This window comes from Saccostrea echinata, unplaced genomic scaffold, assembly GCF_033153115.1.
Source record: "Saccostrea echinata isolate AGI-Se365-2 ecotype Australia unplaced genomic scaffold, CSIRO_AGI_Sech_v1 ptg000053l, whole genome shotgun sequence".
NCBI classification, from domain to species: domain Eukaryota; kingdom Metazoa; phylum Mollusca; class Bivalvia; order Ostreida; family Ostreidae; genus Saccostrea; species Saccostrea echinata.
This window is the reverse complement of record NW_026889802.1, coordinates 326,116-387,063: the sequence shown is the minus strand read 5'-3', so window position 1 is coordinate 387,063 and position 60,948 is coordinate 326,116. Positions and strand designations below refer to the sequence as shown.

At 34.4% G+C, this 60,948-nt stretch overlaps 3 protein-coding genes across 6 annotated transcripts in view; all 3 read left to right on the top strand.

Moving 5' to 3' along the window:
* The first annotated feature begins 4,465 nt into the window (after nucleotides 1-4,465).
* LOC133204459 (nuclear factor NF-kappa-B p105 subunit-like) lies at nucleotides 4,466-28,488 on the top strand. Its single transcript, XM_061340194.1, has 21 exons — nucleotides 4,466-4,600; nucleotides 7,892-7,991; nucleotides 8,986-9,119; nucleotides 9,279-9,427; nucleotides 10,091-10,224; nucleotides 10,459-10,617; nucleotides 10,877-10,981; nucleotides 12,036-12,130; nucleotides 12,233-12,371; nucleotides 14,842-14,967; nucleotides 19,058-19,111; nucleotides 19,313-20,020; nucleotides 20,359-20,500; nucleotides 22,950-23,067; nucleotides 23,949-24,171; nucleotides 24,347-24,516; nucleotides 24,614-24,844; nucleotides 25,202-25,418; nucleotides 25,798-25,973; nucleotides 27,357-27,456; nucleotides 27,566-28,488. Exons 2-21 carry the CDS (start codon nucleotides 7,895-7,897, stop codon nucleotides 27,640-27,642), a joined length of 3,354 nt encoding a protein of 1,117 aa, XP_061196178.1. The 5' UTR covers nucleotides 4,466-4,600; nucleotides 7,892-7,894; the 3' UTR covers nucleotides 27,643-28,488.
* Nucleotides 28,489-31,284: 2,796 nt separating this feature from the next.
* LOC133204401 (dynactin subunit 4-like) lies at nucleotides 31,285-52,966 on the top strand. The gene is made up of 14 exons (XM_061340125.1): nucleotides 31,285-31,413; nucleotides 34,275-34,345; nucleotides 38,372-38,550; nucleotides 38,735-38,778; nucleotides 40,071-40,172; nucleotides 40,291-40,361; nucleotides 40,475-40,587; nucleotides 40,667-40,776; nucleotides 43,395-43,468; nucleotides 43,558-43,612; nucleotides 44,671-44,776; nucleotides 45,549-45,645; nucleotides 45,771-45,849; nucleotides 51,952-52,966. The coding sequence occupies exons 1-14, from the start codon at nucleotides 31,285-31,287 to the stop codon at nucleotides 52,078-52,080; spliced, it is 1,359 nt and encodes a 452-aa protein (XP_061196109.1). The 3' UTR covers nucleotides 52,081-52,966.
* A 5,820-nt stretch (nucleotides 52,967-58,786) lies between these two features.
* LOC133204493 (TNFAIP3-interacting protein 1-like) overlaps nucleotides 58,787-60,948 on the top strand; it is a 9,144-nt gene continuing 6,982 nt past the window's right edge. Inside the window, exons 1-4 of one of the 4 annotated variants that reach the window (XM_061340237.1) lie at nucleotides 58,787-58,965; nucleotides 59,869-60,041; nucleotides 60,255-60,364; nucleotides 60,640-60,948. The exon at nucleotides 60,640-60,948 is cut by the window's right edge and continues 150 nt beyond it. In XM_061340237.1, the coding sequence (XP_061196221.1) occupies nucleotides 59,924-60,041; nucleotides 60,255-60,364; nucleotides 60,640-60,948 (537 nt within the window). In that variant the 5' untranslated portion in view covers nucleotides 58,787-58,965; nucleotides 59,869-59,923. Of the gene's footprint in view, nucleotides 58,966-59,868; nucleotides 60,042-60,254; nucleotides 60,398-60,636 lie in introns of all 4 variants that reach the window. The other 3 variants (XM_061340235.1, XM_061340234.1, XM_061340236.1) reach the window with 3 other exon arrangements.

Sequence of the window (60,948 nt, the reverse complement as noted above, 5' to 3'; positions counted from 1 at the left end):
GATGCTTCCATGTAAATATGATTAATCATGAATTTGCTATTCCTGAGAAGAAGAAATTTAAAGATTTTTACTATGTACTTTGATAGCCCATAGTAGCCCCACCCTGCCCCTGGGAAGTCATGATTTGAACAAACTTGAATCTACAATTTCCCAGAAAGCTTTCACATATGTTTCATCTTTTCTGGCCCGGTGGTTCTCAAGAAGATTCAATAACTCCTCCCAATTTTCACTATTTCTTAATTATCTCCCCTTTGAAGAAGGTGTGGCCCTTCAATTAAAAAAAAACTTGAATCCCCTTTACCCAATGATACTCTGTGCCAAGATCTTATGAAATAAACTCAAATATAATATATAACAGGCTATTCTTGTGACAGGCAAGTTTAGCAATCTTATTTTAAAAGTGGCCATTTATTATTAGTGTAAAAAGTTAAGCAACTTACATGTAAGTGGTAACTCTTTTTATTTTCTCAGCCAATATTAGGGATGAAATTATTAGTGACATTTATTTTCAGCTTTGCCATGACATTACTGAAAATGCAAAAATAAGATGATTTCTAAAATTCCTGTCATAAGTTTAGTTATTACATAGGTAATCAAAAATGTTACCTATAAGTAAGGCAAATCTCACACAAATTTTATCTAATTAGTGTGCATCCTGATATCAATATCCATGCAAGGTTGGTATAAGTAGGACTTATAGCTACATGGGAATAAGCCTGCTAAAAAAACTTAAACCTATTCACTCATCCAGAAAATGTAGGCCAGATCCAGCATCTGAAGCAAGTCCATTATGTTCATCTCTGGTTGCTTCATCCATACAAATTTTAGTAATATAACAGGTTGTGTAGTTACATAGCTACTCCAAAAATATCCTGGACACTCACCTATAAAGTGCATCCCTAGATACATCATCCATCATAGGGCCCAGGAAGGGCTTAAGAGTTATTTGGGAATGGACCTACTCCAAAAACTTTAACCTCGACACTCTTCTGAGAAATGTAGGTCAGATCCAGCATCCGAAGCAAGCATGGTAGTGGGCCATCCCTAGCTACTTCATCCATGCTGATTTTTTTCTGATAGGACTAATATTCACTCATCTGAAAAAATATAGGTCAGATCCAGCATCCGAAGCAGGTCAGGTAGTGTTCATCCTAAAAGGACTTATCGCATGATCTTTCAAGTATCGTAATTTTGTGAAAAATATTATCTACAACCTTATTTATTAAAATACTGAATAAGATAAACAATGTTGAAAGCATATTTTAAGAGATATTGAAAGTTGAAATTCAAATACGACAATATTCATATATCAGTCAATTTTCTGCAAAATACTGCTCTGACGTCATAGGCAACAATTCAGTGATAAAGAGATGAGAATAAGCACACTATTTATGGAGTTATCAACCACAAATACAGCTTAATTACGAAAAATGCTGAAAAAAATTAATTCCGTTTTATGCTTTTAATTTCAAATAATTTAGAAAAATACAATGTCCTTTAAATGCATCATCCATGCAAGTTTGTAATAGCCTAATAGGTGTAACGTTTTGGGTTTTATAAGTAAATTTAAATAAATTCGCTGCCACCAATTGTAACGTGTAATTTTACATCAACTCAGTACCTATGAGGCACGTTACAATAGTGGGTTCGAAGGTACCTAGTTTTAATAAAGAAAAGAAATATATATAAACAGTTAATACATATATTTATTATAGCATCAGTACATATATTTATTATAGCATCAAAGACAATAAAGTTCAATAAATATTTAAAATGTCTCTTCAATATTAAGTATACTGCCGAACTTCCGCGGAGCTCGGTGCTACGTATACACGGTGCTCGGTGCTTCTCGGTGCTCGAGGCTGTTCGGTGCTACTCGGTTTCCGGTGCTACAAGCCTACAAGGTTTCCGGTGCTACTAGGTGTTCTGTACTACTTTTCGGTTTCCGGAGCTTCAAGATGTTCGGTGCTATCTGCTGCTACTACTAGGTATAACTATACAGGCACAATCAGGAACTCTGATACTGTAATCAGAATTATATCTGAAATCCAAATTTCTACTTCTTAATAACAAAAAGTCCACCCCCCATCCTATGCTAGCATGTCATGCGTAGATAGGAAAGTTCTTGTGCCAATGCCAACCATCATTTATAACCTATGCAACTTAGAATGGTCTAAATATATACTACTCGGTGCTCGGGACTACTCGATGCTCGGTGCGACCAGGTGCACGGTGCTACCCGGTGTTCGGTGCCGCCGGTGCCAAACTACACTGTAAATTAACTTTAGCTAAATCTCAATAAAAACGGAATTAATTATTCTGAACTTGCACAGTCAATAATACTAAAATTTTATCTAATAATTTAAGAAACAAACTTTGGTTCAGAATCTCACACCGAGTAGTCAATATCTGAATACTTTAAAGCTAATAAAAATTCTCAAATATTTTCTAAAGAATTTACATTTTAATTTACTATTTCTAAATAGGCTAAGAAGGTTTGAAACTTTTTCTAACTTATCTAAAATATGAATTTACCTTAAACTTTACTGGCACCGACCAACACCGACTTTTTCTTTATTTTTCTGGAGGAGATCTGACAACGCTGCTACAAATTTGCTGCTTTTATACTGTGACGCAGTGATGCAGCGACTACGTCATATGTAAAATGTAAAACTCCAAAAACAATATTTTTATCAATAAACTAGGATTATCCAACCTACTTATAATACTCCAAAAGATTTATTTTATATATCTATAATTTTATAATTATTTTAAGCTTATTATTTCTAGAGTTATACATTCAGAAACTATGTCTGCTAACAATCCGGATATATTCATTTCTACCATAAAGTTTCCGCAATTACTGAATCTTATGCATTTCCAGTTGTCATATAACGAAATCCCGGTAATAAATAAATCTTTTAATGTTGAGTACTACAAGACTTCTAATTAATCATAATAATTCTAAAGACACTAGAATGGAACATATGCTTAAATATGCACTGAAGGTAAACGTAATCCATGTAATAAAAATTAAGCACAGATGTTTGTTGTACCAAGGGTAAACATGCATCTTAGTCCTATATCGAAAACATAACTATGAAATATACATTTTAAACAACACTAAAGGTTTACTATGCAGGCGCAACATAGGTAAGGTAATAGTTACATAGGAATGGACCTACTCCAAAAAAATTTAACAAAAGGTTCATAGGTCACAACACTCACCTGAGTAACTATGGCCCTTCTGTTCTTTATCAGCGGATTTTTTCTGAGTATATTCCTATGTAAAATTAAGATAATTAATATATTGTGGCCCTAGCCCCATCATATCCCTAGGTGTCATGATTAAGCAAACTTAAATCTGAAGATGCTTTTATAAATATATGATTAATCATGGCTTTGCTGTGCTGAAAAAGAAGACTTTAAAAGATTTTTCCTATATATTCTCAATTTCTTATATAAAATTCAGATTGGCCATTGCAGCCCAATCCTACCCCTGGGGGACAAATTAGAATTTACACTACTTGAAGATGCTTCAATAACTGGGGGATTATATCATTATAGGCAGGAAATTCCCCGGCCCCTGAGTCTTAGGGACAACTCTGCCTCATCAGATTTTTTAAAAGGATTTTCTTCTCCATATATCCCTACATCAACCTTAGTATGATTCTGGGAAGCATGATTTGAACTCCTACAATATTTCTGTTATTCTCAGGCATTGTAAATAACCCAGATATGCTTCCTTGCAGTTTTTCCCCATCAGTACACAACACATCATCATGCTTCCTACATGTCCTACTCGGTATGTTACCATTTTCGTCTAGATTTCAGGAAGTTGTGAGATTGACTCCAACTTCATGTGACTGTTAAAAGACAAAAAGGATTTTGAAATCACGATTTTGTCTTTTTTACCTATGGGCAGAAGGATGCTTTTTATGGGGGGGGGGGGGGGGTTTACAAAAGTCATATTTAACTCTAGCTCTACAAAAATGGCCGTAGCTACAGATCTGTCAACTTACTCACTCTCTGGTTTGAAACGTTTGGGAAAAGTCCACTGAGCTTAGATGACGATGAGCTTTTCTGGATGAGTTAATGAATTACATAAAGGGAGACGTTCTATACACACATGTTTCATGTCGCCTAACAGTAACAATAATCGTAATGCCCGAATATCTTCTTCATGTATGTCGTTTCAACTATGGCCTAAGTGACGACAATTCTGCACTCTGCACAGCTTCCCAGATATGGCAGTGCGCCTAGTAGTCATATACACTTTCCAGTCATCTTTGTCGGACTGCATGTCCAAGAGAGACCTATCTTGAAGTTTACCACGTTTACTGATCAGTAAAAAATTAGGATTAGTGCACTAGCACTGTACTGTAGGCCTAGATCCATTCTTACGATGACTTCAAAACAAAGCGCGTAGCAGAGCTTGATGTTTTCCACGTGATCAAATCATCCAATAGAAAGGAAAGGGAAATTCCCTAATTTTGGGATTTCCATATGCTTTTAAAAGAAAAATATCACGAAGCAAAACAACGAAAACTCAAAGCTTTAAATGACATATACTGAAGTTTTTGTGGGTATTTAGTTAGAGGTGAGTCCTTTTTTACACTTTAATCATAAATCATTGAGCGTTAATCAGACATTCAAGCCCAAAACGCATATTTGTAGCAGCTTGTGTATCTATTTATAGCTCATCTTGTAATACACATTGATCGGTAAGAAAACAAGTTCTGTATATAACCAGAGGGCATTATTGATAATCTTAACAGATTGATAAACATTTCACTACGTATCTCTCTGGTGCTTAATTGTATTTTAGCTTTCAAAATTAGGTAATAATGTTACTTTCAAGGGAGACAACTTGTCAATCACATTTTCTGAAAACGGTTCTGGTGGCTGGTAAATGCTGTTTGTGATACCCACAAACCTGTTAACTTAAACCTTATTTGTAGAGTATATGTTGCATTGGACACCATTATTTATCATTGTTTATATCAAGTTCTTATAAAATCCTTTAGCACCAACTCTTGCTGCCTCTTGTTGATGTGTCAGGCATATGTTATGGGTTCAGAATGATGTATATAATAATGCATATGTTAACTCATAGATTATCAAATAAATATGCAGATATATCTTTAGTTAATTATATATAACAACTTATGTGATTTAGCCACATATGAATCTTAAAAATACCAACAATGTATTAATTGAAGAATTACTCTTCATTATATGTTGTATTCTGTCTTTTACTTTATCTGTAATTATATATGTTATATGTTTATGCTCATTTAGGCCCTGATTTGGTAATAAATCATATTTTATTCCATTCTATTCTATAAAATGTTATATTAATGTCACCAGGTTCACAGGTGTGTGAAAGTCAGTCAACATATTGGGTCTCGATAGCTCAGAGGTTAGAATGCTGGTATGGTACACCAGAGGCCCTGGGTTTGAGTCCTGGTTGAGACTTGATTTTTCACCATCTGTGACATTTGGCACCCAACATCACTATTCCCTGGGAACATGCCTTACAGCATTTCCTTAACTCCTAGAATTCGAGGACGAATTTTACAAAGAGGGGGAATATGTCACAGGGTTCACAGGTTGTGAAAGTCAGTCAACTTATTGGGTTTCAATAGCTCAGTGGTTAGAGCGCTGGGACAGTACGCCAGAGGCCCTGGGTTCAAGTCCTGGTTGAGTCTTGATTTTTTACCTACTGTGACATTAATCATCAGATAGAACTGATTTCATTGTTTCAGTGTTTTTTAAATAACCAAGGGCAAGAGATCAGTTAGATGGGCTAAACTTGGCCATTAGCTGCTAGACGTCAAACTCCTCCAAAGGTGCTAGGCCTCAGATTTAGGATACAAATATATATGATTTATATATATATTTATAAACAACATTAGGCATCTGATGCAGAGAATTTTTAACTTCTTCTCAAGAACCACTGGGTCAATTTCAACCAAACTTGCCTCAAAGCACTCAATGGCATATATTCCATATAGGCAAAAAGGCTGTAGCCTACACATCATATTCTTGATGTAAAAATATATATATTTATACAGTAATTGAGTAAAACACGCTTATAACGAAGTGCCAGGGATGGGCGATTTTGCTTCGTTATAAGCATAATTCGGTATATCCAATAAGTTTACAATATATTTTAAAGTCATGAGGAATGAAAATCACTTTGCTATAAGCCTCAATTTGTTATAAGCGTGTTCGCTATAAGCTTGTTTTACTGTACATGTATTTAGTTTAAAAATGGGGGAAAGTTGATCATGAATCTTATTTATTTACCAGTTTACTAGAATCAATAAAAGTATTTTTAGCAATTCACACTTTTATGCCTATCCAACTTTGACAGTGTTTATATATAATGACAAAACTTTTGATTTTTATAGCTGGTTAAATCTAAAAATTGAAATGTTACCTTTAAGTCAATATCAGACTATTAAAAAATGACAGCAACAGGAGTCTACAATTAGGACAGGGAATAGAGATTAGGAAATATGTTTCGGTTAGTAGGAAGTCAAACATAAAACATTTTAAAAATTATATTTAGATTATTCAGTATAGAAGTTTCCATAATTACCAAGCACTGTGTAGGGAATTAAAAATTTCTCAATTTTATTAAGTGTGGTCATGAAGATTTTAATTTCTGTAGCACAGAAATATGTCCAAATGATTTATAATTATATTCACTGGGACAATGATAGATGTCTCCAAGTTCACAGAAAGTGGTCCTCCGACATCCACCCCTCATTGAGAGGGGGTGACTCCCTCCTTGCCTACTCCCAATTCAGCAATTCACGCTTTTGGTGAAATCTGTGACTTCACATTAGCCAACACATTAGCAGAAGGAATATATGCCACTGGTATTCTTGGGTGATAATATTTTTGGGAGATAATAAAGAATTAGAGAAAATTAAATGGCATCTTTTAAAGAAATAATTAAGAATTAATGAAAATTAAATAACATCTTTCAAAAGTCTTCTCAAGAACCACTGGGCCAGAAATTATGAAACTTATGTGAATGAAAAAGGGTGAAAATAATGAACAGTGATCGATCTCATTAAAACGACAAACAATACAAATATGTGAACAGGGCATAAACACGGACCCCTGGAAATTCCAGAGGTGGAATCAGGTGCCTAGGAGGAGTAAGCATCCCCCTGTTGACCGGTCACACCTGCCGTGAGCCCTATGTATTGATCAAGTAGACGGAACATTCTGTAGTCAAATTAAGTACAAAAACAAAGGCCCAAGTAGACTACACTGAGGTACATAATACTGTTTATCAGTTTTTTGATTTTGATGAACTCTCTTGCCATGGTTACTTAAAATAGAAATTTCTGTAAAATTCTTTCAAAAGGCTACTCCTCCAACAGTTTTAGTCTGATTGCAATAAATCTTGCAACAAAAAGACACTAAACCAAGGACCATTATTCCATTTATTGCTGTTGCATAGTTTCAAGTGCAACTTTTCTATTCCTTTAATATAAGTACAAACCAGTAGAGCTACAGTCTCTTCAGAGACTTCTAGTTTATTTAAAACTTTCATTTTTGAAATAGTTTTTCATATTAACTCAGCTTTCATTCAGAGAGTGAAAAAAATCTGTAAGTATTCAGGCATTGATATGACAAGTGGTTTTTTTTTTCTTATTCAATTCTTTTCCAATACCATGGTCATCAACTTCCTGTATAAATCCACATTCTTCCCACTCTGAAGTTTCCTACTACGTATAATCCCACTCACTCCCACTGGAATGAAATAATGAACTACCTTTATAACTCTTAAAGTCTCTTAAACCTTCCACTTTATAATAACTATCTTTAACTTCCCCAACATTGTTATTTTTACATCACTGTTTTGCAGAAAATGGAGCATGATGATTCTTCAGACTCTGTGGAGATCCCCATGATGAAAATGGATCATAATGGGGGAATAGTCTCAGAGTACCACCACCCTCCTGATGGTAAGAACATGAACATGTTATACCATACATAGTATCACTACTTACCACCACCCTACTGATGGTATGAACATGTTATACCGTAGATAGTATCACTACCTATCACCACCCTCCTGATGGTAAGAACATGAACATGTTATACCATACATAGTATCACTACCTACCACCACCCTACTGATGGTACGAACGTGTTATACCATACATAGTATCACTACCTACCACCACCCTCCTGATGGTATGAACATGTTATACCATACATAGTATCACTACCTACCACCACCTCCTGATGGTATGAACATGTTATACCATACATAGTATCACTACCTACCACCACCCTACTGATGGTATGAACATGTTCTACCATACATAGTATCACTACTTACCACCACCCTCCTGATGGTATGAACATGTTATTCCATACATAGTATCACTACTTACCACCACCTCCTGATGGTATGAACATGTTATACCATACATAGTATCACTACTTACAACTTACAACTCCTGATGGTAAGAACAGGCTCGGGGGCCATACAACTAAAGGAATATATAGTGGAAAAGTGAGACCGAGATCAAAGTGAGTTCGTCTCAGTTTTATGGCCCCGGAGCCAGGAACATAGTATCACTACTTACCAACATGCTACATAGGGGAAAAACACAAATATATTATACCACGTTATCACAACTTATGAACACCCTCCAGATGGTAAGAACATGAATATTTTATACCATAGTTAATATCACTACTTACCAACACCTTCCTGATGGTAAGATTAAACTTGCATGAACTTTTACCACACACAGTATCACTATTTCTGAACTACATTTAGATTCTGTAAACTGGAATTGACATATGCCAGTAATAATTGCATTCTTGAACAAAACTTTTTTTTGTATGTCTAGCCTGATAAGTTAATTGAATGATAAGTTTTATAAGACATGTTATTTTTCAGTGAATATTCTTTTGTTTATATTTTTACAATACATGTTTTGATAGAGCCATATGTGGAGATTGTTGAGCAGCCTCAAGCTCGGGGATTCCGATTTCGATACGAGTGTGAGGGACCATCTCATGGGGGACTCCAGGGAGAGAAGAGTGAGAAATACAGGAAAACATTTCCCTCCATCAGGGTTTGTCTCAAAATGTTCTCTGATTAAAGTGTGCATTTTATTTTTGTTAATTAAAATTTTACATTTATTTTATTTCCTTTAGATAAATGTGAATGATCATTTCTACATCATGTGTTTAGTACTCTAATAATGACTAGTAATTTCTTTATTTTTAAACAGATACGGAATTACAATGGTTCAGCTCGTATTGTTGTCAGTTTGGTAACAAATGAAACAATCCCAAAGCCTCATGCTCACAAGTTAGTGGGCAAAAACTGTTCTAATGGATCGTGTATTGTTGAGCTAAAGCCTAACCAAAACACTGTCACGTAAGTCTGTATCTTATTGATTCACATGACTTCTCGGAAACAAGAATCTAATTAACAACTCAATCGTATGTGATATAACAGTTCAGTTAATCTTATATAACAAAGGAACTATGTTTGAAAAAAAATTGTTTTTATCTTGTATAAGGAAGAATTTCTTAGATCGTATCTTAATCTTTAGAAAGAATGTTTAGTGAAATTTACATGTGGTGATAAGGAACTAGATATGATTTCCTAATTTTTACGTGCTTAAACTCTTCATTTTTTGTGACTTTAATTCGAACTTTGGTGATTTTATGAGTGGGCAATTCAAAATTAATGCTTTCAATATTTTCTGTAAATCCCTGATGTACTTCTTGATAATAATGATAAAGCTTGTACCAAGGTGCAGGGAAGGATCCAGGTTTCACTTCAATTTGGCACTTGGTGAAAAATGACACTAATTCCAAAATGTTCAAAATTGTTTCTGGAATTAAATAATTATCAGTGAGTCAACTTTTACAATGACAGTTTGTTTTTATACAAGCAAAGTGCAACTTAATACTAAACTGTTTTTCAGGTATTATTGTAATACACCCAGGCAAACACCTCTTATGCCCCTTTAAATCCACCACTGCCAGATGTGTGTAATACAAGTTATGACAATTGCTTTTCATTCTCTTCCAGATTTCCAAACTTGTGTATTCAGCATGTAACAAGAAGGAAGGCCAGCGAGGTTATAGAATACAGAATACTAGAGTCTATGAAACTCGATAAACAAGTCAAACTAGGAAACCTCAATGCCCAAACTGATTTATCAGGTGAGAGAAGAAAGAAAAAAATCAATAAACTGTACTTAAATTTATTGCATGGGCAGCTTTGTACTATTTTACTGGGATAGTATTTTCAAAATTATTAATGCTATTTTAAATTCTTTTCATTTGATAAAAAAATAATTGAATATTGAAAATTTAAATGCAAGTTATGTATATAAAATGAGAAGTATTTTTTATCTCCATTCTTCAAATTATTCATATGCAAATATAACTTTTAAGATGATGAAAAAAGCCAAGCTAGTAGTCAGGCCAATCAGTTAGCCAAAGACATGCAGCTGAATGTTGTTAAGCTATGCTTCCAGGCCTATCTCCGAGATGAAAGTGGCAAAAATTTCCACCTACTGCCGCCTGTTCTGTCAACGGCTATATACGATAGCAGTAAGTGTTACTGTTCAAAGCATACAGTCAATTTCCTCCAAGGAGTCAGTAATTTATTGATAACATTAGTATAAGCATGAATTCACAATCATAATGTTTCCTTTTAATAAATGTTTTACTGTATATTTTCACATGATGATACCGAAAACAATTCATCTGTTTCGTAGCATGATCTGTACATGTAGTTTTTTTATGCTGTGATTTTAAAACACAGTGAACTGAGCATTTAGTTTTTTATTTTGGCTTATCATTTTTCTAGAGGCCCCAGGAGCCAATGCATTGAAGATCTGTCGTATGGACAAATATGGTGGCTGTTGTACAGGAAATGAAGAGGTCTTTCTACTGTGTGAAAGAGTTCAAAAAGGTCAGATTTGAAAAATAAATAATGTAACCCTGTTTCCTGATATTTTATTTGTATCTTTTAAAAATACTGATGTTAATTATTGTTTTATGCCTCTGTGATCAAAGGTTAGGATGAAAGTTTATTGTCTGTATGCAACTTTACCCTGCTCATGTCTTTGAAGTAGACATCATTGCTCACATTTTGAAGTAAACAACATGGAAACATTGTACTTAACAAAAAGATGACATATTACCAGAGTCATATTCTTTACCAAAAGTCATTTTGGTAAGTTCAAGGTCAAAGAAATTGGATGTACCATTTATACATGTAATCCCATATAAGTAAGATTTTTAGGGGATAAATTTTAGTCCAATACTCTATGTATGACTTACATGTTTAAAAAAGTCCTTAGTGATAACAGTATCTTTCTGAATAACTAATTGTAATATTTACTGAACAAATCCGTTGATTATCACTGACAAAATGTCAGGACATATTCTTACAAGTGCTTACAGATTCTAATGATTTTGATTTTAACATGTGTATTGTTTATTATGTATATTGATTGCATAAAAATAAAAGGTCAAATATTGAGGTCAAACCACAAAATGTACTTTGATACACAGGTAAATATAATAATAGGATATTGATCTGAAATAAGAAACTGCTCTAGTAAAAATATCAGCTGATCAATCACAAATTCCACCAAAATAATCTGAAAAGGGAAATCTGACAAATAAGTGAAATGTGAATATGTATACAATTCTTTTCCACCCCTTAACTTTCTAATGGAAAAATTTTATCTGACACAGAGGTCAATTGTGATCAGAAAATAAGTCTTGAATTTTTACCAAGGTCACCTGGACAAGGTGAACCTCAAATCTGTCTCCAATACAACTGAACCGAAACCAGGGCATGTCTGTTTTGCATTCAAGTTTTGTTTTTAAATTAAATTGTTATATATACATGTGTTTTTAAATAATTATAAGAATACTCTGTATCCAAAATGGCTGTGGTCTAGTTTGGTTTATCCCTCAAATATAATGGATATCTATATTGTTTGATTACTTTGTAGATGATATCCAGGTCCGTTTTGTGGAACAAGACGATGATGGGAAGACAATTTGGGAAGCGTTTGGGAACTTTGGTCCATTTGATGTACACAGGCAGGCAAGTCTCTGAAGGATTCTGTTTTTGCATCTTTAAGCTTTTACTTTGATTTTGATGCATTATGTTCATTGTGTAGTATATCTAATGTGATTTATTTTGCAGTATGCCATTGTCTTCAAGACTCCAGCATACAAGAACCCAAACATAGACAGGCCTGTGTCTGTAATCATAATGTTACAGAGAAAGTCAGACACAGAAACCAGCGAACCCAAATCCTTCACCTACTACCCACAGTCATTTGGTCAGTCTCACCATACTAGCAAGCAGTGATAGTGTTTATAACCTTAATGCAAAAAATTTTGTACTTATACTTGTATATTTTACGGTGTGACAGTTGGGGTGAGCGCAGTTGTCCATCAAAAACCTATAGACAGCCTACACTTGTAACGTTGATCCGCTTCTTCAAACTTCAAACCGCACGAGACACAGTCTAGACTGTGACGTTGGAGTTATGGAGACAGTTGAGCGTCTAGTTGAACAAGACTACTCAGGTCTTGTGCAATATTTAATGAAATACGTTGTAGAGTAAATACAATTGTTTTTTGTTTCTTTTAAGCTCTCTGCAAAGAAAGTAAAGTAAACATATCTCTTGGTTACAATTAGCCTTGGTCTTCGAATCCTGGAAGTGAAGAAATTCTGGGAATGTTGCACAAGAAAATTTGCCTGACGAATGTGCAGGTTTCATTCCGAATTTCCTCTGTTCTTACACGTTAGTCTAGTGAGCTCACTTCGCACCGCTTGCTGCACTCATTATTGAAGACATGCTGAATTTCAGTGGTTAAATTTAGCCTCTTTTGCACTTCTGCTAATTGTAGTACATGTATATGCTAAGGCCAAAGTAAGGAATACATTTCTTTCCCCAAATGTGGCTGACCCAATTAAATTAAATAACTTAAAAAATCCAGTTTTATCCAAATTCAATTATATCAAAATAGTTATGTTTGTTCTACTGTATTTTAAGCATTTGTTGGAAACAAAATGGTGGACACAATGTGGTCACATTAGATTTTCCAAGAAAGAAAGTTTGTATTGTAAAACAAGAGCATCCTATCATTAAACTTATTAGAAAACACTCTTACTGAAACATTTGGTCAATTAAAAACAACAAATAATTAAGAGTGTTTCGGTAGTATTTAGGACTGGACATGTTATTTTTTTTGTTTTATTGAGTTTATGTACATAGTAAAGCCCACCTCAACAGAATAAGAGTTGGGTTAGGGGAAAAAATGATGTTTTTTGTTGCTCACTTTCACTGAAAGTGAGGGGTATTGATTTGGGTCTGTCTGTCCATCCATCTATCTATCTTTTGTTCTGCCTGTGTGTAATATGTTCATTTCAGGACAATATCTCAAATCATAACTTCCTATGGCTAAAGAAGACCCCTATTGATTTTGAGATCAAAAGGTCAAATGTCAAGGTCATAAATTCATACATTATTTCTGTGTGTTACAATTTTGTTTCTGGGCAAAATTTTAAGAAGCCTTTCAGCTTTTGCAATGAAATTTTACATCAGAACTCCTTTTGGCCAAAAAAGACCACTAATAATTTTGAGGTCAAAAGGACAAATGTCAAGGTAAGAAATTCATACAATGCAATGAATGGTTTCCAGATAATAACTTTAGTTTTTCTTGAGCTTTTTCAATGAAATCTTGTATTCTAAAAGCCAATGACTTAAAGAAGACCCCTTTTGATTCTTAGGTCATAAGGTCAAGGTGAAAAATTCATATCTTGCATAAAATGGTTTCCTAGTGATATCTCTAGTTCTTTTTGAGGTTTTTTTTTGCAATGAAATTTTATACCTTTAGTCAATATGATGTAATAAAGACTTCTACTGATTCTGAGGTCAAAAGGTCAAAGACTAAGGTCCCAAATTTATATAATAATAATACTTTATTTAGAGAAGGTAGCCTGATTAGTGTGACACACTATTCTTCCCCAGGGCCTTCTAATTACAACAATATTACACGTGTACATCAAAGTAGCAAAGATTAACAACTACAGTGTGGCAATTGAAATATAATACACAAACAATGTCACATGATAATAATGACAATCATCATAATGATAATAATAAACAAATATATTATGATGACAAATAAATTAATATACATTTGTAAGATTTGACATAATATACATATACAAAAGATATAAATCAGAGTAATGAAATTCTATTGTTGAAGATATACTTTTCTACATTTCGTTTAAAAACTGACAGAGTTGGTGCACATCTTAAATCCAAAGGCAAACTGTTCCAAATATGAACACCGGAATACTGGAGGGAATTTTTAAACAAATTAGTTCGGTGTTTTGGAATGCATACATGGTTTTCAGATGATAACTTTTAAGTTCTCTATAAGCTTTTGTTATGAAACATAAGGTCATGATTTTTTTTTAACCTAAAAAAGACTCCTATTGACTTTAAGGCCAAAAGCTAAAAGGTCAAGGTTGACCTTTTTTTTCTATATCTGCATATTTTTTTCAGTTTTCCACCCTTTTCTTTTTTCTTTAAGTGGGAGACACAAATACTCTGAATTAGCTTGTTGATGATAGCCTAATGTATTATTAAAATAAATGCATATAGAAGCTTGGTTCTAAATGTACTTGTTAATGATTATGTTAATCATTTGATACAGATAGTGCTAAATTTTGAGTGCATTAATTTATGTATCTTTACAGTATGTTTTATGTATGTATATATTTTTTCTTTGCAGATAAGGATGAAATTGCCAAGAAGAGAAAGAAGACCCTCCCAAGCTACCCAGGTAGTAATGGCTTCGGGGGTGGTGCAGGGGGAGAGGATGGTCGAACTAATTTAAATAGCAGCTTCCACAATGGAGGTAATTCCATAAAAACTTAACATTGTCTGAGAAATAAAAAGAACTTTATTCACAAAATTTATACCACATCTCACAACTCTGCCATCTCCCCAGTCCTCCCCTCCCCCCCCCCCCCCCCCCCTCATCTACATGTCCTCAACCAAATGTTATAGATGGTATATTTTTGTTTGAGGTGCCATAGTTCTCTGAGATGTTAAAAAGATCTAACATATTTTATCAACCCATATACAGTGAAAGCACAACTTTTCATACAGGTTTAATTTTCATTGTTTTTGTGGCATTGAGATACCCATGAATTCATTTCCCCAAAGAAATGTTTAAATTCAATACTAAAATTTTATGCTTCTTCTTCAATTTACGAAATCAAATTTCTTTGAACCAGTATTTTTTCCTCGGCCACGAAAATCTGACCCTATGAAAATAAGTGATTATACAATACATTGTACATTCTAGCTGTGAAGATGAGTAACACTATAAAAAAAAACCCAATCTGATTCTTTACAAGATACAAAGAATTTGATTACTGCTTATGCTCTAAGTGATTTTCAGTCATTTCCAGACATAGAAAATGATAGCGACCTTGCAAGCTCGGTCGCTATCACTTTCTGTCTTCAGACAATTTCACTTGACATGGGTCCTTATAACCACATTTTGACTTACACTGAAGTACATAGTTGTATAATATCGTATAAGAAACATGTATCAAACTTGTACAGGTGAATGAATGACTTTATATAGATCATATCGATGTTTTGTCTTTTGCAGTGTAAATTCCCTAAAACAGCTGATAAATGTCATTCTTTATTGCAAAGTTCCACAAACCCCCCTACTTCATTTACTCTCTGAGATTTTACTGATATTAAAGCAATAAAATAGATGACTGATTTTGCTATTTTATTATGCCCCGCCATGAATATGTGTTTGTCATGTCCATCTTCCATCCTTCTATCCTTCTGTCTTTCCATCTGTCTTTCTGTTGCGCTTTGCATCTAGCTCTATTCGAAGCTCAGTTTCAAAGAAACTATCCAAGATATTTTTATCAAACTTCATATGCTGATAGATATTGATGAGAGCAATGCAACTGCATCAACATTTTTTGACCTTGACCTTTCCTTTGACCTTGACCTCACTTTTCTTAAACTAGTGTTTAGCTTAGTTTTAAAGATACCATTCAAGATAGTGTAATCCAATTCATATGTTGATACATACTGATGTAAGCTATTCAACCTTGACCTTTCCTTTGACCTTGACCTCACTTTTCTTAGTGTTTAGCTCAGTTTTAAAGAAACCATTCATAATATTTTTATCAAACTTTATATGCTGAACATACTGAGGAGAGCTATTCAACTGCATCAACATTTTTGACCTTGACCTCACTTTTCTTAAATTAGTGTCAAACTTCATATGCTGATACATACTGATGTAAGGTATTCAACTGCATTAATATTTTTTGACCTTGACCTTTCCTTTGACCTTGACCTCACTTTTCTCAATTTGTGTTTAACTCAGTTTTAAAGAAACCATTCATAATATTTTTTCTCAAACTTCATATGCTAATACATACTGATGTAACCTTTTCAACTGCATCAACATTTTTTGACCTTGACCTTTCCTTTGACCTTAACTTCATTTATTTTAAACTAGTGTTTAGCTCAGTTTTAAATAAACCATTCAAAATATTTTTATCAAACTTAATATGCTGATGCGTATTTGTGAGAAATATTCAACTGCATCAAAAACGTTTGACCTTGAACTTTCCTGTGACCTTGACCTCACTTTTCTTAAATTTGCATTTTGCTTAATTTTAAAGAAACCATTTAAGATATATTTATATAAGCTTATGCACTTATACATAATTTGGTGAGAATTCATCATATATATCCAACTTTTTAGATTTCAGTTTCAATTTTAAAGAAACTGTTCAAGATATTCTCATCAAATTTCACACACTAATACAAATTTTCATGTTGCATTACTAATATACCCTCGGCGGGGCATTCATGTCCTATGGACATATTTCTAGTTATCATAAAAATTAATTAATAATGTTATTTCATACATGTACACAATCAAACAAGTTGACCCTCTAGTGTTACATGGAACAGCCATAGCAGCCCGTGTGACATAATGACCTTATTCATTTCTCTTCAGAGGGGATGTTTAGAGCTGTTAGTAAAATAGAAATCAAGTTCTTGTTGTAGTGGATGATGCACCAGGATAACCTCCAAGGTTTACAAAAAAAAAGCATCGAAGACTGTGTTTAAATTTGACAGTCAAAGAAAATATGATTCAAATGAAAAATTAAATTGAAATAATTAGAGATAATTATCATTTTATTAACAGTCCTCCAAAAAAAAGACTTCAGTCTGCCTTGACTGCAATTGTCAGTCTACACAATCCATTGTGGAATGCCGCTCCCAATGTATTTTTATAGTATTCAAATATAAGTAAAGTAAAGAGATCCCTAAGTGTCGCTCTGCTCTGCAGGCGACGCAGAAATGTGGTACATTTTACAACAAACATTGTCTATCAAAAAAAATTTAAAGCCTACAGATATTTATAAAAACATTAAAGTCTAAATAAAAAAAAAAAAAATATTGGTTTCTTTATGAAAGAAAAGACCAGGAAGTTTCCTTAAAAGTAATTCTAGCCAAACAAAATATGTTGACAAAAACAGGCATCTCCTGTCCCCATGCAGTTATACATGTACCACGTACTGGCCATCACTATACTACCTTGATGAGGTATGAAAATATATTATCAAGGTATATATTATTATACCTTTAAAAATTCTCTCCTCTATAAGACTATACTGAAAAAAGTCTAATATTTCCAATGTTTTACTGAGCAGTAAAAAAAAAAATCAGAGTTTAACCACAGAGTGAGATATTGGACCTGTCAATGAGATATTGGACCACTTACATCACACTGTGGGCAGGATCAGCTAAATCTTATTTGCATTCCTCTGTGTTTGACAGTGACAGAATTGATCTAGTTTAGCAGTGCAGGTAAAAGAAATGTACGTCATGGAAGCTAGCACTAGATACACGTATGTCAAAAAAATTTAAATAAAAGGTATAAAACGGCCTAATGGCCTCAGGCAAATTGTTTGGTTCATGGGTCCAACAAAATGCATGTTACCCTCAAACCCAGTCAATAAATGTATAGTGATAGCCAGTGAATTGCTGATTTCTCTTTTCAAACTGACAAAACAATGGCTTTTCAAATGTTGAAACCTTTTAGTTTTGATCATACCATGCTACATATTATACAATAAGATATCTTTGCTATGATTAACAAGGTACAATGGGTTTAATACATGCTCATCAACTTTACTTGACAAAATTTGTTTCATAGTTGGCCAGTAACCTTGACCTGTAATATACCAGTACTACATTGAGTAGTTATGACACACCATTACAGCAACTTACATGTACTTAATATGTTTGAATTCATTCCAATGAGGAGTTCCAGTGACCAAACTAGATTTCAATGCTGCATGCTCAGTGTCTCGAGCTTTGAGATGTGACTATGAGTCATGTTCATGGCACATCTTTAAGTCATGAGCAATAATGTACAAACCTATCAAAGCTTTAAGAGATATGACAAATAAAAATGCAAATTAGAAAATCAAATAAAAAACAAACAAACAATCATGAGCAATAATGTACAAACCTATCAAAGCTTTAAGAGATATGACAAATAAAAATGCAAATTAGAAAATCAAATAAAAAACAAACAAACAAACAAACAAAAACACATAACTGACCATTGTTGAGTACATTTTAATAAATTTATTTTGTATATAAGTAAAAGTACCTTTCAGAATATGGTATACAAGATTATCTTTTAACTCATTTTAATTATACTTGTATAATTAAAATGAGTTAAAAGATAATTTTTTCTTACTGAAATACTGCACAAGTGACAAACCTTGACTTGTTTGATTACACACAAAAAAAATTTAAATAGGCAGAGCTTAATAGGTATTATTATGTACTCTTTTCAACATGTACATTGTACATGTATATCAAATATGATTAAAAACTTGACTTCCTGGATTATTACTGTGCTTTTAATCTATTTATAGCTCTACCTTTTGGCCCACCTCAAGGAAACATACCTGTAATGGTTAATGATTCGGGTAAGTTAGGGGACGTTTAAAATATTTGTTTGATTTGTACATACCAGTGTATATGCACTACAAGTGGCTCAATATCCATTAAGGAAGTAAATTTAGACACCTGTAAGTTTGTTTTAATTTTATCTTTGGGCCAATTTTTTTTTTTCCATAAAGAGTAAACTTTTGCATTGATTTTTTAAATCTTATCTGTTTTCATTGCAGAACAATCTTTGTCAAATGATAGTCTGCATAATCCTTTACCAAAGATTTCCAATGCCACAAAGAGGCGGATAAATAAAGCCAAGCGCCAGGGCCTCAAACCAGCGGATATAGAAGTAGATGGTGGGAGAATTCAGGGACTTCCCACCATCATTACGGAGCCTTCACATCTACAGGTAGCAGGACCACCTGACATTCATGTGACTCAAGCAAACTTCCAGCAACATCCCAACATCAACCTACAACATTTTGCACATCTGACAGCACAGAATTTCCAACATCAAATGTTTGTACCTCGTGGGGGAGGAGGGAGACCCACTAGTGTTTTAGAAGCTTCTAATGACAGTTCCTCTTCAGGAATGGATGAGGTGGATGCCACAGTGTATGATGATAAAAAAGAGATAATACATCTGGATAGAGACGATTCTGTGGTTCTTCACAAGGATATCATGTTGTCTCAAGAAACAAGCCCAGATTCGGGGCGGGAAACCCCCGATGACATTGAAAGTGATGGGCATGCTCCTGAAGCAGTCCACAGTGTGAAGAAAATTGAGATTTGTGAACTTAAAACTTCAGATATTTCTATTAAAACTGCAGAATTAAAGCTAGAAAGTGTGCCTGCTAGTGAGGAGGAGGTTCTTGCCCAACCAGTGGAGCCAGACACAGAAGGAAAATCTACAATAGCAGCTTCAGAGACATGTGACCAAAGTGGTAAGGCCATTAAAGTTCATTTGTACATAAAAATTGTCCTTCAAGTTACTTTAGAGCTAGCTTCATTTATAGCTAAAAGACATTTTAAGGAAATCCCCTGGGATAACCAAAGTTATTAATGTTACATATACTAGTAATTCATTGCATCCAGTTAAATGTTACTAGTATTTAGCAGATATTGGTGACTAAACACGAACAGTACTCACCACATCCATATAAATAAGCTTCTACTGTATTTTGTTTAATCTAAATTACTGGATATACATGTCCTGTATACTGAAGAAATGTGAGATTAAATTTTGTATTGCCTCACACATAAATAGTTTATTTGTTGACAGTTCAAACCGACAAGGATGAGGTGGTACGCACAACAGAGAGAACAGTGAAGGCCCTACAGACGTACGCTTCAACAGGAGACATAAGGCAGCTACTATTAGTACAACGCTACCTCACATCAGTACCAGACCAAAACGGAGACATGTAAGTAAACTCCTCCTGGTACAATTACCTCACATCAATACCAGTCTCCTAAACAGAGACATGTAAGTAAAGCTCCTCCAGGTACAATTACCTTACATCAGTGCCAGACCAAAACAGAGACATGTAAGTAAAGCTCCTGGTACAATTACCTGACATCAGTACCAGCCTTAAACAGAGACATGTAAGTAAAGCCCCTCCTGGTACAATTACCTCACATCAGTACCAGACCAAATCAGAGACATGTAAGTAAAGCTCCTCCTGGTCCAATTACCTTACATCAGTACCAGACCAAAACAGAGACATGTAAGTAAAGCTCCTCCAGGTACAGTTACCTTACATCAGTGCCAGACCAAAACAGAGACATGTAAGTAAAGCTCCTCCTGGTATAATTACCTGATATCAGTACCAGACCAGAACAGAGACATGCAAGTAAAGCTTCTCCTGGTACAATTGCCTCATGTCAGTACCAGACGTAAACAGAGAAAGTAAGGAAAGATCCTCTTGGTACAATTACCTTACATCAGTACCAGACCAAAATGGAGATATGCATTTAATGATTCATTTCATTTTGGCTGGAATATATATTTATTTTTTCAAACATTGATAATCACCATTGTTGTTGTATTTCAGCATCATTATTTTTGTTACTTTTTATTTTCATTATCATCATTTCTTAATTACATCAATACAACCCTGGCCCTTTGGATAGTTTTTAGTTTAGTGGTTAGGCAATGCTGTTATACCAGCAACATTGACAAATGTCTCCTACTGGTTTGTTATTAGAATTAAACAGTTGTCTTTTTATTAATGTCTCATTAATGGTTACACTTTGACTTTACAGCCCCTGACACACAGCCATCATTAATGGTTACATTTTGACTTTACAGCCCCTTACACACAGCCATCATTAATGGTTACACTTTGACTTTACAGCCCCTGACATACAGCCATCATTAATAGTTACACTTTGACTTTACAGCCCCTTACACACAACCATCATTAATGGTTACACTTTGACATTACAGCCCCTTGCACACAGCCATCATTAATGGTTACACTATGACTTTACACCACTTACACACAGCCATCATTAATGGTTACACTTTGACTTTACAGCCCCTGACACACAGCCATCATTAATGGTTACACTTTGACTTTACAGCCCCTGACACACAACCATCATTAATGGTTACACTTTGACTTTACAGCCCCTTACACACAACCATCATTAATGGTTACACTTTGACATTACAGCCCCTTGCACACAGCCATCATTAATGGTTACACTATGACTTTACACCACTTACACACAGCCATCATTAATGGTTACACTTTGACTTTACAGCCCCTGACACACAGCCATCATTAATAGTTACACTTTGACTTTACAGGCCCTTACACACAGCCATCATTAATGGTTACACTTTGACTTTACAGCCCCTGACACACAGCCATCATTAATGGTTACACTTTGCCTTTACAGCCCCTGACACACAGCCATCATTAATGGTTACACTTTGACTTTACAGCCCCTTACACACAGCCATCATTAATGGTTACACTTTGCCTTTACAGCCCCTGACACACAGCCATCATTAATGGTTACACTTTGACTTTACAGCCCCTTACACACAACCATCATTAATGGTTACACTTTGACATTACAGCCCCTTACACACAGCCATCATTAATGGTTACACTTTGACTTTACACCACTTACACACGGCCATCATTAATGGTTACACTTTGACATTACAGCCCCTGACAAACGGCCATCATTAATGGTTACACTTTGACATTACAGCCCCTTAAACACACAGCCATCATTAATGGTTTCACTTTGACTTTACAGCCCCTGACACACAGCCATCATTACTGGTTACACTTTGACTTTACAGCCCCTGACACACAGCCATCATTAATGGTTACACTTTGACTTTACAGCCCCTTACACACAACCATCATTAATGGTTACACTTTGACATTACAGCCCCTTACACACAGCCATCATTAATAGTTACACTTTGACTTTACAGGCCCTTACACACAGCCATCATTAATGGTTACACTTTGACTTTACAGCCCCTGACACACAGCCATCATTACTGGTTACACTTTGACTTTACAGCCCCTTACACACAACCATCATTAATGGTTACACTTTGACTTTACAGCCCCTGACACACAGCCATCATTAATAGTTACACTTTGACATTACAGCCCCTTACACACAACCATCATTAATGGTTACACTTTGACTTTACAGCCCCTTACACACAGCCATCATTAATGGTTTCACTTTGACTTTACAGCCCCTGATACACAGCCATCATTAATAGTTACACTTTGACATTACAGGCCCTGACACACAGCCATCATTAATAGTTACACTTTGACTTTACACCACTTACACACAACCATCATTAATGGTTTCACTTTGACTTTACAGCCCCTTACACACAGCCATCATTAATGGTAACAAGGAGGTTGTGAACAATTTACTGGATGTCATGCAGACCATGTCCAACCTCTGGCTTAAGATCAACGCCTACAACAACCTTCTACAGGTAAATATTAATAACAGCTTAGAATCAACAATTTTTACATCTAGCAAACACTGGGAATGCACTGTATTCATCTGCAGTAAAGTGTTTAGGTTGTTTATGAACATAAATATTGCAAGGAATGGTGAAACATACATATATCAATATTTTATTATGCCCCTCTTGGAAGAAGGGAGGGCATATTGCTTTGCTGCTGTCTGTTGCTCAGTCTGTCTGTCTGTCGGTCCATCAACAGTTTCTGTTCATTTTCTTCGCAGAGGTTGCACATATTGAAATGAAATTTGTATACAGATTTTTCATAAGAATATCTAGGCCAAGTTCTATTTTAGGTACGAGCGAGCAATTTTTGACAGAGTTATGCCCCTTGGACTTAGAAAAATTCCAATTATTTGCAGTTTCCGTTCATTTTCTTAGAAGAGGTTGCACATACTTAAATTTGGTATACAGATTAATCGTAAGAATATCTAGGTCAAGTTCTGTTTTGGGTATGATCGAGTGATTTTTGACAGAGTTATGCCCCTTGGACTTAGAAAAATTCCAATTATTTGCAGTTTCCGTTCATTTTCTTAGAAGAGGTTGCACATACTTAAATTTGGTATACAGATTAATTGTAAGAATATCTAGGTCAAGTTCTGTTTTGGGTATGATCGAGTGATTTTTGACAGAGTTATGCCCCTTGGGGGGGGGGGGGGGCATAAATGTTTCACAAACATTTCTTGTCATACTAGGGATACAAACATAATATACAGCAGTGTACCTGAATTACTTGGCAAAATCTAAAGCAAAAAGCATTAAATTAACAGTGTTGAGTGTATTTATAGTATTCATTGTTTAATATGTGAATGCATTGATGATTATCTGATGAACTGACATTTTCTTTACAGACTCCCCTTCATCTGGCTGTTCTCACTGGCCAGGAAGAAATCATTGACCGTTTGTTGTGTGCTGGTGCCAACACTAAGTTACCAGACAGAAATGGCAACACTCCAGCTCACCTGGCAGTGCAGACTGGCAATTCTAGCTGTTTGGCTAAACTTTTAAAATATCAGCGCCCATTCTCAACTCCCCAAAATCCATTTCCTGAACTTAACATGAAAAATTTTGATGGTACATATATATATATATATATATATATATATATATATATATATATATATATATATATATATATATATATGAAATTTTGACAGGTGTACTATGTCATCTATACAAAAGCCAGAACATTTTAGTTGTAAAGTAAAATCTATGCTTGTGGAATTATATTACAAAAACATCATTGCAGGATTTACACCAGCTCATATAGCTGCACAGAAGGGAAATCTCCAAGCCATGAAATTATTAGTGCGCTGTAAGGCTGATATCAACACGGCAGATGGTAAAAGTGGGAAAACCCCTCTCCATTATGCTGTGGAGGAGGATGACTTATCTGTCAGTAGTTACCTCATTCTTGAGGTGAGTATAAAAAAGAACCTCTGGAGTACCAGAATGAATATACTTTCATACAGTATATGTTATTGTGCTTTTGAACGTGGTCTATTCCACATCGTAGGCAGGAGCTTCTGTGGATTCCGTGTGTTTTAATGGGAACACAGCATTACATATAGCCTGTGGTCGACAGAACAGTGGCATGGTGGCTCTATTAATGGCTGCAGGAGCCAATCCAGAAATAGAAAACTCCGAGGCTCTGAAGAATGAACAGTCTAGTGAGGAAGAGGAGGAGGATACAGATAAGCCTTTACCAGGACACAAACCTCGACATTACGCAGTAGGCAACACCAGGGTACGTACAGGGCACAATCTATCACAGTTTTTCATCCTAACTCAGGAAACACAAGTACCTTTTTCAAATATGACTTCAACATTCATCTACAAGCTTGAGACAGTTCATTTTCACCTCTCACACCCTCACCATTCTTCACCCAGCAAAGTCTAAAGTGTATAAACTCATGTACATATCATGTGTTGCCTTTGTTTGTTTTCTTTGTTTCTTTTCTAAATCTTCATTATGATGGTAAACAAAATTTTAATTATATCATATATGACACAAAAGATTAAATTTTGCAGACTCTTGCTGCACAATTTTATTTTCAACTCTTCCAATTACAGATTATTACACCTTGTTTTTGTCATTTAACAGATACTGAAGATCCTGAATGGTGAGCCTTATGGGGGAGACTCTGTTGGGAGTATCAAGAGTTTGTCAGGAAGGACAGATTTTTACCTGGAGGCCAACAGTCTGTTAGCTTCAGAGGATTTTCAGACTGATACAATTACCTCCTCTTCCCCCTTGACATCCCCTCCCTCCTCTCTCTCCTGTCCACCTACCATCAGTGCTGTGCTCTCCAGCAGTGAAGGTGTGTGTGATCAAATACATGTACAATAACACTGTACTTCGTAGTACAGTAAAACTTGTCTAATCTGGACACCACTGGTTCTATAGAAATTGGGCGGATTAGAAATCAGTTTTAAACAATTGAATTTACTGAAAGGGATTTAAGCTTTACATGTATGAGGCAAGATTTCTGAATTCACAACATCCAGATTAGACAAGTTTTAGTGTAATCCAAGGTGGTTCAAAGTATGTTACAATTTTAATCAAGAAATAACTGACAATATTTAAGTCTCACGTAAAATATATCTAGTGCAGTCAATGTAAATTTTTTAAATTACATGTATCTCCTTATTTTATATTTCCTAAAAACAGCATTACTAATAATATCGTTATATAAATAGATGGAGACATTGACAGGATCAGCTACCCTGTGCGTGTACAGCTGTCAAAGCTGTTAGATCCAAGACAGAACGGATGTGACTGGGTGGCCCTATCCGAGAGACTAGGATTACGGCAGTCTGTGGAGGGACACCAAGGGGGCTTCAGTCCCACCAGACTTCTCCTAACCTTTTATGAGGTAAACTGAAATTATTTTGTACTGCGGGTTTTCCGTAGGAAAAATCTGGTTATTGAAATGGGGAAAATGGCGCACAAGCAGGTTTCTTCCAAAAAGGGTATAGCATTTATCCAGATAACTCCTCCTAATTTTCAAGATAGGAACTCTTTTATTTTGTTATTTTGTTCATTGTACATATATCAGAGATGTGCATATTACTTGGATTTTAATTTTTGATAATTTATGAGAAAAATGCCAGTTGTTGAACTTCATCATTTTCAGCTTACCTCAACAAAGTTGGGGGAGCTTATGTAATACCCTCAGTGTTGGCATCCCAAGTTAAAGTTTTTGGAGCAGATTTCTTACAAAGTATTTCTTTTCCCTGTTTTGATTCTACTTGCATGGATAATCATCTAGTATGTTTCAGTACACCATTCAGGTTTCAGATGCTGCATTTTCAGCCAGTATCGGTAGTTTCCATAAAAATGATTAGGTTAATGTTTTAAGAGCAGGTTTGTTTTCAGAGCAGGTCTCATTCCCGAGTAACTATAAGCCTGTCCTGAACCAAACTTGCAAGGATGATGCTTCTTGGGATGATCAGTACCAGGCTTGCTTCAGATGCTGGGTCTGACCTACATTTTTCAGATCAGTAAACAGGTTAAAGTTTTTGGAGCAGGTTCATTCCTATATAACTATAAGCCCTATGCCACATGTACTTGCATGGATAATGCATCTTGGTATGCACACTATCAGACTTGGTTCAGATGCTGGATCTGTCCTACATTTACCAGATGAATGACCAAGTTAAAGTTTTTGGACCAGGTCTCATTCTCAAGTTACTATAAGCCCCATGGTGACCAAACTTGCATGGATAATGCATCTAGTTGAGCTACCAGTATGTAATCTAAGATTACAAGTTTTATGTGAAATATATAGCATAATAAGGATACACCATTTGTTTTATTTTCGCCCTACCCTTATTTGGGTGAATTCAAAATGGGGCTAATTCAAAGAATACAGTATAATCTCTTAAACACAACAATGACTGGGCGAATTTAAAACGGGGCAAAATTGTTTGCAAGTGTGAAAGGGCGAAAATAACACGGGGCGAAAATAACCCTGTATACAGTATATCAGAGATGTGCACATTACATGGGATTTAATTTTTGATAATTTATGACAAAAATACAGTTGTTGAACTTAGTCATTTTCTAAGGCAAAATATTGCATATAGGATACATTGATATTGTTGGCACATCACCTCAGAATAGAAAGTTTTTATAATTTATGAGAGAAATACCAGTACTTTTCACACAAAAGAAAACCAGATTGCTGTCACATTGGCAGCTTTCCTTTAATTTTATAGAATAAGATTGTACTTTTACACCTATATTGTATTTTCAGTCATGTGGAGGCACTATATCCAAACTGTTGGAAGCCTTGGTTGCTATGGAGAGATATGATGCAGTGGAGTTAATTAATTCAGCACTAAGTGCTCAAACAGGTAGTGCCATTAAACGGTTTTGTAAAAGTGTCCTGCGCTATGTTGTATCTAATATGAAATTTCCATTATTTAAAGAGATATATGAGAAATTATTTTCATTTGTTGACAGATGACTGTAAAAGAAGAGCCATGCAGAGAGGTGTCACAGGGGGTCGAGGTGAAGGTCATTTACAGGTCACACACTAGCAGTTACTATGGCTCCAAGAATGGATACATGTCTCAAGTGCTAAGAATCAGCATTAACATGTTTCTTTGACTGTGCGGTTCGAAACTGTTTATCCTTGTATTTTGAAATGTGTATAATGTTACTTGGGAGAGGATGTAATATTAACTATTGTAATACTTGCCTGATAGCTATAGACTTGTATTGCATTTGCTATTGGATTATTGTATTAGATATATGAATGATTTGCAAAGCTCAACTGTATGAGAATTTTTTTCATTGTTGAGACACCAGCTGTTACCAATGCTCGCTATTATTTAGACACTGTCAGTGTCTTATACATTTGATGTTTTCTAGTGTTTGTACACATAGTATGTTGGTTTGGTTAATATTGTTAAAATCTACATAGTTTATATAAAACACACACGCACACACTCATAAAGAAATTTACTTCCTGTGAGAATAAATTTTTATAATTGAGAAGACATCATTGAAATTTAAATTCTTTGCTTATGATTCAGTGTTCTGCTGTACTGACTGATAAAATTTTATTGTTGTGGTAACAAGAAGAAAAAGAAAGAAGCATAAAGAGAAAAGTTGTTTAACAAGAAGGGGCGAGTTTTGTTTATGTATGTATGCCTATGAAATAGTTTATCTCGATGCATTTAGAGCCAATACATGTATAGATATTAGCAGGTGGACAGGGGTTGGATTTTGTTGAGAGGGCATATGATTTATTTTTTTCTCCCACTTTTTGTAATTCTCTGTCCACAAGCAATGTACAATGGTACATGTGTTACCTCTATGTATAGTTATATGTGCTAGGCAGATTTATCATATTCATCTTAACAATAAAGCTTGGCTTTAAACTTACGGTGTTTATTTTTATTTATTTTTTATAATTTTGTTTAGTATGGTATTACAGAAAAACTTGTCAAATCTGGATGTTATGTTTTCCAAATTAACCTTGCGTATTACAGTTTAAACTTTAAGTCCTTTCATTAAATTTTGTTGTTTAAATTGTTGTCTAATTCATATGTTGTCTAATCAAGCCAATTTCTAAGGAACCAGTTTTACTGTATTGTTATTTTTTAATCAGAAATTGGGGGGGGGGGGGGGGGGTATAGTTTTTGGTTTGCTCATCTGTCTGTCCACAAATACTTTACCCTTGGCCATAACTTCAGAATGGTTGGTACTAGGGCTTTCATATTCTGCATGTGTATTCCTTGTGACAAGACCTTTCTTTGGGTGTACCAACATTTTTGTACACATCAACTTGATCTTGGAGTTTGACCTTTTTTTTTTGAAAAACTTGGCCATGAGCTTTCATACAAGGACATTGGAGTTTCACAAACACATCTTGTTGTTTACTGAAGCATATTTTTATGTACAAACTGATTAATTCAATTAAATCTATGGTGAAAAAGATTATCAAGTATTATTGTATAGAGTACATAACCGTCATAATGTTATTAATTTCTACCAGTTTAAATAGATAAGATAAGTACAAAGTGTTTATTTTGTTAAGTACTTCTATAATAGATTTAAAAACAAAAACAAAACAAAAAAAACAGAAGTTTCTGACGAGACTGTAACTCTACTAGTTTGTACTTATAACAAAGGAAGAGAAAAGTAGCACTTGGACTCAAAACATTGCAACAGCAATAAAAAGAATAATAATGCTTGGTTGAGTCTCTTTTTGTAGCACAATTTTTTGCAATCAGACTAAAACTGTAGGAGGAGTTGCCGTTTAAAAGAATTTTACAGATATTTCAATTTTATTAACCATGGCAACATCATTCCTCAAAATCAAAATCCAATAAAAACAAATATGTATCTCAGTGTAATCTACTTGTGTGCAAAGTTATATTAAAATCAGACCAAAGTGTAGGAGGAGTAGTGTTTTTAGAGTATTTCACAGAAATTTTATTTTTAGTAACCATGGCAACACTTTACCAAAATCAAAAACTGATGCACTGAATAATGCATTTCAGTGTAATCTACTTGACTGTGTGCCAAGTTATATTGAAATCAGACCAAAACTGTAAGAAGAGTAGTGTTTTGAAAGTATTTTACAAAAAATTCTATATTTAGTAACCATGGCAACACCATTTATTGAAATCAAAAACCAATAAAAAGAATTATGTATCTTAATGTAGTCTACCTGTATGCCTAGTTATAGTGAAGTCAGACGAACAGTGAAGGAGGAGAAGCGTTTTGGATGTATTTCACAGAAATTTATATTTTTAGTAATCAAGGCAACACTGTTCATTGAAATCAAAAACCAATATATCAAATTATGTATTTTAGTGTAGTCTACTTGTGTGCCAAGTTATAGGGAAATCAGATAAGAAGTGTAGGAGAAGTAGCATTTTGAATGTATTCACACAAATTTCTATTTTTAGTAACCATGGCAACACCATTCATCGAAGTACAGAATTATGTATCTTAATATCGTCTACTTGTGTGGCAAGTTATATTGAAATTAGCTGCAGAACTGTAGCTTTATGGTTTTATATATTAGTCTTTGACCATAACGCAACAGATCCCATAATACAAATATGGTTTAATTTATGGCGCAAGATTTTCTGCGCATAATTGGGGTGATTTTCTCCACTTTCCAGCATTGGTCAATCAACTACTTTAAAATTTCATTCCCTAATTCTAGACATATCCTTTGACCAACCTGTATATTTTATCCACCTCCTAACCCTTTACAATTGTGTCTACAGACCAATTAATAAACTCGCTTTAATTTAAAAAAAAAAATTTTTCTGCCATCCGACAAAAGATCCAAAACAAGCGACGTAAATTGCACCATATTTGTATTACAGGATCTGTAGCGTTATGGTCAAAGACTAAATAAATATATAAAACCATTATAATGTACAGTTTTGCAGCTATATTGAAATCAGACCAAAACTTAGGAGGAGTAGCATTTTGACAGTATTTCACATAAATTTCTGTTTTTTAGTAACATGGTAACACCGTTCATGGACATAAAAAACCAATATACAGAATTATATATTTTAGTATACTGTAAACCAACTTTTATTCGCGTGCTAGAAATATCCGCGAGTTTCGCGACCTTGCTTTACTTGCAAATACTTCTCGCCACAAACTATTCATTTCCTTATATGTATTCATGTGAATATTTCCTTGGTCGCAAAACTTAGTTGTCACATATAAGTTTGAAACTTACAAATCGTGAATAAAAATGTCGCAAATGATGGTTGGTGTACAGTAGTCTACTTGTGGGCCAGGTTACATTGAAATCAGACCAAAACTGTAGGAGTAGAAATCAAAAACAGATACACAGAATTATGTATCTTAGTGTAGTCTAGTTGCGTGCCAAGTTTAATTGAATTCAGACCAAAACTGTAGGAAGAGTAGCATTATGAAAAAATAGTGCATCAGTGCACCTCTCGGCTCCGATGGTTCTGAATGTTTTGTATTCAGATGTTATTCAAACATCTTTTAGACATCCTAATATTGTACGCGTTCCTGCTGCTGGTAAACTGTGTCAAGACTTCAACTTAACATCAATTCGTTCCAGATTTTTACAGCAGTAGATCCATACAAAGTGAAAGTAGAACATTGATTGTGAAAGTTGTCTGTGTCATTTTGACGCTTGATCAAGTTGATGTCGCTTGACGGCTTGTAAGATGTCTACATTTGTGGATGTGAACATCATTAAATACCTTTGTTCTTGTGGGAAAAAGCATCCAATATGTCGTTTATTTTTATGTCGACATTGTTTGAAACTTAGATGCGGGGACTGTGTACAACATGAGGTAAGCATAAACCAAGAAATGATAAGTTTAGGTGGCAAGGACATCTATCAAATATTTTGCTGGTCTGACTAAGCGACGTATTGATTGATTAGGCTAATGTACAGACTCTGAAGCAAAATCCATATGCTGTTCATCTTATACTGTCTACGATAAATATCCCCATTTATTTATTTAATTGTGAATACTACTAATTTCTGCAGATGAATATATAAATTATACTTCCACCCCTCCCATCCCTCCCCCCCTGCCTCGATCTCCATGCACATATGAATCATATTCAGGAAAAGTGAGGTGGTTGGCTTTTCTTACCAAGTGTCTAAAGTAAAGACACGGAACACAAACCCAGACAAATGGAGCCATTGTATGTCAAAGTATATATAATTTAGCATCCATGCCAATATACCATATGTCCTATTCCCATAATTTTAAATGCCAAGATGCTTATTGGAGAGAATATGGTAAGCTTAATATTTGTCACCCCATAATATTGCCAGTTTCCTATGCATTGTGATGTTTCCTTTTGAGGATGGGGGTGGTATTGAACCTCAAATTGTTTTATAATTTTCTTAGGACCTGAAATACTTCAAATTGTACAGGTTTATCATGCTGTTGTATTTGTTTACCTGTCAGTAAGTCTGGGAACCAAATTTAGGGAGCTTATGTAATATTGTCTGTGTCGGCATCCCAGGTGAAAGGTTTTGGAGCAATGTTTTTAGCACACCTGAGCTGAAAGCTCAGTTGAGCTTTTCTGATCACCTGTTGTCCGTCATACATCCGTCTGTAAACTTTTCGCATTTTCAATTTCTTCTCATGAACCACTGGGCCAGTTTTAACCAAAGTTGGTATGAAGCTCCTTGGATAAAGGGGAGTTTAAATTGTTAAAATTCAGGAACAAGCTTCTTTACAAGGTGAGATAATCAAGAAAAGACAAAAATAGGATGGTGTCATTAAAATTTTTTTTTTCTCAAGAGTCACTGGACCAGAAAAGATGAAACTTATATGGAATCTTCCAGAGATAGTGTAGGTTCTACATTATTCAAATCATGGCCCCCAGGGTAGGGGGGGGGGGGACCACAATAGGGAATAAAGTCTTATATTGAAAAATATAGGAAAAATCTTTTTTAAAAAATTTTCTTCTCCAGAACCACTGGGCCAGAAAAACTGAAACTTATTTGGAAGCATCCTGGGATGGTGTAAAATCTAAATTGTTCAAATCATAAACAAAGGGTAGGGTAGGGCCACAATTGAGGAACCCAAGTTTTACATTGAAAAATAATGAAAAAATCTTCTTCTCCAGAACTACTGGGCCAGAAAAACTGAAACTTATTTGGAAGCATCCTGGGGTGGTGTGAATTCTGATTTGTTCAAATCATGACCAGGGAGTAGGGTGGGACAATGAGGAACCGTTTTACATTGAAAAATAATGAAAAAATCTTTAAAAATCTTCTTTTCCAGAACTACTGGGTTAGAAATGCTGAAACTTATGGTAGCATCCTTGGGTTGTATAGATTCTAAATTGTTCAAATCATGGTCCAAAGGGGTAGGTGGGGCCACAATAGGGAATCAAAAGTTTACATTGAAATATAATGAAAAAATCTGTAAAAATCTTCTTCTCAAGAACCACGGTTCCAGAAAAGCTGAAACTTATGTGGAAGCTTTCTGCATGTTCTTGGATAGTGTAGATTCTAAATTGTTCAAATTATGATCCCCAGGGGTAGGATGGGCCACAATAAATATTGCAAGGCAGAAAATCTGGTGAAGAACAGCAGGGCCAAAGTTACTCAGGTGAGCATTATGGCCCACTGGCCTCTTGTTTTCAAGTATTTTGATACCGTATATTGATCCTAGTGGCATGGCTGATGCATCTAGTGAAGTTTATTGGACAATTCAGGTTTTAGTTGCTGTATTTTCAACTAGTATTTTTCATAAGAATGACCTAGATATGTTTTGGGGACAGGTTAAAGTTTTTCGAGCAGGTTCATTCTAAACTATAAGCCCTATGGTCACCAGATTTGCAGAGATAATTCTTGTAGGGATGGAAGTTGCTTTGAATGTTGGATTTAACCTACATTTTCTGGATGATTGAAAGTTAAAGTTTTTGGAGCAGGTTCATTCTGATGTAACTATAAGCCCTATGGTGACCAAACTTGCAGTCTTGCATACATTATATATTTAGGGATGCACACTACTAGACATGCTCCAGATGCTGAATCTGATCTCCATTTTCCAGATGAGTGAAGAACAGGTTAAATTTTTAGAGCAGATCCATTCCTAAGTAACCATGTCCTTGTATGGACATTTCATTTAGAGATGAAAGCTACCAGACTTGTTCTGGATGCTAGTTCTGGCCTACATTTTCTGTATAAGTGAACAGGTTAAAGTTTATTGAGCAGGTCTTGTTTTGAAGTAACTATAAGCCCTACCTGGACCAAAATTGCATATAATATATGCATCTGGTGATGCACACTAACCAAATTTGTTTCAAGATGCTGAAGTTGCAGATGCTGGATCTAGTCTATGTTTTCTGATAAGTGAGCAAATTAATGTTTTTAGAGCAGGTTCATTCTAAGGTACCCAAAGACCTAACTTGCTTGGATGATTCATATAGGGATGAAAGTACCAGACTTGCTTTGAATGCTGGATCTGGCCTATATTTTCTGGATGAGTGAACAGGTTAAAGTTTTTGGAGCAGGTTCATCCTTTTATAAGCCATACCTGGACCACACTTGCATGGATGAATGCATCTAGAGATGAACAATACCAGAACATTTGTTTGGTGTGAGACTTTGCCTTACTTAAAGACAACATTAGTTGAGGTGAGCTCTGTAATCTTTGATTACCTATTTTTTTTTCTTCTTTAGGTTGACACACCATACTGCCCAAACTGTTTGGAGAATATGCCATCTGCTGAAGCCAAGCTTAAGAAGAACAGGTAACACTCTTGTCCTAGCACACCTGTTTTTCTATTTAAAGATAGGATGATTCACCATGGATCGGACACCCTCATTTTAAACAAGAATTAGAGCTATTTGTTTTATAATTTCAAAATGGACTGTTAATCTGTGAAAATAAGTTTTGAAAACTAGAGTAATGCAAAGGTACTAGTAATTTAAATTTTTTTGGATGGATAAGTATCATTATTATACTTCTGTTAAAATGTTTCCAATATAAAGTTAAGAAGGTAAAATAATTATCTTTTATAGTCTGAAAATTTCCACGCCATAGCAAAACTATACCCCAGGGTATAGTATACAGTTATGGAATGGGTATGAGGGAAATAGCAAATTTATGGTTCCCCAAGGGAAGAAACTATTTCCCGAAGCGGCAAAGCCGCCGAGGGAAATAGTTTTCTGCTGAGGGGAACCATAAATTTGATATTTCCCGAGTACCCATTCCATAACTGTTTTATTATACCAAAACAATCATGGGAAATTTATTAAACTAGAGACTCAGACATTTTTTTTAAAACAATATAGAGGCATTTAAATAATCACAAATGCATATGATTAAAAATATTGTAAGATAACTAATGCATCAATACTGAGGAAAATAAAATTATTTAAAATATATAATAATTTCACTGACACTTCAAGGATTATCCTTGTCTTCATTTTGCTAGAATTCCAGTATGATTTTGACATCGCATGTCGAAATGTTTTGACGTCATAGTTACATTGCTAATAACATTACGTGACAGACTTGAGATTCCTTGAACGCTCCGCCCACTGTTCATTTTAATTGGTTAAAATTATCAATAAATATTCATGAGGGAGTAGTCCCAGGGAGTAGCTTCGATTTTTCAGGGAGTAGTCCTCCGATGAGGAAAATAGTATCTTCTCAGTGAAATAGACAGTTTTATGGTATTAATTTTATATAGAGTAATAACAGTAGAGGTATAATAATTTGTGCTACCCACCCCTCGGAAAATTTTCATGCAATTTTTGCAGCCAATTTTGATTTCCTATAATCAATCTATAGACAGATGATGTCATCCTGACTTCAGTAGCATTGTGACGTCATTAGGATTCCAGCTCATTCTAGCAGTGTTATCTTATTCCAAATATTTGTTCAGAACTCTAATAATTAGGGCCCCGCAAGGATTTGCTGGTGCCCTATAGTAATCACTCTGTCTGTCTGTCCATCTGTCTGTCTGTCTGTCTGTCATTCTTCCGTCCACAAATTTTCTGTTTTTTTTTCTAATAACTTTTTTTAGGGTTGACCAATTAAGTTCAAATTTGGTATTTTGGTTGAATAGGCAGTAAGACATATTTTAATGCTAAGTTTGGTTCTCTATGTCTTCCGGTTTGGAGCTGGGGTGGTGGGGTATGTTCCTTAACTTTATATAAGAGTGAATGGGCAAAGAGAGATAACTGCTGAGAATGTTCCTATTGTAAACTATGAAAGGCTGCAATGAGTCTCTTGGGATTAATTAACTTTCCTCTTGAAGAAAATCCAAAGCATTTATCTTTATCTGCCACATTGAGATTAATTAACACCTCTGTCTGCAAATGAAGTTTGTATTGAAGTTAAGGTCAATTCTGAATGATGTTTACATTCTCTGAAATGTGGATTTAAATAATGTTCATACTTTATTTTGTTAAAATACACAATGAGTTATGATTTTATTGAATTCTAAAAACAAGATATAGATAAAGATATCGTTTTTATTATTATTTTCTTTTTTCTTTTTTCTGCCTTATGTAAATTCAAGAATACTAATTATTTTAACAGGTATTCAGATACCGGTAATAACCTCATTCTATCATTGCTGAAAAAGTTCTTATTGTAAACTTAGAACAAAAGGTTGAGAGAGCAGTATAATTAATCCTGTGGGTTTGATTATCTTGCTGGTTTGCAGAATATTTTAGAGGGTTATCTTTCTGTCACTTTAAGATTAATTAACACCTTTGTCTGCAACTGATATTTGTTTTGAAGTTAAGGTCAAGCCTGGGTAATATTTGCATTCACTGAAGGCTGGCATTTTAGAAAACACATGCTTCATTCATTTTTAAATATACATTTAATTGAGTTATTATAGATATGATGTTTTTTACTGCCTTATGTAAATACAAGGATGCTATTTACAGATTGTTGGATATTTAGCAGTTGCTGTTGCTTATTCTTTATATATTTTGAAATTTTTCGGAATCAAGTAAAATTCTCATCCCCTAATCTGCACCCTTATATTTCTAACCCTCAGCGGGGCCCTTGCTGACTGGTCAGATTTCTAGTTATTCTTTTCATGTTTTCCCTATGAAACTGTAGTATCAGGTAATACCTCAGAAATTATAATATACATCAGTATAATAAAACACATATCCACAGACTGTGTGTGGGATAGCTCTTTCATCAAACCCTTGACAGGAACTATTCCCCTTGGGCAAGCCCTCGGGGAATAGTTCCTGTCGCGGGTTTGATAATAGAGCTATTCCACGCACAGCCAGTGGATAAGTGTAAATTATTTTCAAACTATATGGGAAAACAGAACAAGTCAGGATTTTAACCATGGATCAGACAGAATATACCTTGGATTGACATTCTGATAATGCTAGAAAGAAATTAAACTTAATTTGAATAAGCACCACATTGAGAAATGAAGTCAGATATTTAAGCTTCACTGCAATTAAAACTATAAGTTATAAATCAAAATCAAAGATTTATTTAATCTTTAAAACTTTGATTACGAAATTTAAAATGGACTGAAATAAAATGTGCTACCCTATCAATTTAGACAGTAACATATTTACCTTCAAAATACCAATATTCATATGTTACATATAGTCCGATGCATGGTGAAATTGTGTCCAATCCACAGTGACAATAGGTCATTCTTGAAAGAGGTCTGTTTCTAAAAATAGAGCCTGCAACCTGTAATGATGTTTTGCATTGGTGAAAATTACATGTATAGAAAAATGGGTTATATAATTCTCAAAGAGTGACAAATAAAGTATGTCATGGACTGTTTAAAGTTTAAAAAGCTACATTTTTCCAAGTTGTCATTTTAAAGTTATGTATTGTCACATCACTTACACAGGGATTAATTCCCTTTGATTAGATATGAACCAAAACTATAAATCTGCCTTATGAACTACAATATTTTGTCTTTGAACATTACACCCATTTAAAAATATTCTACCAGTATTTCTGCTTATTTTACTTCATGATCTAATTTGTAAAAGTTGTCCAATTCAAGGTATTTGTGTGATGCATGGTGAATTCACCCTAGTTACTTTCTTCAATACAGTAAAACTCGGTTTTAGTGAAGTCCTAGGGACCTGTGAATTTACTTCACTTTGTCCACAATTCTTTATATCCACATCCTTTTCCTTCAGGCATGACTACAAAATATGTATATGGAAGTATTAAATACAAAATTACCTTGACTGCAAGTTAGCATACTAAAGTTTTCTGATTTATTAAATTTCTAATATAAATACTTACAAAAAATAATGTCTGTTCAATATTTTAAACTTTTGGGTATTTGAAATTTGCTATAAAAGGTGTAAATTTTGTTATTTTTAACCTCTATCTACAAGACCAAAAGTCACTTTGCTTTATTCATAAATTCATTATTATAGATCATCACATGATCATTATAACCATAAAATTTTGCAAGGAAATGTTAAAAATTTTGCCAAGAATCCAAAAAAGCTTCACTATATCTCATTCTTTTGATTTGCTATAAAATGTTGTACTAAACAAGTATTAGTAAATTACTTTATAATTATGAAACATTATTCTGTAAAGCAAAATTATATTGTTAATTTGTTAAATTAATATTTATTTTACACATATTTTCTAGCAATGAATTGAAAAAAAATTTATTAGTTTCTTCAACGTATGAATTTGCAATAGCTTGTATATTTTTATTTTACTGTATACTATTAAACTGTTTAATACAATTGTTCAATTTGATATATATTGCAGTACACTTGTACATTGCAAATATGTTTAACAGGTGCAGTAATTGTTTTGATTGTCCAAGCTGTGGACATACATTGACAACCAGGGCCACTAGTACAAGTGTACCTGATCCTGAAGACCCTAACAAGACCACACCTAAGAAGATGTACTACATGGTGTGTGGTTTCTGTAGGTGGACCACCAGAGATGTGGGGATCCAGGACAAACCAATGGGTCAGTTTACAATCATCTTCTCATCTGATACATTTGAAATAGAATATACCAGTACATATTGAGTTTTAAACAAGTCAATATATATTATAAATAAATTTTACAAAAAAGAATTACAAGAAAAATAATTATGTATTTTTTTAAGTAAGTTTGATATTCTTTACAAAGAGATAATTATGTTTTACAGCCAGTGGCGGATGGGAAGACTTGGAGAACAAGGATGCTAAGCAGGTGTGTTTTATTGTAAAAATTTCATATGGATGTATCTCTTGATTGTACATGTAAAACAAACATGTACTTTGGGGATACAGTAAATGAGAGGTGTTACAATACCTACAAGTAAGATCTGAACTTGTTTGCAATGTAATGCAATATTTACACCTACAAGATCTGAACTCAAAGCAAAGCTTAACTAGTGTGCAATGTATTGCAATATATACACTTACTAATGAAATTTGAACTCCAAGCAAAGCCAAACCAGTGTACAATGTAATTCAATATATACACTTACAAATGAGATCTGAACTCCAAGCAAAAGTGAGATAGTTTGCAATGTTATGGAATAATTATACCTACAAGGATTTGAACTTGATGCAAAGTTGAGGTAGACAGGTATTGTAATTCAATATCTATAACTGCACTCTGGCAACAGTATTCATCAGAGAGAAAAAATTCTATCAACATTAGATGAACACAAGAAGATTAAAATTGAATATCTCCAAGTTTTCTCAGGGAGTGCAGTTATAAATACAGTAAAACTTATTTAGTACTAATATGGATATTGCAAATTTACAGATATAGTGAAGTATTTTGGAATCCCTGGCAAAATTCTTAACAATTCCTAGCAAAATTTTAGGGTTAATTATAATGAACTCTGATATAAAAAAAAAAATTATGGATATAGCGAATAGATTTTGTGTAAAGCAGAGGTTAAAAATAATGAAAATCATATATCTTTTTAAAGAATTCTCAAAAATCTCAAAAATTAAAATACTGATTTGACATTAGTTTTTGTAAGCATTTTGAAATTAAAATCATCTGAAAAATCTAGTTTTTCAAGACAACTTTTGTATTTAATACTTATCTAAACATATATGGCTGTCATACTTGAAGGAAAATATGTATATTATGAATTCACTATATATATACTTTAAAGAATTTGTTATAAGGCTATAAGGAATTACTGATATAACGAAGTAAATTCACAGGTCCACAGGACTTCACTAAAACCCAGTTTTATTGTATTGCATTACTACCTCAAACTGTCTAAGCCACACTTTTTTTTGGCTCACCTGAGCTGTTCAGCTCAAAAGAGCTTATTGGGGGAAAATTCAAACTTTGTTGATTGTCTGTCAGGTCTTGTCTTTTGTGATTAACTTTTTACATTTTTGACTTTTTTCTCAAGAGTCATGTGGCCACTTCCAACCCAACTTGACACAGAATTTTGTGAAGACATCTCTAGTTTCATTTTCAAAAGAGCTTGTTATGATTGTAAATTTAGCATTATACATGTAATTATTCAGATTTTCTCTTTGCTGGAAACATATGAGAAAATTGCGCAGAAGGAAAAAGCTGAAAAGGAACGGAAGAAATATGTCAGAAGGAGAAGTTACCTCAGCTACACAGTAAGGCAGAATTATAAATCCTGTTTTTATATATGTTTATCTAATTGATATGTTTATATACATGTATGTATATCTATTTTGATATTGCAGACATGTCATTCTTTTTTATATCACTTAGGCTGGCATGGATAAATATGGAATGGTTTCTGTTGCTGCAAAGAGGAAGCAGGGCAATCTGGCCAGTTTAACGTAAATATACATTTTTCAGAATATTTCTGATGATTTTTGATTTGTACCATATAAAAGCATTAAACCATTTTATATGAAATATTTAGAAAATTACAACTTTCATTACATTTCAGCATCAAGGAAAATGAAGAAGTCAGCTTTGCAAGTGTAAAGCCATCTGAGACTGTCAAAATGTTTGATCCACTCCCAGAGAGTATATTTACAGAACCAATACAATTAGATAAGAGTGAGTACTATGATATTTTGTTTATTATATGTTGCCTCAGTCATGGCATACTTGGATAAACTGTTGACAATTTCTTCAGTGAGCACGATCAGCCAGAGACATGCTTCCCCGGAGTTCCAGCCCAGTGAGAGCAGCTCCCTGTATCCCCTACATAAACACCTGCTCATCAGGAGGTCCCTTAGGTGTAAGGTAAGCACTAGGTCTAGGAGAAGCAAACCTTGTTAGTTGATACATGTGAGGACCTCAGGATATGTTGACCAAAAGAAGGTCACATTGACCTATTTTAAAAATTTTTGCAACTGTTCATTTTTAAATCTTTATATCTTTGATATTATGAGTTTAGGATCATCAAACTGGAGGACTTCATCGGGTGCATTCACAATTCTTCCATTGGTTGATACTGGTGGTGCAATTTACCATTGGCAAAACATTGGTACCAATGTTTACCATTGGTAACTTTTATTGGTTACCAATTCTGCAGGCCAACCACATTCGCGGCAGAATTACCAACGCAGATTTTTCGTTTATTAGAGTCACCGCCAAGATGTCTACCAGGACCGTTCCTGGTAACGCAAGTGAAGTTTCCTCATATAAATTCCACTTCATATTGAAAAACTATTTAAGGGTGAATATAGTGTTATCTCAACATAGTATTGCACATTTGGTACAAATGAAAATTTATTTGGCAAAAAAATATCACCTGAAGACAAATAAAGTTATGTCCATAAGAATAATTTTCATTTTTTATTTTAAGTAGTGCAACAGAAAGACTTTTTATTGAATTTCTTATTTCTGAACTGAAAATGGTAAAAAACAAACATTTGCCGTTGGTAACTATTGATTCCCACAGGTGACCATTAGTAACCAAGTGGTACCATTAGTCACCTTTGGCAACCGTTGGTATAACCTTTGGCTGTTTTGCCCTTGGTTTACCAATATGCCGTTCACAGATTTAAGGCAACCAATTGTACCATTATTTAACATTGGTGCCAAAGACAGCCAATGGTAGAATCGATATTTGTACCAATGGAAAAATTGTGAACACACCCATTATATGTTGAATCAAAAGTAGAAAAAAATCATTTTGACCTATTTTTTGCATTTTATATAATATAAATATTATAGCTATTCATTTTTAAAACATTTGTGCTAAGTACGTGTATTTCAATAAATAAGAGGCTTTATAGAATCCTCAATTCTTCTTGGTGCCTTAGAACCCCACAAATCCAATTCAGAAGTAGGTCACAATGACACTATTGTGTAATTTATCAGATGAGTGATTCTGGGCCCTTGGGCCTTGTGTTCAGTTTGTTATTATTATATTAAAAATTAGAAGTAAGGACTACACTTTTTAGCTCACCTGAGCTAAAAGCTCGTGAGCTTTTCTGATTAACCATTGTCCGTCCATCTGTCTGTAAACTTTTCACATTTTTAACTTCTTCTCAAGAACCACTGGGCCAAATTTAACAAAAGTTGGTACAAAGCATCTTTGGGTGAAGGGTAGTATAAATTGTTAAAATGAAAGACCAAGCCCCCTAATAAGGGGAGATAATCAAGAAAAGACAAAAATAGGGTGGGGTCATTAAAAAATCTTCTTCTCAAGAACCACTGGGCCAGAAAAGCTGAAACTTTTGTGGAAGCATCCTGGGGTAGTGTAGATTCTAAATTGTTCAAATCATGACTCCCGGCGGTAGGGCGGAGCCACAATAGGGAATTCATGTTTTACATTGAAATAGGAAGAATCTTTAAAATCTTCTTCTCAAGAACCACTGGGCCAGAAAAGCTGTAACTTACGTGGAAGCAATCTAGGGTAATGTAGATTCTAAATTGTTGAAATCATGATCCCGGGGGGTAGGGTGTGGCCACAATAGGGAATCCAAGTTTTACATTGAAATATATACAGGAAAAATCTTTAAAATCTTCTTCTCAAGAACCATTTGGCTAGAAAAACTGAAACTTATGAAAGCATCCTGGTGGAATGTAGATTTTAAATTGTTAAAATCATGACCCCATGGGATAGGGTAGGGCCACAATAAGGAATCCATGTTTTACATTGAAATCTATTGGAAAAAATCTTCTTCTCAAGAACCAGCGGGCCAGAAAAAGTGGAAACTTATGTGGAAGCATCCTGAGGTAGTGTAGATTCTAAATTGTTCAAATTATGACTGCCGGGGAAATGGTGGGGCTGCAATAAGGAATCCAAGTTTTACATTGAAATATTTAAGAAAAATCTTCTTCTCAAGAACCATTGTACCAGAAAAGCTGAAACTTAAGTGGGAAGCATCCTGGGGTAGTGTAGGGGGGGGGGGGGGGGTGAGTGTGGCCACAATTGGAAATCCAAGTTTTACATTGAAATATATCAAAAATTGTTTTTAAAAATCTTCTTCTCAAGAACCACTGGGCCAGAAAAGCTGAAACTTATGTGGAAGCATCCTTGGGAAGTGTAGATTCTAAATTGTTCAAATCATGACCCCCGGGGTAAGGGTGGGGCCACAATAGGTATTACAAGTGGGGAAATCTTGTTACTCAGGTGAGCGTTGTGGCCCGTGGGCCTCTTGTCTTCATTTTATGTTTACAATCCAGGTTCTTACTGCTATGCATATTTGTTTTCTAATTGCAGAAAAAAGGGTGTTATTAAAAATGATGCTCTAGTATTGTCATGGAAAGAGGAGAAAAATGAAAAATGAGTGTGAAGCAGAAAATTTATTTAATCAGCATTCTGTCATATTATCCATTGTTGATCCATTTTGACCTCTCTCTTACACATGTTAAGCATTAAAGTAATATGTGTTTATTTATTCATACAGGAATGTGAGCATAACTTAAGCAAACCAGAATTCAACCCAATATCCATCAAGTTCAAGATCCAGCTTATTGCCTTGTAAGTTTGATGTGAATTTCATTCCTTGTTTTCATTTTCTTACGTCTTCAAGTCAATTGAGGTTTTAAATATCATCTTATATTTATCAGGCACCATATACCAGAGATAAAAATTTTCTCTCCACCAGAGCTGGTTCTGAAGAAGGTAATAAAGATATAATTAAGTGATCATTTTCAAAATCATTTTAAAAAAGAGAGAAATATAATCAAGAAGCTTTATTTAATCATAGTTGAAAAACTGAAATTGTTGTACTTTGTTAAATTGATGCAAACAAAATAAGTTGGAGCTATGATGCAGCTTTCAGTTTTTGAAATCATTGATTAAAAACAACTAGTAGCAAATATGAGAGCTGTCCTAAAAGTTTGAACACAAATGCTTTTTTGTTTATTATAAAGACACTACAAAGTGTGCATGATATCATAGATCATGATTAAGTAAATATATAAAATCAGATCAACACACAATTTTTTTAATCGTTATCAGCATAAATGCTTAGTATATATGTAAGCATTAAAGCCCAGTTAGACATTCAGCTAAATTCATATTAAGGTCATAAATAACGTTTTTCATATCTTCATCACTAACAGTGATCTTCCACTTCTTGTCACATCTCCAAAATTGCTAAAAACTCTTTATGCAACTAGTCAATAAATGAACTGGAAATGTTCTGGTTATTTCATGTTGTGTTGGTTCAGTTATTTTTGTCTTCTGTGGCATTTTCACAAGATCAGTCATAATTTTATGATTCACTCTAGTTCATATGGATAACCAAGATTTCTTTTTCAGATTTTTTCAAACATCTTTTCAATTTGTCTTTATTGATATTTCCTTTATCTGTCTAATACCTGATATTTGCAACATCATAAAATGATACCTGTTTTAGTCACATCATATCTAAATTTTAAATTCATTTGACTTGTTTTATGAGAAATATAATCCTTTAAATCTTTGACTAAAATTTTATAATAAAATTTGTAAGATTTCAACCCTGGGTCTTGTGTACCTTCCATTACCCTTTAAGATGGTGATTTTTACTTAAAATTAAGTTCAAACAAGCAAAACAAAACTTCTTTGACTTGGATTTTTATAACTAATATTTTGGTATCCAGTGTTTATATCTAAGGCCACAGAAATGCCATTGTCAACAAAGTTTTTAGGCCAACCTTTGTATAAATGTTACTTGGTACTGAAATATATTTCAGGAGTGTAAGGTAATACTGACTGTGACGAACCCCAGTGTTTACAATAGCAGCATTGCTTTCTTACCAGTGGACCCCAAGGAGGATAACTTCAGTACTGCTAAGGTAGGTCCCTAAATATAGATCATGACAGTAGGCCTAGATGTAATCACTGGAGGTTAGTAATACAACATTTCAATATGCAATAACAAAACACAGGTTCAAATTTTATTTTGTAAGTACATGTACATGTAATTTAAAAGGGGTAATTAAGTGAATTAAAAGAAATTAAGTTGAGTTGATATGTTATTTTACAAGGTAGGAATGAAACATTGTAGGCGCAAATGTAAAAATGACCTAAATGTAAGCTGTGGAATCATTATACATATGTAATTTGTAGGATTCAATTTATCTGGATTTTGTGGGTACCCCTTAGCCTGAATTATAGTTTCAACAAATACTTATTTAAAAGCTTTGTAATTCATATCAAGACATTTGCCAACAAAATCATATTTTTTAAAGAAGTCTACAGAAATTGGCAGTTAGAAATTAAAACTGTTTTACAGCAACAAAAGGAAGCCAAAGTGTATAATTACAAATGGAAGACCTAATTGTAATAATAAGATTTAATGTAGGTTCGAATGTAATTACGAAAGGAAAAGTAGGTCTAGATATAATAAATGAATTTAGGCCAAATATTACAAGAGATAAGAGTTTAGTGTCAATCCTAAACTTAATCATAATGAAAAAAAGGAAGATCTAAACATATTAACATCAAGAAATCCTAATTTTAATCGTAAAAGAAAGCGGAAGTGTTATTATAGAAAAGTAATTTGATCCCTGTGTTAATATGGCATGCATTTAAATTATAGAATACATGAAGTCAGTTGTGTTATAGGTAGAGCTGCCAAAACAAGCCATTGTTGTAGCCCTTAGAGATGATGCAGCCTTGTATGATGATGCAAGTCATGGTCAAGAAGCATTCAAAGATGATTCAAGGTCAGAATGAATTGTCATATTCCTACATGTAGTTTATTTATAGCCATAGTTTAACTGTATGAATGATTTTTAAGTATTTGTGATTTTCATAATGCCTTCAGTTCTTCTGTTTGTATCTTTTTCAGTGTCATAGCCTACAGAAAGTCAAATAAAGTGGGAGTGTTTGTCAAAGTGAAACCTCAGAATCCAGAACAGGACGTCAAGGTATTCATTGAAGTCAACACTCAAGAACTTTTTCTTAAAAGGAGTTATGATTTCAAAAGGGAAAAATCATTTCTTAATTTGAGCAAAAAGACAATTCTGTGAAGTACTATTGATAAGCAGTGATTTAAAACTGCCAAAGAATAGATTTATTAGTATTGCCCTTTTTCTGTCCATGATAATAGCTTGAGATTTATCAAAGAATTAAAACAAATTTGCACTTGATACAGATTTCATTTTGCTCATGGTACTTTCAAAATTATAAAAAACATAGGTGATCAGAGATTACAGAGCTCACCTCAACAAATGTTGTCTTTAAGTAAGACAAAGTTCCACGCTAAACTAATTATCTAATAGTGTGCATCCCTAGATGCAATTTTGGTATGATAGGGGTTGCAATTACTTGGGAATGTACTTATCTAAAAATTTTAAACTAGTCTCTCATCCAGAAAATGTGTAAAAATCTAGCATCTGAAGCAAGTTCGAGAGTGATCATCCCTTGATGCATCATCCATGCAAGTTTAGTTCAGATAGGTCTTATAGTTACTTGGAAATGAGATCTGCTACAAAAAACTTTAACCTGGTCACTCATCCAAAAAAATGTAGGTCAGATGAATGCGGGTGGTTACGTTCCGATTACTTGTTCGACCCGCGTGGTTTCGACACGAATCCATGTTCGACCCAAGTGGTTTCGTTCCCTAGCAATTAATTAACAATTACTTGCTTCGGAACGAAATTAATTAACACTTTCAACAGTTTTACATTTTATTTTTTCGTCTACTTTTTTTTTTTTTTATATCGACCACGTATATTTGTGTTAATTATCGTATGTAATTTTATTTGGAGAAACGTACATTGTTTAGACAGTGCATATGTGATCACGGTACATTTGAAGAAGTATTTGATTAATTTTTATGGAAAACTGTTTAAATATAATTCATTACTAAATCAAATTTATCAACATTCATGCTCCGCGATAGTTGAAAAAAATGTTATGAAACCTTCTCACTGCATGTTGACTACACATACGGAAACAACTACCTATTGACACGCACATCTCTGAAGCCATACAATATACAGCTACCGAATATCCATTTGTTTACCTCACAGTGTATACCCCTGTACTCAGATATTGACATGTAGGGATATATATTAGCAGCTGATTAGAGTAGGTCGAAACCACTTGGGTCGTATCCACGCGGGTCGAACACGGTATCGGAACGTAACCACCCGACACCGGTCAGATCCAGCATCCAAAGCAAGTCCATTAGTGTGCATCCTTAGATGTATCATCCATGCAGGTTTGGTCAACATAGTACTTACATTTACTCGGAAATGAGATCTGCTACAAAAACTTTAACCTGGTCACTCATCCAAAAAATGATGTAGGTCAGATCAAGCATTCAAAGCAAGTCCAGTAGTTTGCATCCTTAGATGTATCATCCGTGCAGGTTTGGTCAATAAAGGGCTTATAGTTACTTGGAAATGTGATCTGCTCCAAAAACTTTAACCTGATCACTCATCCGGAAAATGTAGGTCAGATCCAGCATCCAAAGCAAGTCCAGTAGTGTGCATCCTTAGATGTATCTTCCATGAATGTTTGGTCAACATAGGACTTATAGTTACTTGGAAATGAGACCTGCTCCAAAAACTTTAACCTGGTCACTCATCAGGAAAATGTAGGTCAAATCCAGCATCCAAAGCAAGTCCAGTAGTGTGCATCCTTAGATGTATCATCCATGCAAGTTTGGTCAATATAGGGCTTATAGTTACTTGGAAGTGAGATCTGCTCAAAAAACTTTAACCTGGTCACTCATCAGGAAAATGTAGGCCAGATCCAGCATCTGAAGCAAGTCCATTAGTGTGCATCCTTAGATGTATCATCCATGCAAGTTTGGTCAATAAAGGGCTTATAGTTACTTGGAAGTGAGATCTGCTCAAAAAACTTTAACCTGGTCACTCACCCAGAAAATGTAGGCCAGATCCAGCATCTGAAGCAAGTCCATTAGTGTGCATCCTTAGATGTATCATCCATGCAAGTTTGGTCAATAAAGGGCTTATAGTTACTTGGAAATGAGATCTGCTCCAAAAACTTTAACCTGCTCAAAAAACATTAACCTGGTCATTCTTTAGCAGAATTTGCAGCATCTGAAACCTTAAATTGTACAATGAAACACACTAGAAGCATCCTTCATGGAGCTCTGATTAATATAGGGCATAGAAGTAGTTGAAAATAAATCGGCTCCAAAAACTTTAAGCTGGGATGCTGACACCAACGCTGAGGGTATTACATAAGCTCTCCCAACTTCATAGAGTTGAACTAAAAAGGCACTCCAGTTTGGAATTTTATGTTTGAATTGAACCCTTTTTACTACAGTATTTTATAGACTAGTTACTTAAGAAATAATTCCCGCGTTGGAGGTATTGTTGGAAAATATACCCCAATAGTCGAGAGATTTTGTTGGCAATTAAAAACCGAGGCTGAAGGTGTCCTCTATTCTGATTTATCTGTGTTTTGGGTGTCTATATACTAATTTATCTGTGTTTTAAGTGTCCTCTATACTGATTTATCTGTGTTTTGGGTGTCCTCTTTACTGATTTATCTGTGTTTTAAGTGTCCTCTATACTGATTTATATGTGTTTTAAGTGTCCTGTATACTGATTTATCTGTGTTAAAGTGTCCTGTATACTGATTTATCTGTGTTTTGGGTGTCCTGTATACTGATTTATCTGTGTTTTTAGGTGTCCTGTATACTGATTTATCTGTGTTTTGGGTGTCCTCTATACTGATTTATCTGTGTTTTAGGTGTTCTCTATACTGATTTATCTGTGTTTTAAGTATCCTCAATACTGATTTATCTGTGTTTTGGGTGTCCTCTTTACTGATTTATCTCATATGTGTGGTGGATACTACCCATAAGATAAACCTGTGCTTTATCCATGGTGTGCTTTATCAATAGCACTTCCAGTTTTGACACAACCCCTAGCTTCAAGATGTAAAATTGAAACTTCTATTTGTGAAAGTTCTTGCATTATCAAATAGATGCTAATTAGATATAAGAGGCCCAGGGGCCACATTGCTCACCTGAGCACTGTGGCTGCGAAAAAAGCAAAAATCAGTTTAGTATTGCAATGCTTAAATGCATAAGTGGTCCCGATCTACCCCTAAAAGGGAGGAGGCTGGGGGGTATGATTTCAACAAAATTGAATCTACACTAACTAAGGATGCTTACACATTTTTTTTGACTAACTGTGATTTTTCCCTACAAGTTTAAACTTTCATTGTGGCCCTACCTACCCCGGGGGTCATGATTTGAACAAACTTGAATCAACACTATCTCAGGATGCTTCCATATAAATATGACCGATCAAGACTTTGCTGTTCTTGAGAAGAAGATATTTAAAGATTTTCCCTAAATATTCCTATGTAAAACTTTGAATTCGCACTGTGGCCCCACCCTACCCCCAGGGGTCATGATTTGAACAAAATTGAATCAACACTACATGAGGATGCTTCCATAAAAATATGACCAATATTGGCTTTGTTGTTCTTGAGAAGAAGATCTTTAAAGATTTTCCCCATGTATTCCTATGTAAAACTTTGATCGCCCTCTGTGGCCCCGCCCTACCCCCGGGTGTCATGATTTGAACAAACTTGAATCAACACTATCTGAGGATGCTTCCATGTAAATATGACCAATCAAGACTTTGCTGTTCTTGAGAAGAAGATATTTAAAGATTTTCTCTATGTATTCCTATGTAAAACTTTGATCGCCCACTGTGGCCCAACCCTACCCGGGGGGTCATGATTTGAACAAACTTGAATCAACACTACCTGAGGATGCTTCCACATAAATATGACCAATCATGGCTTAGTTGTTCTTGAGAAGAAGGTTTTTAAATATTTTCCCATGTATTCCTATGTAAAACTTTGATCGCCCTCTGTGGCCCCACCCTACCTCGGGGGATATGATTTGAACAAACTTGAATCAACACTATCTGAGGATGCTTCCACATAAATATGACCAATCAAGACTTTGTTGTTCTTGAGAAGAAGATTTTTAAAGATTTTCTCTATGTATTCCTATGTAAAACTTTGATCGCCCAATGTGGCCCCACCCTACCCCCGGGGGTCATGATTTGAACAAAATTGAATCAACACTATCTGAGGATGCTTCCATATAAATATGACCAATCAAGACTTTGCTGTTCTTGTGAAGAAGATTTTTAAAGATTTTCCCTATGTATTCCTATTTAAAACTTTGATTGCCCACTGTGGCCCCACCCTACCCCTGGGGGTTATGATTTGAACAAACTTGAATCTACACTACCTGAGGATGCTTCCACATAAGTTTCAAACTTTCTAACACAGTGGTTCTTGAGAAGAAGATTTTTGAAAGATGCCATCAATTTTTCATGAATTCGCAATTATCTCCCCTTGGACGAAGGCGTGGCCCTTCATTTGAACAAACATGAATCCCCTTCATCCAAGGATACTCTGTGCCAAGTTTGGTTGAAATTGGCCCAGTGGTTCTGGAGAAGAAGATGATATTGTGAAAAGTTTACGACGACGACAACGCCAACAACAACAACGACAGACAACGGACAAATTTTGATCAGAAAAGCTCACTTGAGCCTTTGGCTCAGGTGAGCTAAAAATGTTGTTATAAACAAGAAAGACTCATTTTACCTCAATGAAATATCTTTTTTTTACTGGCTACTGCGATAACGGATGTTACCCCCTCCCCCCTTCCCTTATGATCGATGTCGTAGGAAACTTTACACTGAGCAGTGAAGTTGTTAGTGCAAGATTCATTTGACCATGCAGGAAAGTCTAGTCACTTTCAACTATACTTTCTTACATTATACTAACTATATAACTTACCATGGATCTACAAGTAGCCTAGGGCTGTCATTGTACACAGAATTTTTTCAGAGTAATTTTCATGATTCCTCGGTCCTTACAACACGGTACAACTTCCAATCAAAAGTTTGTATTAAAATGAATCTCCATCAAATTGCCACATATGTTTTAAAAGACGCAGCAGATATCATTCCAAGATTTCATATTTTATATCTACAGATAACATTCTTTCGGCATGTCAACATCAACAGTGCGACGTCCTCACATGTCATCGATTTGGGTAGAAATCAATCAACAGGGGTTATCTCAAAGTTTTTTTTAAAAAAGGAAAATCATATGAGATAAATAGATCATCTATAATTGTGTGATTTGATATTTGCTTTATCCAACGAGTTAAGATGGTGTATATTCGCGAGGCTTGCCGAGCAAATATACACCAATTTCAACGAGTTGGATAAAGCAAATATCAAAACACAAATAATATAGATATCCTCTATTTATCTGTGTTTTGGGTATCCTCTATACTGATTTTTCTGTGTTTTAGGTGTCCTCTTTACTGATTTATCAGTGTTTTGAGTGTCTTCTATACTGACTTATCTGTGTTTTGATGTGCTTTGTACTAATTTATCTGTGTTTAAGGTGTCCTCTTTACTGATTTATCTGTGTTTTAAGTGTCCTCTATACTGATTTATCTGTGTTTTGATGTCCTCTATACTGATTTATCTGTGTTTTAGGTGTCCTGTATACTGATTTATCTGTGTTGTAGGTGTCCTCTATACTGATTTATCTGTGTTGTAGGTGTCCTCTATACTGATTTATCTGTGGTTTGATGTCCTCTATTCTGATTTATCTGTGTTTTTAGGTGTCCTCTATATTGATTTATCTGCATTTTGATGTCCTTTGTACTAATTTATCTGTCTTTTAGGTGTCCTCTATACTGATTTATCTGTGTTTTAAGTGTCCTCTTTACTGACTTATTTGTGTTTTGATGTCCTTTGTACTAATTTATCTGTGTTTTAGGTGTCCTCTATACTGATTTATCAGTGTTTTAGGTGTCCTCTATACTGACTTATCTGTGTTTTGATGTCCTTTGTACTAATTTATCTGTGTTTTAGGTGTTCTCTATACTGACTTATCTGTGTTTTGATGTCCTTTGTACTAATTTATCTGTGTTTTAGGTGTCCTCTATGCTGATTTATCTGTGTTTTGATGTCCTTTGTACTAATTTATCTGTGTTTTAGGTGTCCTTCGTACTGAAACATGAATACAGGAACACTGCTATAGCACTCCCTAGTGAAAACCAGGAGCCTCAGATTGTCTCCCTTCAGCATCAAGTCTTCATCAACTTGGGACCTGTCAAAAAGAAGTGATGGCCAGGGATCCTAGAGATATGTTTCCCAACAATTTATATAACATAGAGAGAAAAAAATACATCATGTGCAATATGTTATGAACCTTGAGATCATTGATTAATTTTATATTTATTCTTGGTTGTAAGGTCTGTATGTGTATTTAATATCCATCTACTCTATGTAATCATTGGCTACCATATAAAGTTTTCAATTTGATATAGTGGCTTTTGCTGCAATCCAAAGTATTAGTTTTGTTAAAGATACCTATAAATAATAAAGCAGTGTAGCTAAGGTCTATGATTAAGTAACATCCCACTTTTATGGGATGAAAAAAAAATCTGAGATCCACACCTTTACTTTAATGTCAGACGATACGTTCCTCAAATATCTGTTTTGTATATCTTCGTTATGTGTAGAAAATATTCAAAATTTTGATTATCTTCTGATTTCTAACTGGTTTCTAATTGTTTTTGAAAAATTGAAACACTAAAAATATGTGTTATTGGCTAATTAAGTTTTTTTCCAAAAGGATTTTATAGGAAACATCATCCTCTGGTATCTTGCACAAATGCCTGGTAAGGTACCTCAATTTTTTGCGTGTAAATATGTTAAAGTAGCAATACTTCAAAGACAAAATCTTAGAAAAAAATTACAATGTGTATATATTATTGAGGAACGTATCGTCTGTCCTTAAATAATTTTCTTTTATCAAGCAGTCATTTTATGACTGGAGAGTACTAGTATTGAATTACTGAAGAATCAAACAAGTTTAAAATTTCATGTCACTGCTAAAAATTGTTTTTTGTATGCATTATTGGACACAACAATGGTCTGTTCCAGATGGCTTAATGTTGGTGTAGGTTACAGTGCTTAATAATAAAATTATTAAAAATGTTGCATAAAATGAGTCTGTTATTGTTATGAGAAAACTGTGCATGCTGCCTTAAGTATACTTAAAATTACACTGCACCTGTGTGGTATGTTATGTACTTATTACATGTATATACCTATAAGTTTTCACAAAATCATTTTTTTCAAAGGGTTATGTACAGCAGTAGCCAAAAATTCGTGAAAAATCTCGCTTATAAATAGTCAATAACTTTTTCACGAAAATTGTGTGTCGCGATTTTTTTTTTTTTTTTTTTTTTTTTTTTTTTTTTTTTTTTTGATCTACAGCACTTAACAGATGCTTATCCAACTAGATATGTTTGACTTTAACTTTAACAAGGAATATGCAGGGACGTGCTTCATTGCTGTTTTTCCGTTTCATTTGCAGGTGAATTAGTATTAATAATCACATTCAATTATTTACTATCAACAAAGTGTTGTTAGTAAAAATTCTATTGATATTTTGTTCCTAATAAGTATTTTGCAGAGTACGTTGAAATGTTGTGATATTTGATTATTTAGTAACATTTTTACTCATAACCACAAATATTGATTTACATTTGCAAATGTTTTCCCTTATATAACAGTATTTGAGAAAGGCGAATTTAATTAACAGGTTAATCACCTGACCATAAATTTATTCGTTGGTCATAAATTTCAATGTAATGTCATAAGTCGTCGACGTGTTCAACATACATGTATTTTATTTATTTGAAAAAAAAATCATTTTATGGTTTTAAAATTAAAGTACCCAAATATTTGTTAAAAATCACTCACAAATTTAATAAAGTATCATTTTAAAACTTTTATCGGGATGCAAATACGGGTTGGTACGTGATCATATCTCATAACCATCCCGTGTTTACATCCCGATAAAAGTTTTAAAATTATACCTTATTTTTTGATAAAAATACATGGCATATGTTAAGTACATGCTCATATCGCAAAATGGAAAACTTAAATACATAGTAGGAAATGGAGAAAAAAAAAGTTCAACAATTGCAAAATTGATAAGAATTATTTGAAAATTATTTGACTAAGTAAAATGTGACTTGAACAAAATACAGAACTTTTGTACTTCCTGAAAAATCGCATTGTTTACTTCATATATTTTTTTCTCCTTTTAGTTCACAAATAGAAATATAATACTGCAGTTTGTGCGCAAGATTAGCCTATCCCAAATGCTGTACCAATCAAAAATTTTCTTGACGTATATAATAACATATTTTAGTGCGTTTTACTTAAAAGCAAAATACAGGGGATTCTTTACATTTTATCTTAACACTTTACTACTTGGTTCACACACCCTTAAACTGAGTATAAACGTTCTGTGACAAGGAAGTATTATAGTAAATATCTTATACTTCAGTGTACGTGTTCAACTGACCTCTGCTGATACCCGGAAGTTCAAAACGTACTTATATTAATACACAGTAGGAAAAACTTCACTGCTGTTTTGGTTTAGAAAATAAGGATAAATTGTGAAAACTTGGAATGTAAGGTCAGTAAGCAGTTATACTGTGGATTTTGAATGTAAATTTTACCTGTCATATTGTAACATTTCCCAATGATTGTCACCCGACCAGTCGTAATGTACAATAAAAACAAAACACAAAGGCATCTAGGCCGTAGGAACGGGGGATGCATGGGGGTGCCTCCCCCCCTCCCCCCAATAATTTTGCCGATATATAGCTTACTATAGAAAAATAACTACAATATACTTGTGCTCCCTCAATAAAATAGTATGATGACTTTTTGGGGGGCTTGTCAAGGAATTTTTGGTAGTTGATAGTGCCCCCACCCCAACTGAAAATGTATGGCTGTGCCCCCCCCCCCCCCACCACCACCACCATCACCAACTGAAATCGCTTCCTACGGGCCTGGGCATGCAGCATTATTTATTCTGTACATTCCTCTGCAAGATTTCTTTGCAGAAAATTACAAAATACATTTTGTATTTTATTGTCCGTCTGATTTACTGTGCTACACCTCTTTGAAATTTGACATGTTAAAAGAATATTTGTCATGTTCGAAAGCCTATAAGAATCAAACTAAGATTGTTAAATATTGAAAATATGATACACCTTAAAAAATCTTTTTTCCTGGCCATCAAGCTGCAAAATATTTTAATTACATTGTGTTTAATAAGCAATTAGCTGACCCTCTACCAAATTTGTGAAATTCATGCCCATGGATCCATGGTTCAGGCCCCAAGGCGGGGCAAAATTATGTATTTAACAATACACCTCTAAAAATCGAGTTCTTTTCTCATTTATTCTAGCAAGTAAACTGTTTATATGATTTTAATGAATGTTAAACTGTCTAGCAAAATCGCGAAATTCACAGCCCCTGGGTTCATACCCTAGGTTGGGGTCACGCTGGTCAAATGTTCATATTTAATTTCAAAAATCTTATTTAAGCCTGGGTATTTAACACTGATACCTACGTGTGGCAGCTCAAGGCCAATGGTAAAGTTTTTCAAATGTATGTCAAACTTCAAAGTCGAGGTCAAGAGTTCAAAAATGTTGGTACCCCAGGAAGGATCTTAGGTCTGTTCAACAGAGCGTACGTTCGCGAGCGCTCGCCAAAATTCCTTATACCTCCAATAGAAATGTTCGCAAGCTCTCGCGCTGTTGAACAGGCCTCAGGGGTCCAACGGCAATGTGTTGACTCAGGACCCCTGGCTTGCGAGGATGGAACCAGTCTGACTAAAGCCAGCCCCTACTTCGTAGGAACGAAGTGAAATAGTAGGGGCTGGCTTTAGTCAGACTGGGATGGAACGCGGTTAGTGCGAAAGCTTTATATTTCACTTATGTATTTCCTGTGACAAGACTGTTCATTTGATACCAATGTTTTTGACCTCATGACCTTGGCCCTGAAGTATGACCTACTTTTGAAAAACTTTAATTTTTGCTATATTTTCTGAATGGTTGGTGCTAGGGCTTTCATATTTTACGAGTGTATTCATTGTGACAAGACAAGTGGCATATTTCATTCAATATTCTTGTGCTTGCTTCTCTCATTGAGAAGTAGCTGCAATAATGTAGCCCTCTCCGATTTTTTTTTATCTGATATTTTCTGGAGAGACTCTGACTCAGGACCCCTGGTTAAAGTTTTTACAAGTTAAGGTCAAATTCAAAGGTTAAGATCAGGAGGTCAAAAATGTTGGTACCCAAAAGAAGATCTTGTCACAAGAAATATGCATGTGATATATGAAAGCCATAGCACCAACCATTCAAAAGTTATGGCCAAGGTTAAAGTTTATCAAAAGTAGGTCAAATTTCAAAGTCAAATGTAAAAAAAACGTTGGTGTCCGAAGAAAAATCGTGATAATGAGATAAAAAGTCTTAATAAAACTTAAGAGAGTCGTCTTAGAGGGGACAAAGAGAGAAAAAATAATGAGTATGTCGTAAGAAAGTCTTGATATAATCAGGACAAATGCTACAAAAAAGGGAGATCATATTGATTGATATCTATTTTTTGGCTTATTTTTTGTTGTTGTAAATGATGCATATATCAAGTTCTAACCCCCCCCCCCCAGTTTCGCATTAGGTTTTTTCAGGTTAGGACCACTAAGTTGACAAGTTTTTGAGGGTGTGTGGAACACCCCCACCCCACCATCCCCTGGAGAAAACCCTTGGTCCGCGCATAAATATATACATGTATATATATAATATGTGTGTGTGTGTGTGTGTGAGGGTGTGTGTGTGTGTGTGTGAGGGTGTGTGTGTGTGTGTGATCCTTCCCAGATCCCTTAATTTTCATCTATATTGTTATTGATCCACTCTGTACTGGAGTCTTTTGTTTAAGACAACATTTTTGTCCATTATACTCCCTAAATAAAGAAAAATTTGAAAGTAAAACCATGATACCCATTCCAAAAAGTGTGCATATCAAATGGGTAAATTTAATTAATATACAAGAGGCCCATGGGCCACATCGCTCATCTGAGCACAATGGCTAGGAAAAAGCACAGATCAGTTCAGTATTGAAAAGTTTAAATTGGGGGGGGGGGGGTTAAATTTTCAACTACCTGAGAAATGGTTTTGCTGTTCTTGACAAGGAGATTTTTTCCTATATATTCCCTTGTTAAAAATTTGATCCCCATTGTGCCCCCTACACCCCCCTTGAGGGGGGTGGGGGTGGGTGGGTGGGTGGGATGGTCATCATTTGAACAAAATTGAATCTACACTACCTGAGGATGCTTTCATATCAATTTTACTAAACATGGCTTTTCTGTTCTTGAAAAGATTTTTTTTTATACATTCCTATGTAAAATTTGATCCCCCATTGTGGCCCCACCCTACCCCTGGGGGTTATGATTTGAACAAACTTTAATCTACACTACCTGAAGATGCTTCCATATCAATATGACAAAACATGGCTTTATTGTTCTTGAGAAGAAGATTTTAAATTTTTCCCCCTATATATTCCTATGTAAAACTATTGATTCCCCATTCTGCCCCCACCCTATCCCTGGGGTTCATGATTTGAACAAATTTGAATCTACACTACCTGAGAATGCTTCCATAGCAATAAGACTATTCATGACTTTGCTATTCTGGAGAAGAAGATTTTTCAAGATTTCCCCCTATATATTCCTATGTACAACTATGATCCCCCAATTGTGGCCCCACCCTACCCCCAGGGGTCATCATTTGAACAAACTTGAATCTACATTATATGAGGATGCTTCCATATTAATGTGACAAAACATGGCTTTGCTGTTCTTGAGAAGAAGATTTTTTCAGTTTTTTCCTATATATTCCTATGTAAAACTTTGATCCCCCATTGTGACCCCATCCTATCCCCGGGGGTAATCATTTGAACAAACTTGAATCTACACTACCTGAGGATGCTTCCATATCAATATGACCAATCATGGCTTAATTTGCTGTTCTTGAGAAAAAGATTTTTAAAGATTTTTTTCCTATATATTCCTATGTAAAACTTTGACCGTCCATTTTGGCCCCATCCTACCCCCGGGGGTCATGATTTTAACAAACTTCAATCTACACTACCCGAGGATGATTCCACATGAGTTTCATATCTTTTCTGACCAAGTGGTTCTTGAGAAGAAAACTTTTGCTAGATGCTAATAATTTTTCATTAATTTGTAATTATCTCTCCTTGGAAGAGGGCATGGTACTTCACTTGAACAAACTTGAATCCCCTTAACCCAAGGATACTTTGTGGCAAGTTTGGTTGAAATTGGCCCAGTGGTTCTGGAGAAGAAGTCGAAAATGTGAAAAGTTTATAGACAGACAGACGGACGCCGGTCAAAATGTGATCAGAAAAGCTCACTTGAGCCTTCGGCTCAGGTGAGCTAATAATTATAATACATGAAGTATATATATAAAAGATTAAAAATATTAATTTACTTAAAACAGGGGCTTAAAGATAAGACAGCTTTGGTCGTACTTAAATATTCAACACATGAATTCACTAAAATTTTACATTCTCCTTAAAATGCTTTTCGTGACTATTTAATCTTGTGTAAATTATAATTCGATGCAAACCTATGTAATTATACGTGAAAATTATAATTATATATCCATTGTCCTAATTGTGAAACTGTACATTAGTAAACTCTGGGTTGTTCCCATTCATTAATAAATGTGTAATGAATAACTAATACAATAGACTTTGTTATAATATAGTGATTTTATTGATGACATCATAAATCAAACTTGTTTCTTGTTCTATATTTGGACTTTATAAGGGGATTTCCCTACTATTCCGCAATTTTACTGTCTTATTGTTTTTGGTCTTACTGTCCATGTTTTATCGTCTAAAATAGAAAGGTAACCATTTTCTTTATTTTTAAAGATAATTTTTTCGTAGTTCGACCTGTTATATTGCCCTTGATGAATGTAAGATATTAAAAACAATTTTCGTTTTTGCACATTCTTATTACGTAGCTCAAGGAAATATATCGTTTGTCCAATAAAAATTTGAAAGGAAAACCGTAAGAGTACAGCCTGTTTATACATTCCTCATTGGAATTAATACAATGTAAGTAACGAAGTTTTCATTTTTTAATATATTAATCTCTCTAACAAAAGAGAAAAGTTTACCAAAACGTATGCTTCAACTTTCATTTTAAAGAAAAGGCCTTGATGTCTAAGTATAGGCCTAGTAGGCCCATTCATGTATTTTCATTTTCACGTTGCTATAGGCCTTTTTTTAGTCGTAATGGTATGCCACATATAACAGATAATTTTTTTAGGTATATTTATAGACCATTATGAAATGATTCTTTCTGTTTAGCGATTATTTTCCTTCCGAATTTTATAGACCAATACAGATCAATGATTTAATCTTGGCATGACAAATGGGTTTCAGTACACCCAGGAAATTACGGGAGTTCTATGAATTCTGACCTATAAATACTACAGGTTTTAGTTTGGGGGAAAAGCTATACTTATTTATTCAGCCTTTTTATTGATAATTTAATTAGAGTACTGAAGTTTTCCCAAAAACCATTGCAGCTGAGGAGATGTGTCTATAAAATTTGACAAAGTTGGCCTACTTGTCATACACAGCAAATCTAAATGAGAGATCTTAGTATTGTATAAAAAAAATCTGTGATGTGTAAAAGGTAACAGATCACTCTCATGTACACGCACTGTAATCATGATAAAAAGGCAACACTTTACTTATTTCAATTATTGTCTTATAGCTATAAAAGAAATCAGACACATCATTTTTGCCATATTAAAGTTTATTTTCCTATGATAGAATTATTTTATTTATTATTATTTAATTAGGAAACAGGTGACCTACTAATCACAATAATTGTGTATCTGTATCATGTAAAAACTTTGTGGTGATTCTAAAGTTATTATGTGTATAAATTATTTAAACCACTTCCTTTTCAATAAACATAATACTCTTATGTAATTTTTTTCCCTACAGAATGACAATGAAGCATTAGACACAATGCTTATACCAGGGATATCAACCGTCAAGAATGAACCATCATGCATCCCAAACCTCCTTACACCTCCCTAGTAATGCTAGTGATATCCAGCAATTACAAGAGGAAAACGAACTACTGCACGGAAAAATTAGAGGATACTTAACTTTAGGTGGAATTTCACTTTTCATAATTTATATGTGATCTGTCTAAAGATCATAGTTCAACATACATGGGTTTCAGAGAGTGTCTTTCATTTATGAAATAATAGTACAAATGTATATTAATGTTTAATAAATTTGTATAACATTGTTTAAAAAGTTCATATACTTAAGTAATTGTTTTTGTTGTTTATAATTGATAACATAGATTTGTTATATTACAGGAAATTTACTACTTGAGAAAAAAGAAGAGTGTCAAGCATTGCAGGAGGAAAACAAAGCTCTCCGAGAAGCATTAGAGTTGATACAGAAAAACAACCAATCACAGCCTGACGTAATGGATCATGAAATAGAGGTTACATTTAACGTTAGTGCACTCAGTTTAATGAGCAATAATTGCTTCCTTGTCAAATTTAATTTCAATTTACTTAGTCCACTTATCACTTTGTGAATTTATTGTTTGTAGAGTTTAATAACCTGTCAATTAAAACTACAAGGAACTAGTTGTTATAATTTGTCCAGCAACATCTAATAGAATGTCCAATAAGACAAATGACCCTAACTCTTGAGTTAGCCTAGTGCATGTATTGTAAATTGTTTTTTCAGAAGGTTAAAATTGAAGGTCCACCATCGTTAAATACTGAAAATCAACAGAAGCACACCACTGAACATTTTCCGAGCTACATCCATAACACAGCTTCAATGTCCAACTCTTCTCCCCCCAAAGATGACACCACACAGGCCAAGCCTTTTCTGGATGACAAGATGCCAACACAAGAGTCCCTAGAATTTGAAAACCACAATGCAAAGAATCGGAGCTCTCATACCTCAGAATCAGCCTCCAGTTTTGAGAGAATAGACCCTACCCCCTCTGGATCTCTTATGGAACAGATGATGAGGCAAACTAACTCTTCTCCA

What these genes read in the sequence shown, in the direction of transcription:
- LOC133204459 (XM_061340194.1), top strand. Translation starts at nt 7,895, where the DNA reads ATGGAGCATGATGATTCTTCAGACTCTGTGGAGATCCCCATGATGAAA. An exon ending in CCTACAACAACCTTCTACAG is followed by an intron (nt 23,068 to 23,948) that starts GTAAATATTAAT and finishes TTTTCTTTACAG; the next exon opens with ACTCCCCTTCATCTGGCTGT. An exon ending in ACGCAGTAGGCAACACCAGG is followed by an intron (nt 24,845 to 25,201) that starts GTACGTACAGGG and finishes GTCATTTAACAG; the next exon opens with ATACTGAAGATCCTGAATGG.
- LOC133204401 (XM_061340125.1), top strand. Translation starts at nt 31,285, where the DNA reads ATGTCTACATTTGTGGATGTGAACATCATTAAATACCTTTGTTCTTGT. An exon ending in GGCAATCTGGCCAGTTTAAC is followed by an intron (nt 40,362 to 40,474) that starts GTAAATATACAT and finishes ATTACATTTCAG; the next exon opens with CATCAAGGAAAATGAAGAAG. An exon ending in CAGAGCTGGTTCTGAAGAAG is followed by an intron (nt 43,613 to 44,670) that starts GTAATAAAGATA and finishes AATATATTTCAG; the next exon opens with GAGTGTAAGGTAATACTGAC.